General features: G+C 34.3%; 1 protein-coding gene and 1 long non-coding RNA gene across 2 annotated transcripts; both read left to right on the top strand.

Moving 5' to 3' along the window:
* The first annotated feature begins 7,569 nt into the window (after window positions 1-7,569).
* Window positions 7,570-21,454, top strand: LOC138337765 (uncharacterized). The gene is made up of 3 exons (XR_011211172.1): window positions 7,570-7,664; window positions 16,463-16,600; window positions 21,098-21,454. It is a non-coding gene; the product is annotated as an uncharacterized lncRNA (long non-coding RNA).
* Window positions 21,455-24,664: 3,210 nt separating this feature from the next.
* LOC101265152 (uncharacterized) lies at window positions 24,665-25,135 on the top strand. The gene has a single exon (XM_004244955.1). The coding sequence runs from the start codon at window positions 24,665-24,667 to the stop codon at window positions 25,133-25,135; it is 471 nt and encodes a 156-aa protein (XP_004245003.1).
* Window positions 25,136-72,089: the final 46,954 nt, after the last annotated feature.

The raw sequence follows: 72,089 nt of genomic DNA on the forward strand, positions 1-72,089 counted from the left end.
TTACCTTTTGAAAACTCTTCAAGAGTTCAATTCAAATTATCAACTTGCATAGCAAAATGAAAAAGTATTGCTTGATTTAATCCATATGAGGATTATAAACAAGTTTCAAAAATTTACATATGCTTAGACCTTGACATCAAGAATTTTAATATCAATTTTTTAAGTATCAACATCCAATATTAAATGTATGAGATATTCTAGATATCTTAGCTGCAAGTCAAATAAGCATTACGCTTATCAAGATGTATCATTCATTTTTCACTTAATACATTATTTCTACACTAACATGTTTTAATAGACCGTATAATATTGAGCTATATTGTATCAAAGACATCATTAATGAGATATCATTTTGTATTGGTTCACAATATGACATAGTATTTTCAAAAATATTTTTGGGGTGAGTCTCAGGACGAGTCTCAGGGCGGGGCATACCAAAAACACTCTAGGGCGTAATTTTAAAACGTAGATCTATTAGGCGTAAGTCCTGAAATTTGAGGGATAAGATCTGAACATAAAAACATAAGTCCTGGGCGTTAAAACATCCGCCTGAATTTTTTTAATTTATTTTTTATTTTATTTTTGCTTTAAATCATATATTCACAATAGGTGTAATGATATTTCTCAAATAATTATTATAATACTTTTTCTTCATTATTGATTATTAATATTTATCTCAAATAAAAATTATAAATCATTGAAAGGTTTACTTTTACTTGTTTTATTTGTAATAAAAGTATAATATTGAATATACAAAAGATTAAGCTCTGTAGATCCATGAGATTTATGTCCCATGTCTCAAGGCTTACGCCTCACCCCACACGGTATAAAACGCCTCGCCTCACCCCACCTTTTAAAACACTGATATGACATAACTTATTAAGATTTCATTACTTCATTAATTTTAGGTATGCACCAATTTCATCAGATTTCATGAAGTGTTATGTCATAAGCTCTTTAAGAGAACAATACATCCTTATTATGATCGTTTCGATTCTTTTATTCTCTCCCTTCTCAATAATTATCTTATTTAGAATTGATTTATCTATCATGCTTCAAGCATCTCGTACTCTCTATCCTTTAGGAACATTCAATAGGAACATTTACAACTCTTATGTTGCTTTTTATATCTCCCCTCGTGTTTGACAAACTAACATATATCTCAATCTATTTTGAAAAATTCATCTTTGTGCATCATGATATATTCATTAATCTTATTACTATATATTAAAATTAACAGATGAAAAATATTTGATCTTTGACCATAAATTAATTAAGAGAAAATTGATAATTTATTGGCCTAATTCATATAACTACTTTAGAATGTAATATATCATATTTAAGATCATGAAACTTTATCTCATAAGAAATGGTTGACTATTTATCTGAGGTATCGAATGTCACATCAATTTGAATATTTATCATTATTATCAAGATATTCAATTGTCTTGATTTCACATTCTGAAAGTTGTGCTCTTAACTAAACTATTTTGCTCAACATTAATTTTGGGAGTGTCAAACTACATATTGATAATAACCTTACATGTGATCATATTATTGATGCATCTAATTTAACAAATCACATGACATGTAAACAAGCTTATATTCAACTACTACACTTTTCAGAATTTAGTGATTTAGTCCCAACATCAGTTGGTCTAGTTAACGTATTACGAGAACAAGTAACATAAATAATTCTTGAAGAATTTTCTAGTTATTTAATGTATGTCTACTAATCGGTATGCATATCTTTAAGATGCTCAACTCATTCATATCAACTAATAAATTATTATTACTAGTAAACTCCATGTTTACAATGATATGTACCTTTTGATTTAGTAAATGTTTAATTTATCATTATATGAGCGAATTTCAGATTTATTTCTTTTCAATTACTCTCTCTCTCTTTTGGAGATGAATTATGATACCATCACAATTAAGTGCACATTTGAATTGATAAAGTTTTATTTTAAACTATCACATTCACTTCAATATTGAATTTATTCATTTCCAATCAGTAGACAATAATCATTAAATGCCCAGGGAGAAAAATCTGCAATGTTATTAAGAAATATGAACTTTATCGAATTACCACAAACTTATGTCTGTAATCATATTTTTGGTGCCAAAATTTTTATAAATGTCAGTGCAAGATGACGATTGACGTACATGAGACTATCTAGAAGAACGACCATAAAGTATCTAAATAACCCACTAGGCGAGTGTAAAGATTCATAAGTATCTCCATGTATATGTGTCTAGAACACACGAGAATATCCCCATATGTATGTTTCTTGAACGAAAAGGACTCAAATTTTAACTTTCATTAGTATCACAACTAAATTTCCTTGATAATAGGTCATACAAGAAAATTCACCATTCAAAAGAATCTTTAGATTCTTTAATGGATGTCCATTTGACTTTTCTATAATTCGTCTCATCATTATAAGTTCATGATGTCCCAGACGACCATGTTAAAGTACAAAAATATTGAAGTTAGTACGCTTTTGATTTACTATAAAATGTGCATCAATTGTATGATTTCTTGTCTAATACAAACAAAAATATAATACATTCTTCCTAGAGAAATTCTTGGAACTACTTGCTTTTGGAAAGTATAAGGAAATCTAGAAATTTTAAGCAAGTTTAAAGGTGAGTTTTTGTCAACTTCATAACGACCATAAATCCTAGTTCAGGATGAATTAAATTATGTTCCAGATCTGGTTGAAACTCTCTTGGAACCATCTTTTCAACGCCACCAAGTTTGCGCAATTCTGAATTTGTATGAGAGAGTCATGCCTTTTGAAAGTTGAGTTGTTCGGTTAGAGAATTGGTCAATCTGAATTTCAGAAGGGTAGTTCGGTCTTTTCCTTACCCAACTCATTAAATTTATTTTTGATAATTAATTAGGGGTCTAATCTGAATTATATCAATATACAATTTTACCAAAAAAGTTAGAGTTTTGAGAGAAGAGAAAAAAAGAGGAGAAAGGAAAAGGGCGTTCAAGATTCGTTAAGATCGTCGAAGTGTAACTTGTGAATTTCATTGGGGTTGATCCCTAAAAAGGTATGTGAGTATATCATAGTGTTGCGTGCATTCACCCACCCTCCAAACATGTTTGATTTGACGCAATTCGTTGTAAAAGAGTTTGAAAATTGATGTTCTTGATATGAATTGTTGAATTTGAATGTTGTTCATGAATTGGGTTGAATTGTGGAGTTTCTGAGATTTTTACATTTTGTTTTAGAGTTATCTTGAGTACATATGTTGGGTATCAGAATCTAAAATAAATTTGATAACAATAATCGAGTTTAGACGAATAGGGGGTGGAAAACGAAGAGGAAAAAGTCGGACAAAGGAACAAGTACCAGATGCTTGTTGCAGACCTGTTCTCTCAGTGAACAAAAGTTGCTCTGCGTCGAGGAAAGAATGCGGAATCCACTGTCTCAAAATTTAATTTTCTAAATAATTATTTAGGAACATCTTCGCTTCGTGGAGTTGTTCCAAAATGGTGATTTTGTAACCTTTTATCAAGTTTAGCTATTCGAAATTATTCCTAAACATCATGAGGTCTTTCCGAACACAAATCTTAATCATTGAATTCATAGTTCGATTCAAGGAACAATTAAGAGTCAATCAAGTAAGAGTTAAGATCAATGTCAAGAATCAAGTCAAGTGAAGTTCATCAAAGTTTTCAAGGTCTTTTACAAATGTTTTACTTTCTTTTAAAACTAAAATTTTCAAGATAAGCTAAGAGTAAAGAGTTGAGTTCACTTCTCAAAAGTTTTAAGGAACTAAGTATTTCCAAGAAATTAATAAATGTTTTCACATTTAAGATAAGAAGAATTGAGATTTTCAAAAGAGTTTTGAGAAAGTAAGAGAACATAGATTCCAAGAAAGTTTTAAAGCTAAGTTTTGAGTAACTATCTCAAACCAAAGAAATAAGTTATTTAATAACATATGAGTTAAGTATATTTTTGGAAGTAATATTGAGCATCGATATGGGGATGCGAGTTCATATTAACTCAAATTTCCATCAACATGTAGCTATCATGGGTATTAATGGGTCCTACTTTTTAGATGATCATATATGTTAAGCTACTGGATTCAGTAAGTTAAGTAGTTATATATGATGGCAAAGTATAGGAAAATCTAGCCGCATGATGGTAAAAACGTTGTATCGCCACTTAGGCTCATAGTGACGTTTGTCGGTTAGAGAAACTTCCACAACAATAATTGCATGGTTCCTCAAGGGTGTCTGCTTAGTATGAGTGGGGTTATGAGACTTCATTCATGCATTGCACAAGTAGACTTTGAGAGGAATCATGGTATGTCTTTATGATATTATGATTATGAGTTTACATTATGTTTTCAACAGTTTTCCTTTTCTTAATATTGCACTTGTTTAAAACTATTTCATGAGTTGAGAAGAGTCAAGGTAAGTGTTTCTTTCATAATCTCTTTCAAGTCTAAGTTATTTTAGCATCCAACTCGCATACTCGTACATTCAATATACTGATTCTAGTTGGTCTGCATCATATTATGATGCAAATGCAAGTAATTAGGATGGACACCCAGCGCACCGTTGATCCAGTGAGCAGCTCAAAGTCAGTCGGTGAGCCTCCTTGCATTACAGAGGACTCCTTTTTCATTGTTTTAAATTTTATTTTCGGTTGTTAGGAAGATCAGGGTCTTTTTCCGACATCCATCTCAGTTATTAGAGTTTGATAGATAGACAGTTAGCAGTCAGTTGTCTTTACATTGTCATTTATTATGTGCTAAGACTTGAGTTACCATTTGGATAAGTTGAATGTTTTATTTTTAAAAACGTTCTAAGTTATCTTTTAAAGAGTTGAGTAAGTGCATTTTAATCCTTGTATTAATGCTTTGAGTTTTTCGCTGATTTAAGAAAGTCGGGCCAAGGGTTCGCCTGGGGTCAGTAATGGTCTTCGAGTGTCAATCCCGCCCAGGGTGTAGGTTTAGGGCGTGATATTTCATCAAAAACATATTGTTTTAGTCGTAGTCATCAATATAACATCGATATTATGCATTGAGACTCAAACTAAATGTCTTATCCACATAAAGACATCTTAGGCCATAAATCAATGAAAGAACCCAACATTTTTCTTCATGGTGCACTAGGATTCGAACCTGATTATTTCTCTTCTTAGTGCGATTGGACCTGAATTCATCGACTTATCCTCTTGGTTTTATTGGACATAAAATCGCCCTTTTAACCTCTAAATGCGATTAAATATGAATTCATCATCTTATACTCTTGGCGATTGGACATGATGAATATATCCACTGTCTTACCCTTGTAATGCAATTGGACTTGAATTAACCGTGTTATCCTCAAGCAATGACATAATAAACCAAAATATAATAGAAATATTCTTTGAGCCATTTAAAAATATTATCCCATTTTATTGACCATAAAATTTTTATAAATGGACAAACAATAAATAGCTAATGATAACATCACTTAATAATGTTATTTGAACTTTAAAAATTTATCTCTATGTCCAAATATGCCTAAGATTATATCATCATAGTAATATATATAAATACAAATTGTCAGATCTGCAAATTATGTATTCAAAGGCATGTTCTCTCCTGTGTGTTCATAAGTGCATTATTGCATGCAATATACTTGGTCTAATGATAATTTAATATCATATACGATACTGATTTAATAATTAACACACACTACTTTAATTAAATAGATGTTAACAATCAGCACACAACAATAAATATTCATTTCATAATAAGTAGTATTATTATTTATCTATTCATTTATTTTTGGCAACATTTCTTTCATTTCGCCATAAATTATTCATTACAAATCAGTGAATGCTGATCATTCGCGTGCTAAAAAGTAGGCAGATAGCAAAGCCTTCAACCACCTTTGAATCACGAATACTCTCTTTTTTTGAATTGATAAACTAATTAAGTAAATAATAATTCACATAGTGATTTATCATTTTATCCTTATTAGTTATTATGAAGTAGGTGAATTAAAAATTTAAGATTTTTAAAAAATTCAACCTTTTTAAAAAATAATTAATTGGAGGCATAATAGGTAAAAAGAAAATTTCCCTTTCTTGATTTGTCAAAATGGACAAGTAAAAAATAAAAATTGGACAAGTAATTAGGGTAAGAAGGAACAATTATTACTTTACTGTCCAACAATAGTTGTCTATTATTGACTTGACACACCTATTAAGAAACAATAAATAATAGGAATTATATTACTATTTTATCCTTTGACTTTACTATATTTAATTTTTTGTGTGTCAGAAAATAACAGATACAACAAAATTATTGTAGAATCATACTTCATATATAAATATAGACATTAATAACAAATAAGTATCACATACAAAGTATGCTGAAAATTAACTCAGTATTACCTCTTGAAGCATTTATATCTTGAAGCAAATCAAACTCCAACTTTACGGTCTTCTACAGTGATCCCAACTTAACAATTGAACTCTCTCAATACTTGGGTGGACAAGTATCATATAATGGGTGGACAAGTATCGTATAAAATACTGAATAGTCTTTCTAGGTTAAAAAAATTCCTACTTATAAAGATTTCTTCAAAGTCTAAAAAGGAGTCCTTTATTATTAAGAAAAAGAAAGACATATTTTTTCTCCTAAAAAAAAAGCTATTTTTTTCTTTTTCCCTAGAAGATAGGATTTCAAGTTCTAGTTAAATATGCGCACTGGAGGGACCACATAATTAACTGCTGAGGCTTCCTATTATGGAAATAATTCTAAAATAATTAATCTTAATTGTTAATACCATAATATATTACAAATCATTCCACTAGAAATTCGTAATTGCACTCTGCTATTTATTTTGAAATTTACAATTATACACTTATGTAATTCCCCATGTTAAGATTACAGATACTAATCAATAAATTAAATTACTAAAGAAGTTAGTTCAATGATTAATTTTTGTTAGAGCAATCCTTAACTTATTTCTTGTGCCGAATTCATAAATCTACCGACCGGATTTACACATGAACACTTATAAGTTTCTCATAAAAAGGTGTATCATCAATCTCTACATTGAGACATGGATACCATCAACTAACTAATTATTTCACAAATATATATTATTATCATCCAATCTACCAAGTTATTGACCCATATCAAATATCACCTTTTAACTGTACACCTTGATTTTGAAAGAACTAGAATTAGAAAGAACAAAAAGAATTGGAAAAAATAGCAAATTTTAAAAATTTGCAAGTTATGTTAAGTATGAGTTTTGATTCAATTTTAAGTGATCATAACTTTCAATACAAAATGAATCAAGTGGCTCATAAGATATCAAATGAAAGGTATTGTAATCTTCTTTCCAACACCGTTGATTTTGCTAATTTTGGTGCTCGTATGAGGAAGATATGCCCGTTTAAAGTCCGATTGTTTAGTTAAAGAAAGTTACTCGAATTTAAGAGGGGTATTTTGGTCTTTTTCTTAGAGAGTTAACTTAAAACGGAATTTGGTAAGATTTAGGGGTCTGGTTCAGTTTTAAAAATCCTAAAATACCTAGGGCTTTGAGAGAAGTTCAAGAAAAGGAGAAAATTTAAGCGTTCGTCAAGTTCTTGAGAATTTTGTTACGGATTTCGCCAAGGATTGATCCATAAGAGGTATGTGATTTCACATAGATTTGAGTTCGATACATAAGAGGTATGTGGGTTCACATAGGCTTGAATTTGTTCACCCACACACCAATTATGATTATTGCATCGAAATTTCGTCTTGAAGGTAAAGGATTTGAATTCATGATAAGTTTCATTAAAGTTTAATTCATAATCTTGATTGTCGAGGTTTTAATGAGTTCTTGAGATAATCGCGTGGAGTTTTAAAGTTGTTTTCTAGTAGATTCTTGCATACTATTATTGAATATCCTAATCTAAGTGATTGAAAAATAAACCATTTGATTTTAGGCGAATTGGAGTTAAACAACGAGTAAGAAAATTCGTCAAAATTTCTGAATAAAAGGGTGGGGTGACGCGCCACTCAGTGCGCCCCAAGTCAGAGTGTAGGTTGGGCTCTTGGGCGCCGCGCTACTCTGTGCGCCCCTACATTTCTACTGTAGTACAGGGTTTGGTGACCTGCGCCACTTGGTACGCCATGGTCGCTAGGTCATCTATCCTTTCCCAATTCTTTTCATTTGAGTTCTCTTGAATTGTACCTATCTTTTATAGTTGATTTATATACTCTTAAGGTATTTCTAAACATATAGATATCATCCATAAATGAGATCATAGCCCGTGAATCCATAATTCAAATTCAAGATAGGGCTAAGAGTCTAGTCTAGATAATTCTTTGTCTCTTTTCAGAAAGTCTTTTGCAATTGTTTTAAACTAGTTTTAAGATTTAAGCATTGAGTTGAGGGAGAGTCGAGCTACTTTTAATTTTCTTAAAATGATATATGGGGACTAAAGATTTCGAAGAGTAAATATTTTCACATTTAAGATGAGGCAAACATAGACTTCCAAAAAGAGTTTTCATGAGAAGTTTTAGTTCTATCTCTTTTAAGAGAAAGTCTTTTTGAGTAATAATCTCAGAACACATAAAAAGTTATGTTTTTAAACATATGAGCTAGTTATGTTTTGGGAGTAGTATTGAGCACCAATATGGATCGAGTCCAAAAAATTCAAAGTCTCCATAAACTATGTAGTCAACGTGGGTATAATGGGTCATACTTTTTAGCGTAGACTATTGGATCCACTTAGAGGTATGTTTTATACCCAACAAAGTATAAGACATTTTTTAGCAATGTGATCGAGACGTATCATCACATAACTTAGAGTGATGATTTCGGTTAAAGAATATCCTATAGAGTTATTTGTATTTCATATACAAAACTAAGTTATATTGTGTCTTTCAATGAACTGAGTTATTATGTACATGTTTTAAAGCTTTTCTTTATACTGCATCTTTACTACTGCTTTATATTGAAATGAGTTGAGACGTGATAAGTGTTTCTTTCAGTTCGAGTTCAATCTTATGTATTATTTTAGATTTCTTCTCACATGCTCGTACATTCCATGTAGTGACGCCATTTAGCCTGCATCTTTTTATGATGCAGATATATGTAATTAGGATCAGCATCCAATGCTTCATTGATGTAGCTGAGTTAGAGTCATTTGGTGAACCTCTTTGCTTTCTGAAGGATCCCTTTTATCATGCTTTGTCATTTCAGTTTGTTAGAATGATCGAGGTCTTGTCGCGACATTCTCATAGTATTAAAGGCTTCATAGATAGATATTTATAATTCATTAGTCTTGATCATTCAGGTTATTGATGTCTGAGACTTGAGTTGTCACTTTGGCTAGTGAATCTTTTCTTAAATATTCTGAGTAGTTATCCGAGTTAAAGTTTTCATTGAGATATTCAATGTTGAGTAAGTCTTTCGCTAAGAGTTGAGTCATGCCAAGGGTTCGCTTGGGACAAACAATGATTCTATTGTTTTCTCGAGTGTTTTTTTAGGTTCAGGGTATAGGCTCGGGGCATTACATTAATAAATTAAAATGATAATTAATAAATACATATCATAATCGTTATATCAAGATTAAGAATATAAGTAAATTTAATAGTTCAGTGAGTATGTATTTAACAGTCAGTCTAAAAAAATTATCTCTGCTCTATCATGTTCAATACATAAAAAATACACTAGCACGAGAAGTTAGAACTATACCATTCTCATAATCAAGATAAATATATTTAATCTCGTGCTACAATATTTCTGATGGTTTATCTAAATTTCTACCTACATTGTGAACTAGAAATTTTAACTTATAAAAACCGATGATTTAATTTTCAGTCCATAAGCTTTAAACTCTCTATACACCAAATCATCTTCTATATAAATTAAGGACACATATATGACAAATTGATATACTAAACGTAACACCCTATTGAATTGAATAAATAATTGTTTAATAAATAATATTATATCAATACACATGGTTAATAGTATATCCTAACAATGAGAAATGTGTTAGACGATATATAATATTTAATAATAATAGTAAAATAGACATAAAAGGTAACCATGTCTTGGTAATAGACAAGTATTATTGAAAGAAACGAGTACTATTTTAAGAAGAATTTGGAAAGAAAAAAAAACTTAATATTAACAAATTAGTTTTACATTAATATCTTTAAATTTTTTTTGAAGGGGGGTGTCGTATCCTAACAATTTATTTATATTAGATTAAAGTGAGTATCTTGAAAATGATGTAGCTTTTTATTAATTTCTTTATTTTATTAAAAATAAAATTAAAAGAAAGTGATTTTTTCCCTAATATGTGAAATAATTGTATTTGGAAAAAAATAAAAAGATAAAAGATTACTTATTTTAAAATGGAGAAATAAATTAGTTGCTCTGGGATCTATATGCCCTAGGCAATAATTGGATGCTACTTTTGAAGCTTTGGGGACTCCAATAATGCCCATGTGATCACATAAATCAATGTTCATTAATATCACAAAAAGGGAATAATCAAATAGTAGATCACACCAAACCCTAGAAAATAACCCTATAAATCCCTAGCTAGTGTCCTAATCCTGAAGTAAATTTTATACAATATTATCCACCCACACAATACACTTTCCGTCCATAAAAAGAGATTTTAAGGATTTGATATGTTCATTTAAAATATTAATTAAGAAAACAATTTGACTAAATTATATTTTATGTTTTCACAACATTAATTAAAAAGAAATTAACTTTACTTTTTCAAATTTGCCCTTATTTACATATTCCTAAAAAGTCTTTGTAAATTACTTCAAAATTTTATGTGATAATGTTAATTAGGTTTCAACACTATGGATAGTTTAGTTGATATACGTTTTTTCGAAGTTAGGCCTCATTTATTTGTACTTGAGGAATGTCTGAATTTTAATTATTCAGATACAACCTATTATTTTTGTTTGATTTTTAGATTTGAATTTAAATCATTCAGATTCAACACCATTAAATATATTTGTTTCTTTTTATAAAAAAGAAAAATCTGAACGAATAATATATATAGGAGTGTCTTAACAACATTCAGACTTATTTATACATTGTAAAATAATTACTCTCGCCTCTCTCGCTCTTTGTACAACTTTGATTTCATTAATACAACCTTTCTTTTCTTTTTAATCAAACACCAATTTTTTCATAAATAATCTTATAATATATTTTAATATTAATAATTTTTTTAAAGTGTATTGATATTTATCAAAAACCCTCGTTGCAATAGTATTTTTTTTTAGTTTATTGACCTTTATCTAGATCAAGATAGGAAAAATACTAGTCATGATTAAAAAATATTATTATGTATACATATTTAAGGTCTCTTATAAGAATTTGGACATCTACATACGTGAGATATTTTATTAAAGTTTTGTTTCAAACCACTAATACTTGATGATGAAGAAGGAGAACATAAAAAGAGTGAGATGAAACAAATGGACCTAATTGGACAACTGCAAATTCATAGATAATGAGTAATATGTGTGAAGAATTTGCACTTTAACTAATGCAATGAAGACTCAATTAATCTTGAGAGATTTATATTTTTATTATTTGACACGTTTTATAATATTTGAACGTTAACATTTTATCCTTTAAAATGTTAAAATAATTATTATTTGCATGTCATGTAAATTTAATATTTTTAATCAAAATTAAATATTTAAAATGTAATTTTTTATTGAAAAATAATAAATGTAAATTTTATAATAATAATTTATGAATATAAAATTTAATTTCATATGAACATTCAAATATTAAAAATAAACATTCTTAATCATTTATCGCTCAAATCTAAAGACAACCTCTTAATATTTTGATGAAATCTAGACATGTAAATCTTAATGCACATCTTAATATTTAAATGTGTATTTGAATCTAGGCACGTAGATCTTAATGCACATCTTAATATTCAAATGCTTATTCAGATTCAGACGTCTGAATCTTAATGGAAGCAAATATGGTCTAACTCTCTCTATTCCATATTAAGTGAATTTAGGCATTTTTGATTGTTCAAAATAATTGATTTTTTTAAAGTTCAAGATAAATGTTTAATTTTTTTCCATAGTTTTCTTTTCCTTTAATGAATTTTTACAATTTTTAGGAGGAATATACTGAAAATAAATAAAAGACAATAGTAAAAAATATGATCTAAATTATGTCATTAAATATTTTTCTTTATAGATGTGCATTGTCTCATAAATTCAGTTTAGTAGGGCGTACATGCAAATAGTATTTTCTAAAAGGGTATGCTAAAGAACAAGCGGATACTTATTATCTACCTAATGGAATTTTAGAAGACGATAAATTTAGTGAATTTTTTTTTATGATTTTTCAAAATTACTCATCCTGGATCAAAGATGAATAAATGTGGACCACATAAAGTATTCATTCCATTTATTTTTATTTGTCAATTATATTAAAAATAAAAATTCATATTTACTTGTATATTAGTTAATCAAGAAATAATTTATTAAATAGTTCCTAATTTATACTTATTATCAAATATAGTAACTTTCAGTACATCTCTCAAAATATTAAATTTATTATATTCGGATAATGATACTCCTCCTATTCCTTGTTAAGCAAATTGTTGAGACTTTTTTTTATAGTTCAAATGTAAAGTAAAAATTTTAAAGTTCAAGAGAATTATTGAGATTTTTTTTCCCATTTTTACCCTTTCTTTTAATGAGGTTCATAACTACTTTATATTTTCTAGGAGAAAAGTTGAAAAAAGTAAAAAAGGTAATAGTGAAAACTAACCTTAACTTTGCCTTCTCATTTTTTTAGGGTATGTGTAGCAACCCATTAGATCGTTTTGACTATTAGAGTTATTTATTTTTTAAAGGCTCCTTTCTTAAAAGACTCTTCTGATAGATTATAAATGAGTATTTTGGATAATTCGTAACCATAATTATATAATTAATGAGATATTTTTCATAATTAATTTAGTTGATAGTAAAAGAAAATAACATTAAAATTAGTAGTGGTCACTCGACCACATTCATAATTAGTCATGTATAATTATTAGGATACTAAATAATATGTATTCTATTCTCAACTTGCAAAAAGAAACGAATAAAGAAAGTAGGCGCAATGCAAGATTGTAAAACAAATCAAAAGGATGGTTTCAGATTTGGAATGTTCTGAGGCATTGAAGAAAAAAAAGAACATTGGCAAATAAGATTGCTTGACTTCCAAAGACTGCGAAATCAATAAACTTAAACTTTATCTATAAGAGTGATTCCTTGAGTAAAGAAGGCTTGATGAATTATTGTTAATGAAGGGGAAACTGATGATAAAGAATGAGGACTTAATTAGATTGTTGAATGGGGTGCCACGATCTGACATGATATATTTGGATTGGGTGTCACAAGCTCACACAATATTTCTGTATTGGGTGTCACGTTTTGACATGATAACATCAAAGGAAAACATATTAAAACAACCTAATATACTCAAGCTTAAAGAACCTATTTCCCAAAAGAACATGGTATGGAGGCCTGAGTCCTCATGTGTGTCCTTGATATCGTTGACTAATTTCATACTTGCTTCTTTGTTGTTACCACTTGTTCATATTGATTGCTTGCCGCCTGCTAAGTTTCATAGTTGATTTCATGTTATAACGTTATGCATATTAGTTTTTATTTTGAGTCAATCAACGATATCTACTCAGTACATGTTACTCTATACTGACCCCTACTTGTACTTTTTTCGTTTTCCTTTTGTGGTGCAACGAGTTTACCAGGAATTTTGACTCACCCTCATCTCTAGCCAATTTCCAGCACATCTAGTTCCTGGGTGATTTGTTCATTCTAGCTCGAATTGGATTGTCTCTGTCATGACATAATGTCCATAGTTTTTAAACACAAACTACTTTATTTATTTATTAATGTGTTTAGACTAGATATTTGAATATTAAATTTCATTGATATGATGAGTTTTAGATTTTGGGAAGTAATACAAAGTACAATCTAGTTGATTTGATTTCTATTTTAATAAGATTTCGGTTTCCGCATTATTAACATATTTCATAAGTTAAATACAATCCCATCATCTTTCAATAGTTCTATACTTCTCACTATCAGTCTCTAAAGCTCTGTCATCTTTCAATAGTTCTAGACTTCTCACTATCAGTCAGTTTTCCCACGTCCGGTAGACTTTCTTTCAAAAACCTTGACTAATAGAATAGTGAAATTAGAATAGGCTGAGAAAAGGGGTAAGAGATTCCCATTGGTCGGTCCGCTAATATTAGTTGGGGTTGAATTTGTTGTTTCGTCTACCTAGAAAATCAATTATGGGTTCCACTCATGACCCATTTTTGGTTGTGACAGGTATCACTATTTTAGGTACAATGATCTCATCAAATACAAGGACATGTTTAGTAGAATCCTACAAAATGGTATGGGGACGCCTTTACTTCTATGCGAGGCTATGAGACTTTACAAAAACTCATTTCTTTCTTTCTTTCTTGCTATTACTTGAATTTGATTAGTATCTACGTGTTCCAAATAGGTATTCTTTATTCTATTTTGCAAATGGTTAGAACTAGAGAACAACATTGACAACACAAAAACTAGCACAAGATGAAGCATTTATGATACCATTGTGGATGTAGCCCAATGGGGATTAGTGAAAAAATACCATGGTAAAGCTTGCGGGAAAAAGTCCACCAGGGGAATAGGTTAGGCAATTGGGCCAACCAGAAATAGAGCAGCAACCTTTTCACAGGCTATGAAGTGGTAAGAGAGAATGATGAGGTAGAGAATGAACAAATTCATGATAAGGAAGAACCAACCCAACTTACTCCTAAGATGATCCACCGAGTTCTCTCTCCTATCTCAACGAGTTATTTGATCAGGGCCATGTGCTCCTAGCGCTTTCTACGCCAGCACAATCACCGCAAGTTTAGAAAGAACAACATACAACCGCTATGTCTCTGCGCAAAGATGTGTCCTTGGTAATAAACATATTTCCCCAATCTATTATAGGGCCTACAAAAATTAGTTAAAAACATGATCTCTTTATTAGATTCTTAAAGTTGAAACCTCCAGTCTTCAAGGATATTGAATTTGAAGATGCTTATTATTTTCTTGTTGATTTTCATGAGCTGCTTCATAAAATGGATATAGTGGAGCAAATTGATGTTAATTTTGTGACATACCAGTTCTAAGGAGATACAAAAATATGGTGTCGGTCTCATGTTGAGTGCTGACCAGAAAAGGCATTACTTATGACTTGAGCAAGATTTTTAACTTCTTCATGGGTAATCATATATCCAAGACTTTGGGGGATACAAGGAGAGATGAGTTCCTGAATACAGAGAAATGAAAGGTGTTTGATTTGCATAGAAGGCCAAATTTTGTGCTTTATCCATGTTTAGATCTTAGCTTTACAGGTGGTTGCTTCTGCAAAATCTTTTTATAAAGTAGTTGATTTTGTGATAGAACTATTGCGGGTGAATCTAGTTGACTTTGCCAAGGCGTCAACATTCAAAAAGATCTAAAAGAAAGGTGGACTTAGTGGTTCTTACTCTAGAGGTTATCCATCTCATCCTATTCACTATTCATTGTAGGTTACAACTAAGAATCCGTCACAGACTAGTCAAACCTTTTATGAGTTTCAACATTATCTGCAGTCTTGTGATGAGGTTGGACATATCAGGAAAATTGTTCAAGGCAGAGTCAGGCTTAGTATGCTCAGTATTATATAGCCCCAACAATTAGAGGTTGGGGTGGTTATGGTATAGGTTATCAGTTTGGAGGACGTAGTGGCCAAGGTCGTGGTATTCACCAGTTCAATCGAGGTGACTGTCAGTCTAAAACTACTGGAGATTACCTCGGCAAGGGCAATGATCAAACAAGAGAAAGAGTCCATTGTTATGCTTTCACCAGGAGGCTAGAGGCAGAGGCATTTAATGTTGTTATCACAACTACTCTTTTGCTGTGTGATCACATGACTTCTAAATTGTTTGATCTTGGATCCACTTTTTTTTATGTATATTCATCATTAACTAATGTACTTGATTTACTTTTTTGACTTACTTGACATGCCTATTTGTGTTTCTACTCCTGTTGTTGAGTCTGTGTTAGTTTAAAAGGTGTATTGGTCTTGCCTTGTGACTTTTGTGGGGAGAAAAAACTTATGTAGATTTGATTATTCTAGATATTGTTGACTTTGGTGTAGTTTTGGGAATTACTTGGCTTTCTCCAAATTTCTCTATCATAGATTGCAGTGCTATGATCGTGACCTTTGGAATGCTTGGGATATATTCGTTGGTGTAGGTTGTGACTATATTCCCTCCCCTATTCAAATTATCTCTTTTCTTCGTGCTAAGAGGTTGGTGAGTAGGATTTTTTCAAAACTTTCTTGACAAATCTGAGTTTGTTTTGATGTTTATGGATCTTTTCCCTGCAGACTTTTCTGGAATCACACCAGACATGGATATTGATTTTGTATTGACTTGCAGTCGGGTGCTCTTCCCATTCCATCCACCTTATAGAATGGCCCCGACTGAGTTGAGGGAGTTGAATTCCTAACTTCAGGAGTTGTAAGGTAAAATTTTTATTAGACCGGTGCCTCTACTTGGGGTGCTCCACTTTTATTTTAAAAAAATAAGGATGGTAGTTTTTGGATCTGCATAGAATTTAGACATCTGAATAAGGTGACTATTAAGAACAAGTACCCCATTCCTCGCACTAATAACTTGTTTGATCATCTATAGGGTGCGTATATCTTCTATAAAATTAATTTGAGGTCTAATTATAATCAATTGAAAATGCGGGCAACAATATGCCAAAGAATGATTTTTGAACAAGTTACAGGTATTATGAGTTCTTAATAATGTCTTCTGAGATTACGAATGCTCAAGGTGCTTTCATGAGCCCGATGAACAAAATTCTAAATATATGGATCTCTTTGCTATTGTATTTATTGATAATTTACTAATATACTCAAAGAGTCAAACAGAACATAAAGAACATATGAGAATTGTATCGAAATTGTTAACGGAGAAAAGGCTTTATTGGTAAATTTTACAAGTGTGAGTTTCAGCATGATTCAATGTCCTTCTTGGGTACGTAGTCTCTAAGGATGGAGTGATGGTGCATCCTCAAACCAAGAAGAATGTTCCATTTGTATAGTAAGATGAGTGAGCAGAGAGTTTTCTAAAACTCAAGACCTTGTTGCCTGCTAGACTAATTATTTCCTTGCATGTAGAAGGTAAGAATCTCATAGTCTATTGTGATGCATCTTATTCTAGTTTAGGTGCAGTGCTAATGCATGAGAGGGAGATAATTACCTATGATTTAACATAATTAAAAGTTCATGATGTAACTACCCCAATCATGATTTGTTGTTGGTTGTGGTTTTATTTGCACTGAATCAGTGGAGGCATTATTTATATGGGGTCAAGTGTGAGGCGTATGTAAATCATCGTAGTTTACAATATGTTTTCACTCAAAAGAGATGTGGATAGAGTTGTTGAAAGACTAAGTATTATTCTTTATCACACAAAAAAACTAATGTTATGGTTGATGCCTTAAGTAAAACAACAAGGAGCATGGAGAGTTTACAACATTGCAAGCTTCTAGATGCCCATTGGCTAGAAAGGTCCAAAATAGGAGGATTTTTTGCCTTTATGGAGGCAATGTCTTCTTTTATTGACATGATTAAAGGAAATAAGTTTAATGATGAGAAGTTGAGCCAAATTTGTGATATGGCCATGTAGGGAGAGGCCAAAGAGGTTGTGATTGATGAACGAACCATCCTAAAGATTAGGGGTCCAGTATATATGCTCTTTGTTGATTATATAGCTTAGATTATTCTTTCAAAACCCCATAGTTTGAGGTATTCTATACATCTTTGTGCAACCAAGATGTATCGTGATCCGAGACAATATTTTGGTGGAGTAGAATAAATGGTGATATTGTTGAATTTTTTTTCCAAGGTCTTGTCACAATCCAAACCGTCGTGATTGACACTCATACCAACTCTTCGGTAAGAGAACCATTAATACAGCCCAACTAACAATTTGAAGCTATGACTAAATTATTTATTAAGGATTTCTCATAATGTAAGGACCCCAAAATGAATCAGGTCCAAATAGAGCCTAACGTGAGTGTCATGATCTTAGAAGGTCTTAAAATGACTAATTGTTTAGATGTAACATGTGATTTTTGGAATATTTTAGAGGTTAAACGTGCAAGGATGTCCAAGATTTTTGAAAAATTGCCTTGAGAACATGCTTGCGTGCCTTAGTATGTTTCATGAGGTTTTATGTAGTTTTTGGGGCTCAAATTGGTAGGGAAGGTTCCTAACATCTAGACGGACGTATTTAGGGTTGAAACATCCGGGAAAGACTCCCCAAGGACCACCAAAAAGGTCCTTGAGGAGGACCCAAAAGTGGAAAGTGCACTGCCATGACAGTGTCACTTCACGACCTTTAAGCGACGCCCCGTCACTCGAGCTACACCCTGTCAATTGTGGGAGTCACTCCACAGTTAGACGTGGGAGTTGAGCTCTCAAAATGGGACTCTCTGTTAAGAATGACGGACCTGTAGTACGGCACCATCATTCCATCGACGGTCCGTCGACTGTAGGCATTGATGGGGCCTATAGTTTCTGTAAAGGTTCGGCCAAGGGTGGGATATTTTGGTAAATTCGTGTAGAGTCCAAATAAATGCATGGGCAGTTAAATTAGGTGGTTTAGGTATTCATGAGTATATGAACTATAAGAGACCCCTTTAGACATTATACCCAAGATCTAAACCTCTCCCTCTCCAAAACTCTATCAAGAACACCATAGAAGAAGAAGAAAAATTGGAAGCTGCTCTTATGAAGAATTTCACCAAGGATTCAAGCTAGGATTAAGTTTGTAACCTAAGGTATGTGAATCTTATTCATCCATGGATTCTTTCATTCATGGAGCCCCCAAGTTATTCCTCAATTGTGAATCCAAAGAACCCCAATCTAGAGAGGGTGTGATTTTATCGTGGTTAAGGCTTGATTGTGATCCCAATCTAGTGGGTAACATTCAATTATGTTCATATGTTTATGACGTGAAGTTTTCATGAGGTTTTCATGGTGAATAGTCGTAACTGATGTTGAAGGTGATCTTCGTGATTTTAGGGAAGATGAAGGTTCTAAGTTGATCTTCTTAATTCAATTGTATTATATGCTAATTGATCATGATTGAATCACCTAGATATGAATTGAACTAGTCTAAATTAATCTAGGATGGTTTTGACTTGTAAAGTTGGAATTGAAATTATGTGATCTTGTATGCTTAGACTTGTCTTCTAATGATCTAACTAAATGAAGTAAGCTTGAACTGAACATAGATCATAATGAATTAAAGGTAATAATCGATTATGGGTTGTTATGACATTGATGCTAGGGATTTGAGGGTAAAGTCATGATGAAGGGATAGCTAGTTTCTTTCTCTTCTACACCTAGACATGAACATGATAGGAGAAGCAAGTTCTCTCACATAGATGAATCGTAGGTTGACCTAAATACCTAAAATGAATCAAGACATGATGAGCTACATTAGCTTGAAGATGGATTATATGATCACTTATTGTGTAATAAACTTGGTGAGAGAAGACCAAGACATGATAGCTTGAGATGTAAATCTCATGATAGCTTGAGATGTGAATTCTCCTGGTAGATTGAGATATAAATTCTCATGATAGCTTGAGATGGTGGATCGCATGATAGCTTGAGATGGTAGGTCTCAAAGGTAGCTTAATATAGTTAATCTCAAGGAGGCTTGAGTTGAAATGCTTATGGTAGCTTGAGATGTTGAATCTCATGGAAGCTTTGGTTAAATTACTCATAATAGCTTGAGTTGATGAACCTCATAATAGCTTGGGATGGAGAAAGTGAGCTCTCTCATGTTTAGCTTGGTCTTGTGTTGCAAGGATGCTTGATAATGGTAGCTTGGGGATGGTGGTTCGCATGTTAGCTTGGGATGGAGGAAGCAAGCTATCCCATCATTAGCTTGGTCTTGTATTGAAAGGATACTTAATCATGTTATCTTGACTTGTTCAGGCCCAAATCATTTCTTGGTAACTTTAGGGGAAACGCCTATACTCTCATAATGTTAGCTTGACTTGCATGCAAGGTACATTTCATGGTAGCTTGATTTGCATGCAAGGTGCATTTAATGTAATAACTTGAGATTAGTTTCTCATTATAGATTAGGGTTAAGGATTCATGATCCCCTATGATTATCTACATGGTGGTTAGGATGGTTGTATCCTTCCTTTAGTTAGCTTGGTTAGTATGTTAAGAAGCTTTCCATGGTAGTAGGTCTATTATGATAGTATGTTGAGCTTAATAGACAATGATGAAAGATAAGTTAGCTTGGAGTAGGGTAGTGTAGAGGAGTACTTAGTGTGGATGGTAGTATGGGATAACATTCATACATTGCACAAGTATGACTTGAAGCTACCTATGACATGACCACTATATGATGTATGCTTAGCTTGGATAGTTGCTTTCCATGACATGATTGATTTAAGATGATAGTTCCTTATCAATATGAAATATTTATACTAGAGACTTATAAACTAAAGTGAAAGATAATAGGGTGACTCCAAGACCTGCTTATTTTGTGAGGTAGAATGAAATGCTTCACATGCATTGCACAAGTGTGCTTTGAGGTGGACTAGGGGCATAGTGCTCATATGTTATGATGAACTTAAGGTCTTAATTATGAAAGTAGAGTATGATAAATAATGACCAAAGAGAGGTACTTAGCTTTGGTATTAGTATGAGATGCTACCTTAGCGTTGCACAAGTATACTTGAAGGTGGCTAGTGAACTATTTCATTTCAGTAAGAAAGACAATGAGTTAAGTATGAACTCTTATATCTTTTTGATGTTTTATATGCTTATCATATTCATGTTATGATTATGTGTTTATCTGTTATGATTATGTGTAGTATTGACTAACCATATGGGATATCTTATGTTTATTATGATTGTTTCCGTACTTGGAACATTTCATGCTAATGCATATTTTGCCTACATTCTAATCTAATGTAGGGTCTTGAGGAGATTGAGTTGCTTTGAAAGGGTAAATTTTCCAAGGCTTTCAAGAAGTGAAGATGGTGAGTCCTCACAGCATCCGAGGACACCACCACTATGATGTCTTTTATGTTCTTTTCTATTACATCCGGGTTTACCCCCCAGATGTAATTGGCGTCGTCGTCCTTTTCAAGGACTAAGACTAGCCTCTTAGTCTCGTTTCATTACATTCAAGGTTTCAAAATGCGGAAAAATTTAAAATTTTCATTATCACTACTTGGAGGTTTACATAGACCTCTACATACACATAATATATATTTCATATCGAGTATACATAGACCTTTCATATATAAAGGTTACATAGCCTTCTACTTTTATCGCAAATATACATATACAAGATAAAAACCATAACCAATGTCAAACTTTACATAGCATAGCATTTAGGTTTACATTTCATCATATATTAATGTTATGACCCACGACATACTCATAAATGAACTAATCAACATATAGTATCAACAATCTGCCATGGTCACCATATATATATATATCATATATTATCATAACATAAACATACATAAGAACCTCCTCCTAAGACTCCCTTCAACGCTAATTAGTGCAATGTTTAGATAGAGTCCCATATCCCTACCTAGACTAAGCTAGACCTCTTAGGTTATCCAAGTTAGAGTTCAAGTCCTTTAATTCATTTTACTTTTTGGGAACATCTTGCCCTAACTGACATAGACCACATCAGCTAGTGTGGAATCCGGTGTCATACAACCCTACACCAAAAGAAGATGGACTACTTGCCAAGGTAGTACCAAAACATGAATAATAGCAACTACGTGGATCCACTAGCTAATATTCCTATGGGAGGGGGGCAACATAGTTCAAGAACTAGGAGATATAGTTGGGACCCTCTTTATGCGACATGCATTATAGTCTCCAATCATAAGAGTAATGTAGTATTCCTACATTCCCTATATGGGAACGGACACTCCTCAATCTAGTTCAGTCGGTGCTAAGCTAGAGTCCCTTTTTGAAATGTCTTTAAGCCTTTAATTATCAATCATAGTTTAGTTTAGGTCATAGGGTCTACCCCTTGTATAATCATCATCATCAATAGCTCAATAAGAATTTTATAAGTCCTTTTATTACAATTCACATAAGTGAGGTTAACACATTAGCATTTCATAGCATATCAAGGCACATTGATAGTTTTCACTATCCTTATATCACATACACCTTAATCAACCTCACAACATAGTCAAGAAATTTCAATTCAACATCATACCACCCTATAATCCTAATATAAGGCATACTCCAATGTAATATCATGACTTAACAACAATTAATCACAATTGGAATTAAAGATAGAGACTCTAAGACGTACTAAGTCTTCCTCATAGTCTATCATCAAGGTCTTACCATCAACCCATAAATCAACCCAATTTGGGGAGTAACATCATCACACGATGATAATCAATAGGATAATAACGCCAATTGCATTTCTATAGCACAATTCAACACTAGATCATAACTTAAGACCAGATACATAGGCTAATTTTACAATACAATTCATAACCTTAATCACATATCAAGAACTAGAATGATAGGCCTATAATTCATATTAATATAATAATAATAACACAATAGGATAGAAATCTAATCAACAACCAAATAAATTGAATGATCACAATACAATATAGATCAATATCATTAGCTAGGATTAGGGATGGAGGATCATATTCTTCAATTTAGACCAAACCACTAAAAATTACAATAATCAAGTTGAAATTAATGTTAGTATATTCAATATAACCTAAATAAATCATTAAAAACTCAATCCATAACTTCCATTTCGTAATTGAAGAAACCCATAAGAAAACTCAACTTTTGAAATCCATGTTGAAGGAACCCTTTGAGGAAAGATTCTCAAAGGTGAATTATATCCCATACCTTAACTTTTGAAAACAATTTGATGGTGAATTCTTCCATTTCCATCCCCAAACCCTTCTCCTTGCTAGCCTTCAATGGTGAGTTCAAGTAGAGAGAGGAAGAAGCGAAGGAAGAGAGTTTGCATTTGAGATTTGTCTTAGATTAATGAGGGTTGGGATTATTTATATTTGGTCTTAAATAAAATTAATTAGACTCAATTAACCCCTAATTAAACCACCTAACCCCCTAACTAATTATATGAGACCAACTTAAATTAGTCAAAAAACTCGACCCTCATAGACGACACCCCAAATTACGAGCCGTCTGTGAGTCTACGGACCCTTCCCCTTTTGTCCTGCACTCCGTCGATGAGTTCAGAGACTGTGAAGGAGAGAGGCTTCCATGCATTGTCTAAGTGTGAGACGACGGTGGTATCGATGCCCTGTCGATCCACACACGGACCATAGTTGCACCTCTCACTCCGTCGATGAGTTTAGAGGCTGTGCGAGTGAAGGGACCTTCTCGACCAGACTAAGTGTGGGACGAAGGTGGCATCAACACCCTGTCAGTCCACACACGGCGCGTCTTCTGTCCCGTCAATGCACACTGCCAGGCAATGTTGCTTCAAACGCTAGGGTCCTCCTCAAGGGCCCTTGGTTGGTCCTTGGGGAGTCATACCCGGATGTTTCGACCATGAAACAACCTAAACACATATTAGAAACCCTTCCACTAATTTTTGTACATTTTTGACTACTAAAAGTTAGTAAAATAGGCTGAGGCACATTAACACCCCTTTGAACCAACTTCCCGGATGTCATGGACGTTCTTGGACGTTTTGGTTCTTAAACTTCCTAAACGACCTATATTAATTAAAATGGACTTAAAAACAGTACTTAATCCTTATTAAAACCTATATTATTCTTTACAACACGTTTTAGATTTTCAAGGTGTTACATTTTCTATTTTTAGACTTTTATGGGTTGTGACCCAAGACTATTGTAGTCATGATGTCATAGATGGTTTTGAGACATATGTTAGGAGTGTAATGAAAAGATTCCGCATTATGTTTTTGAAGAAAAAATTTTAATTTTTTGCTAATTTTCATGTGTTTATGCAATGAATGAGTACTAAGGGATTGTACAAGACCTCCGAAAGGTCAAGTATGCTATGTTCTGACTTGAATGATTCCCTAACTTGCAGGGTGTACTTTGGGTCGTGCAAAACTTGGTATTAGAGTATAAGGTTATGAAATGGTCTTAGAATGTCTTAAAACTACGTCTAGTAGAGTCCTATTCATCAATGTGAGTCGCGACACATCTTTGTAGACTACGGAATTCTTAGGAAAGTTTCACTTCTTCATTCTATAAGTTGTGCCATACAGTTTTTCTTGGTTAAGCCCTTCTTCTAATTTTTGCCTATGATTTTGTTCAGGTTATGTATAACACTAGGGCTAATACTAGAAGGGAAGGAGATGACATTGAGAATCAAGAGGTTCCTCCCCAAGGAATCAAGTCACTTCCAAAATTCCTAATGCTAGTCAAGTGGGAAATATGACTATAGAGGAATTTAGGACTTCTATGAATTTGTTGGCTCAAGTTTTGATGGCCCAAGCCAATAGCGAGGTTGTGTCAAACCCTATAGGGGGGAATGTGTGCTTATATAATTAAAGATTTCTTGAGGATTAATCCTTCGAAATTGAGTGGCTCCAAGGCGGAAGAAGATCCAAATGGGTTAACAGATGAGGTTTCTAAGACTCTTGCTATTATGGGGTTGACTTCTAGCGAGAAAGCGGAGCTAGCCACTTACCAATTGAAAGATGTGTTTCAAGTTTTGTATGAGAAATGGAAAGATTCTAGGCAGGTAGAGGCGGTTCCCATAGAGTGGGAGATCTTTAATTCGACTTTCCTTGAAAGGTTTTTTCCTACGGAATTGACGGAGGCTAAGTTTGGGGAATTCATAAACCTGAAACAAAATAAGATGAGTGTTAAGGAGTATGCTTTGGAGTTCACTCAATTGTCTAATTATTCTCCAATCTTGGTAGCAAACCCCAATAAGTTTGTGACGGGGGTGTCCGAATTTAGTGGAAGAAGAGTTTCGTATGACAATGCTTGTAGATGATATGGATATCTCCCGACAAATGGTGTTTGCTCAACAAATAGAGGAATACAAGCTTAAGAAGGAGAGAAAGAGAAGTAGGATGGAAGGTGAAGGGTCCGATGGACATGGTGATTCAAAGAATCGACAAAGGTCTTTCCGACATGGCTACTCTAGTACTCTTAGATATGAGAAGAGCAATGACTACTCCCGACCTACTTGCCCTAAGTGTGGTAAGAAACATGAGGGTAGGTGTTTGTCAGGTAGATATGGTTTCTATGGATGTGGTGAGAGCAGTCATATGATGAAATATTGCCCTAAGACAAAAGCTAATGTATGGGAAGGCAAGCAAGTTTCTACTAATCAAGTGGAAGATAGTCCTCCAAAGAGGAATAGGTTCTATCTCCAATCCAAGGGGGATCAAGAATGATCTCCTTAAGTCCCTCTCCAGTATTTGTTTCTTTACTAATTTATGAAAATTCTCAAAATTTCTTATGATTAACATATGCCTTGTGATTTTGCCGCTTTCCTTATGATAAGAAATTGATGTTAGAAAGACATGTATAGCTTATTCCAAGAGGGGGATAAGGAGCCTTTTATGAAATATTTATATGGTTATGTGTAGTTATGTTTAGCTTGCAATTGAATTGTTTTCTTGATTTGTGTATACGAATTTATGTTTAATGCATGTACAATGGGCTGCTAGTCTAGAGTTGGTCCTTTAAGAACTGTTTAGTGAGGTGTCATTCAAGGAAGAATGTTTCCCAAGTAGGGGATATTGTAAGGACCCCAAAATGAATTAGGTCCAAATAGAGCCTAACATGAATTTCATGATCTTAGAAGGTCTTAAAATGACTAATTTTAGTGTTTAGAGGCAGCATATGAAGTTTGAATGATTTTGGAGGTTCAACGTCCAAGGACGTCTACGACGTTCGAAAAATTATCTTGAAAATATGATTGCATGCATTAGTATGTTTCATGATGTTTTATGTAGTTTTTGGAATTAAAATTGGTAAGGAAGGTTCCTAACATATGGACAGATGTATTTGAGTGGAAACATCCGGGCATGACTCCCCAAGGAACACCCAAAGGGTCCTTGAGGAGGACCCAAAACTGGACAGCACACTGCCTTGGCAGTGTCACTTCGCGACCTTCAAGTGATGCCCCATCACTCAAGCTACGCCCCGTCGATTGGGACTCTCTATCAAGAACAAAAAACCTGCAGTATGGCGCCGTCGTTCCATCGACGATCTGTCGACTATAGGCGTCCATGGGGGCCTCCAATTTCTTCAAAGGTTTGGCCAAGGGTGGGACATTTTGGTAAATTCATATAGCGTCCAAATGAATGCATGTGCAGTTAAATTAGGCGTTTTTAGGTATTTTATGAGTATTTAAAGTATAGGAGACCCCTTTAGACAATAGACCCCAAGATCAAAACCTCTCCTTCTCCAAAACTCTCTCAAGAATACCACAGAAGAAGAAAAAAATAAGAAGTTGCTCTTAGGATGCATTTCAACAAGGATTCAATCTTGGATTAAGTCTCTAACCTAAGTTATGTGAAGCTTATTCATCCATGGATTCTTCCATTCATGGATTACCCTATTTATTCCTCAATTGTGAATCCAAATAAACTCAACCTAGAGAGCATTGTGATGGCATTGTGGTTAAGGCTTGATTGCAATCCCAATCTAGTGGGTACCATTCAATTATGTTCATATGTTGACTATGTGATGTTTTTATGGTGAATTGTAGTAATTGATGTTGAAGGTGATCATAGTGATTTTAGGGAAGATGAAGGTTCTAAGTTGATCTTCTTAATTCAATTGTATTATATGTTAATTGAATCACATAGATATGAATTGAACCTATGTGATCTTTTATGGCTAAACTTACCTTCTAATGATCTAATTGAATGAAGTACACATGTAACTGAACATATATCATAATGAATTGAAGGTTATAATTGATTATGGGTTGTAATGCCATTGAGGCGAGGGCTTTGGGAATAAAGTCATTATGAATGGATTGACGGTTTGTATATTTTGTACACATAGACATGAATATGATAGGAGAAACAAGTTCTCTCACATAGATGAATCCTAGATTGACCTAAGAACTTAAAATGAATCAATACATGATGAACTAGATTAGCTTGAAGATAGATTGTATGATCACTTCTTGTGTAATAGACTTGGCGAGATAAGACCAAGGCATGATAGCTTGAGATGTGAATTCTCATGATATCTTGAGATAGTGGATATCATGCTAGATTGAGATGGTAGGTCTCAAGGGCAACTTGGGATAGTAAATCTTAAGGAGGCTTGAGTTGAAATACTCATGGTAGCTTGAGATGTTGAATCTCATGAAAGCTTGGGTTGAATTACTCATGATAGCTTGAGGTGATGAACCTCATGATAGCTTGGTATGGAGGAAGTAAGCTCTCTCATGTTTATATTGGTCATGTGTTGCAAGTAATCTCTCTCATGTTTAGCTTGGTCATGTGTTGCAAGGATTCTTGATCATGGTAGCTAGGGGATGGTGGTTCTCATGTTAGCTTTGGATGGAGGAAGCAAGATCTCCCATAATTAGCTTGGTCTTGTGTTACAAGGATACTTGATCATGTTAGCTTGACTTAGTTAGGCAAAAACCATTTCATGGTAGATTTAGGGGAAAGTCCTATACTCTCCTAATGTTAGCTTGACTTTCATGCAAGGTGCATTTCGTGGTATCTTGATTTGCATGCAAGGTGTGTTTCATGTAATAGCTTGAGATAAATTTCTCATTATGGCTTAGGGTTGAGGTTTCATACTCCCCTATGATTAGCTTTAATTTACATTTGCCCGATTCCCCGACCCATTACTCATTCCTTCCCGACTCGATAGGGATTGCAATCGCGAGAGAGGGAGCAACTATTGACCTCTGACAATAGGTAGATGGGGTGGGCGTGAAAGGTTTCCCGTTGAGGTTTCCGACCCTCCAGGTCTCCACCTACTTGTGGAATAGGGGGGTTCCTTGATATTAAGGTGTCAAGGCGGTCGAAGAAGGCCACAGGTGGAAGCAACCGATGCCTTGATCATTCAATTGACTCCTTGTTGCCAGTCCGTGCTTGCTGTCATGCTGGCAAAAGCAGGGGTTTTTGGTTGCATGGTGGTTAGGATTGCTGTATCCTTCCTTTAGTTAGCTTGATCAGTATGTTGAGATGATTTCCATGGTAGTAGGTCTATTATGATAGTATATTAAGCTTAATAGACAAAAATGCAAAATAAGTTAGCTTGGAGTAGGATAGTCTGGAAGAGTACTTAGTGTGGATGGTAGTATGGGATGTCATGCATACATTGTACAAGTATGACTTGAAGCTACCTATGACATGACCACTACATGATGTATGCTTATCTTGGATAGTTGCTATAATTGGTTTCCATGACATGATTGACTTAAGATGATAGTTCCTTGTTAATATGAAATAGGTCTACTAGAGACTCCTAAACTATAATGAAAGAGAATAGGGTGACTCCAAGACATGCTTAGTTTGTGAGGTAGAATGAGATGTTTTACATGCATTGCACAAGTGTGCTTTGAGGTGGCCTAGGGGCATAGTGCTAATATGTTATGATGAACTTAATGTCTTAATTATGAAAGCAGATTATGATCAAGAATGACCAAAGAGAGGTACTTAGCTTTAGTAGTAGTATGTGATGTTACCTTAGTCTTGCACAATTGTACTTGGAGGTGGCTTGTGAAGTAGTTAGTTTGAGTAAGAAACACAACGAGTTAAGTACGAACTGTTATATGCTTTATGATGGTTTATTAAGCTTATGATATTCATGTTATGCTTATGTGTTTATTTCTTATGATTATGTTTGTTATTGACTAACCCTTTGGGATATCTTATATTTAGTATGATAGTTTCCATACCTTGTATATTTTGTACTAATGAATATTTTCCCTATATTCTAGTCCAATGTAGGGTCTTTAGGAGATTCAGTTGCTTTGAAGGGTAGAGTTTCCAAGGCTTTCAAGAAGTGAAGATTGGTGAATCCTCATAGCATCAGAGGACACCACCACTAATGTTTAGGCTTTTATGCGTTATGACCCAAGACTATTGTATTCATGGTTTTTGAGACTTATGTTAGAATTTTTATGAAAAGATCCTGCATTATGTTTTTGAAGAAAGAATTATTATTCTTTGCCAATTTTCATGTGTTAATGCAATGAATGATGTCTAAGGGCTTGTACAAGACCTTAGAGAGGTCAAGTACGACGTGTTTCGACTTGAAGGATTCCCTAATTTCTAGGGTGTACTTCGGATCGTGAACATAAACTCCAAAAGTTTAATAAAACAAATGAACAATTACAAATGCGAAAAATACAACCCCTAAAACCTGAAAGTCAGTGCATTAAAATTCTAACAACGACAAGACTAAGAATAGGGGGGTTCAATCTCGAAACTAACAAGCACCTTAAACAATAGTATGAGTCCGAAAAGAGTGGAATCAAATAAGAGAGATCCATGGTATCCTGAAAGAACTGACTCATCCTTGAACTTGGTCATGCTCAATAGTCACCTAGTTGAGGTCTATCAATAGCTGTAGGAAAATGCCCTGTACTCAACAGAAATAAAAGCAAGTGCAGTATCAGTACACAACTGATAGGATCATACTGATAGGATCACACGGCTATCCCACTAGGTGAAATATATATATATAAGTAATTACAACACTGTAACTATGTAACATACCCAATATCAGCAATATTGAGTAACACAACCTTCATAGCATAAAAGAACCAAACCACAACCCCTCTTAAGGTCCACTTGTGCAATGCATGAATGAGTTCACATTCCCCCACTCACACTAAGTAGAACTCTTTGAGAAGTCATTATTCATACTTCATGTTCATGTTTTTAACAATAATCTAACATATTACAAGCCAATTATGGAACCCAATTCAATGGTCCTCTCATGGAACCAAACTCAAATGAGATCCAATATTCATGTTGAAACATGGCAGTCGATCACATAGTTATGTTGGAATTTGGCAATTCGATCTAGTTCGTTATGCCGGAACGTGGCAATCCAATCCATTCAACACACCACAATCATAATCACAATCATAATGTATATTTCACAATCATACAACAACAGGTGATTCATGACATATAGTTATTCGACCATACTCATTTACAATTAGTGTGATCAATAATATAACATCCACATAAATGCATGCATCATAATGAATCAAAACAAACATATATCACACATATGAAATTACAACAATCACCTACCTCGAATTCACGCTTGAATCCCCTAAGGCCCTTGAATCTCCCCTTCCATATTCTTTCTTCTTGTTCTAGGTCTACAAACAATTAATGTACGCAAGGATCAACAATCGATGGTCTAATTATCCAGATTATAACAAACCTAATAACCCTAGACTAAACTCTTGATCCCCCATACCTAGAATAGGGATTTATCCACCATTAGTTTTAGATCTAAACACTTCCCCATCGATAATAACCTAAAAAGTAGGTTTTATGGATTAAAAAATAAATTGGAAAGTTAAAATCTTGTATTTAGCCTCAAGAATGGTGGAAAACCGTCAAAAAATCCCTAGGGTCGTCCCTTAGCTCTCAAAGTAGAACATTACATAAAAATAATACTTTTTGGGGTTTATTTTCAACATTAAGTCGTGTCTTTCCCGCTACGGTGGACCCCATCCCACTCTGGCGCCCTAATATCTCTCTGGTGGCTTACACGGAAATAGAATGTTACCCATTCATGGTAAGATCATTTTCGGGGATTCCATTCGCCTGAATTCAATTCCGTAAAGTCATACAAGTTTCTTATCGTCATAGGTATCCATTTATATAATCAAATTCATAATTAGGTATCTCATTCCTTACTAGATATCCCTAGACCTCATTGAGTCAGATTTTGTCCAAATCTGGACTAGGATAGAAATTTTATGTTACTACTAAAAAGTTTTTTGGCCCCAATTCTTTTCTCGTTGGCTTATCTATAAAGACGGACTTTGATCGTTACAGGTCTACACGATCAAAATGTAAAGTATGAGCACCAATTTCTTGAAGGGACATTTCAGAGAATACCTAAACCCGAGTGGAAGTGGGTAATGATTGCAATGGACTTTATGGTTGGTCTTCCAATGAAATTAGGTATGTTTGATTAAATATAGGTGATTATTGAAAAATTAACAAAATTTGTGCACTTTTTTTTGCTTAACGTGACTTATTATGTAGATAAGTTAGTCAAACTCTACATATGCAAGATTGTTCGATTGTATGGAATTTTGATTTTCCTCATATCAGATAGAGGTATATAGTTTAATTCTAACTTCTGAAGGACCTTGCAAGATGAGTTAGGTTCTAGATTGGATATAAGTACCACAATTCACCCTTAGACTGATGGATAGTCTAAGCAGACTATTCAAGTGTTGAAGGATATGCTTTGTATGTGCGTGATAGATTTGGGTGGTTATTGGATCAGTTTTGACACAGTTTTTGTATAACAATAACTACTACTCAAATATTGATATTACCTATCAAAGGCATTTTATGAGAAGAGACGTAGGTCTCACATTCATTGGTTTGATGTATTTGATTTGACAACTTAGGGTTTTTTATATTTTGAGACAATCATTAGAGAAAGTGAAATTCACTTAGGAGAAACTTGTAGTAGCTTAGAGCAACTAGAAGGAGTATGTAGACAGGAAGGTCAAGGACTTTGAATTTATGAAGGCGGAGTAAGTATTGCTGCAGGTTTCACCCATAAAAGGTGTGGCGAGGTCTGGTAAGAGTGATAAGCTTAGTCCAAGGTATATTGGATAGAGTGAAGTTCTTAAGTGTGTGAAAGAGATGACCTATGAATATTCTTTGCCTCCATGTTTGTCAGGACTGCACCAGTATTTCATGTGTCTATGTTGAAGAAATATCATTGTGTTGGGAACTACATTATTCTTTGAGATCCAATCCTGCTTAACGCGAATTAATCTTATGAAGTGGAGCCGATAGCTATTCTAGATAGGGAGGTTCACAGGTTGAGGTCAAAAGAGATTACATCTATGAAAGTCTAGTGGAAGAACCGTCCATTTGATGAGTCCACTTGGGAGACCTAGGATGAAATGAATATAAGATATCCTTATCTTTTTGTCAATTTAGATACCTTTTCATACCTTCTCTTTTCTTTAAGCGTTCAGGGATAAATGATGGGTAAATTAGACTATTCATACCTACAATGATATACTTAATGGGGTATATTTAACAATTAATTTAATTGATTATTAAAGAAAATAAAATTTAAATTAGTAGTAGACCATTCCACCACTTCCATAATTAGCCATCTATAATTATTAGGGTAGTAATAATTTGTATTATGTTCTCAACTTGTGAGAAGAAACAATTAAAGTAGGCACATGATTGTAAAAACAAATAAAAAAGAATGACATAGAAGGAAGGAAAAATATTGGTGACTTAACTTTTGGTTGAGGTATGTTATTATTTATTCTATATGATATAGACTCTTAGTAGTAATTTATTGTCATTGAGTAATGTTATGAAATTTTTCATGTACTTGATTATCGTAGTTTGAATGATTTACAAGTCTTTGTGATTCTTCTGTAATAAGTAGACTGTGAAATCCATAATTTTGAATTTTCCTTATCAATGTGTTGCCTTGAACGAATATGTCTTGATGAAATAATTTTAATAAAGTGGAAAGTTGTGATAAATAATGGAAAATTAATTATATTGTTGGATGGGTACGATCAGGTGCCACGAGCCAATACAATAGGATTGGATTATATGTCACGTTCTGGCATGATAACATTAAAGAAAAACATAATAAAATAACTTAATATACTCAAGCTAAAAGAACTCAATTCCCAAAATAGTGTGGTATGGAGACTTGAGTCCTCAAGTATATTAATGATATTGTTGATTACTTTCGTACTTTCATCGTTGTTGTCATGACCCATACAGACGTGAGTGGCACCCACACCAACCCTCTGGAGGGAGAACCATTAACAAAAAGTCTAAAGGAAAATGGGTACAACCCAAGCTAAACATAAGTAATCTAAAGAACTAGTCTAAGTCCGAAGTGTGGACATAAACAACAAGAGAACTCAAGACAACCTGAAAGAACTGGTTCACCCTTGAATCTGATCGACGCTCACTAATCTTCTAAGAGAGGTACATTAATAGCCACTGAAAGTTGCCTTGTACTAAAAAAAAAGATTGCAATATTAGTACACAACCACATTGTACTGGTAGAATCACGTGGCTATCCCACTAAGTGCAATATATGTAACACCCTGTATCTAACACAGACCAAAAAATAGTTTTTCAGAAAAATCTAGAGGTGCAATCGACGGTGGCCATTGACGGACTGTATCCTGACCCACGGTTCATCTTGCACATCCGTTGATGGAGTTGGAAACCCCCAAAAATCTCAGCCAAGGAAAATTGACTAAGAGTCGAATGACGGACGGACCTATGGTCCGTAGGTAGACTACGGTCCGTAGTCTGTTTACATCGATGGACATCCCATTCACCCACTCTCTGACAAGAACCACGATTGACTAGCATGATCCATAGATGGACCTATGGTCCGTAGGTCTGATCGTAAGTGGATATTAATAGACAGTTAGGGGGGAAATGCCATTGGGTCAACTTCAATTGATCATAACTCTTATCACAAAATGAATTAGGTGTCCCATGAAATAACCACATATAGATAATTGAATTAGCTCTCCATAACCACCAACCTTGCTAAAATTAGACCTCCTAGTAAAAGGTTATGTCAGTTTTAGTAAGGGTGTGTCGAACAGACCCAAACGACGGACAGTCTATTAAAAGACGGCCCGTCAGTCCAGGTCGTCGTTTGGCCCGATAGAATTTAGCTCAGGGGTCTTTTAGTCTTTTTCCACTTTGTTTAAATTTTAAACTACGTCATTTTGACCCTAAATCATCAGATTTTAGTCAGTTTAAGCCTAGAAACATAACTAAAACTTACCTAAGTCAAATTATTAATCAAAACATACAAAATTAGAAGCAAGAAAAAAGAAAGAGGTCAAGAACCCTAGTTCAAGAAAATAACAAGTTTCTATCAGTTCCAACCCCGAAATCTGAATATTTCTCCGTGAATTTTTATTACCAGGTATGTGAGATTTCACTAGTAAGTTCCTTTCACCAATTGGATCCCTAGTTTTCAGTCAGATTCTTGATTCCCATATCATGTTAGACCTTAGGTTTCTAGAACTTAAACAAAACTTCATGAATTATCTAGTTATATGTTAAAAATCAGATTTCCATGTTACTAATCAGTTTATCGCATGAATTTCAGAACCCTAGCTATGTATTTATTTAGTTCTTCAATTACACATGCTAGGTTAGATATTTCAGTTACTAAAATATACATGCCACAGTTAATAATGCATAATTATCAGATTAAATGTTCCATTCTCAGTTTGCATGTTCAGTTTTGAGCTATTCAGTACTTAAAGAAATTTAGACATAATCAGTTAACTACATAAATCAATTGGAGTAGCATAATACCGAGTTGGACTAGGGTTCACCGTACCCATTTAGTCCAATAACTACTAGCCAAGTAGGTTGTAAGTCCCTTCTGTGGACAATCAGTTTAGTGATCACGCCAGCATGCCTTTATACCTTTGGCAGGGTATATTGGGTCCTCTCGATGGGGCGTATACATCGGACTCTACATTAATCTCATGTGATTTTATTATCGGTTATTAATAGCTCCCACAGTCCAGTCAGACTCTCTTTCCTTGACCAATTATTAGTATATTCAGCATTCAGTTTTAGCATGTTATAAATTGGTCATTGCATTAAGTTAGCTCAAAATTTTCTATATCATGTTCAGTTTATTATACTTGCTTTTGTACTTGTTCAGTTATGCTTTATTTCATCTTTATTCTATCCTGCATGCTCAGTACCTTTAAGTACTAATGCATAGGTGCGCTACATCTTATCGTGATGTTGTTTCAGGTTCTCAACATCCAGATCACGCATAGATCGATTCTCGATCTCCAGTTTAGCAGATTCAGTGGCGAGTCCTTATTCTCAGAGGACAATAGTCATGAGTTTATTTCACTCTTTTAGTCATTTAGTTTCAGTTTTGCTAGACTTAGCTGGGTCTTGTCCCAATATTTCTAGTCTAATTTAGAGGCTATTAAACTTATCAGACTTTCATATATCTCAGTTTTTTCATATGGGTATTCCCCATCTTTTCATATTAAGTATGATTTAGCTTCCGTATAAAGTTCATATTCTTTAGTATGCTCATGATAATGCCAGCAGGTTAGCTTGAGATCATTTGTGGTCCTAGGTTTCGTGTCTGTGTCTCGGGGGTAGCTCGGGGCGTGACAACATATATAAGTAAATACAACATTATAAGCATATATCGAACATGTAGAATATCGATTATAACATTCTCAACAATATGCATTTACAACAAGTCATTGGTCCTCTTACGGAACCCAAACTCAAACAAGTTAGCATACTAGAACGTCGTGCCTGGTCATATCCTTATGCCAGAACGTTGCAACCGATCCCATAATTATGTCAAAATGTGGCCACCGATCCAAGTATATCTCATCCACTCGACAAGTAACAATCACAATCATAAGTATATTCTCAATAGTCATACAATCAAGAAGTGATTAAAGGCATGTAGTTATTAGTTCATACTCATTTAAAATTAGTGTGATCACTAACTCAACATTCACATATATACATGCATCATAATGAAGCAACAACAAACATATATCACACAACATAAAATAACAATCATCACCTACCTCGAAACAAGCTTGAATCCTCTAAAAACTTGATTCTTCCCTTTTTAGATTCGTTCCTCTTACTCTTGGTTCACAAATTATTAATTTACACAGGAATCAATAATAATAACTAATTACCCTAAATACAAACAATAATATCAATCCTAGATAATACTCATAATCCCCATACCCTTATTAGAGCTTTCTTCATCATAATTTCAAGATCAACACCCTTCCTCATAGATAATTATCTATTAGAGTATGTTCTACAAATCAAAAAATAAATTTGGAGAGTTAAAATATTATCTTTAGCCTCAAGAATGGTGGAAAACTGTCAAAGAAACCCCTGGCTTCGTTCCTTAAGTCTCAAGTTTGAAAGTTGCAGAATAAAGTTGTTTTAGGATTTATTTTCAAGTTAAATCGCGACTGACCCGCTATGGCAGCCCTCAGCCCACCACACAGACTCTGCCCAAATAGGAATAATTCCACCACAACAACTTGCATGAAACCAGTGAGTCGGTTTATGAATTAAAAACACCCATTTCACAACACATCTTCAACTAACGACACTTAGAAACTACCTGTTGACGCTAACATCAATATCGTGAGTTCTATCTTACATTCGATTCCGTAAAGTTGTACGAGTTCCTTAGCGTCTTAGCTATCTATTCATGTGATAAATTTATAATTAGATCACCCAATGATTACCAGATTTCCCTAGACTTTAATGACTCCAATTTTTTCCAAATATGGACTAGGTTGGAAATTCCAAGTTACTACGAAATGTTTTTTCGACCAAAATTTTTTTTCCTTTGACTTTGCTTTGACGAGGTTTCCTGATCGTTATAGTTTTTGTTGCCACTTGGACATGTTGCTTGTTGTTTTCCACCTACTAAGTGTTATAGTTGATTTAATGTTATTAATGCATATTAATTTTTATTTTGAGTCGATCGATGATATCTACTCAGTACTTGTTGTCCAACACTGGCTCCTACTTGAACTTTTCTTTTTTTTCATTTTATGGAGTGCATCAAGTGTACTAGGGACTTTGACTCACCCTTAGCTCTAACCAGTCTCCAGCATATCAGGTTCCATAGTGATCTATTCTTTGTATCTCATATTGGATTCTCTTGGTCATTGCATTAAGTCCTTAGTTTTTAGACGCAAGCTATTTTATTTATTTATTTTGATTTCTTTGATACTCCTGGACTTGGTGATTCAGGATTAGATGTCTTTGATATGATGAATTTAATATTTTGAAAAACGATACATAATAGACTCTAGTTGATTTGATTTCTTACTTTAATAAGATTTGACATTCCGCATTATTTTCGTATTTCATAAGTTAATAACTAATATAAGTAAGGGTGGCATTCGTTGGTTCATCCACCTAAGAGGTTAAGTGTGTGTGTCACTCATGACCCATCTTGAGTTATGAAAGTATGATTTCTCTCTCAGTTTTCAATAGCATAACACGTTCCCATCATGGGTAAGTGAGATCATATACCCTCAAAAGGAGATAATGGCAAACAAAGAACTATTCATGAAAGGAAACTCTCAACGAGGTCGAAAACAAGATATAGTAGAAGACAAGTTTTAAAATCAAGTTTGGAAGTAGTTGAATTAAGTACGAAGTCAGTGAAATCCAAATGTATAGATAGACCAAAGACAAGTAGTGTTGATTCAACTTCAACACAACTGAATAACAAAGTTACACTAGTAATTGAGGTGTTGATCGAGGCTGTGCAAAATTCACAGGGCACCTAGACTGCATAGATTCATGATGTGGTTGATTGCAGGGGCGGAGCCACGTAGGCTTCAGGGTGCCCAATTGGACTCCCTTCATCGAAAAAAATATTCTATATATATACACGTACAATTTTGATTTAATATTGGTATATATAAAAGTTGCACCCGCTAAAATGACTAAGTGAGATGAAGTGGAGTTGAAAATAGTTGTCGTATCCCTACACTTTGCTCGGGTTCGATTCCTCGTAGGTTGTTTCATTTTTTTTAAAATTATTTTTGACTTCTTAGACTTAATTAATTAAAAAAACATGCATAGTTTTATCATAAACATTTAGTAGGGTGTTGGTTCATTGTGTCATGAACCCCAGATAGACCCAAGATCCAAGGTTGAATCCCCTTTAACACTAATATTTTTTTCCAATTAAAATTGAATTATTTCCTTAAATCGTAATATCTTTTCACTATTGAATAAGATTTCTTAAAATATAATTTTATATTCCTTGTGGATTTTTTAAAAATTAAAATTGAATTATTTCCTTATATTTCAATACCTTTTCCTTTTAGAATAAGATTTTCTTTAAAAAAAATTAAAAATTCTTATGAAATGAGGTTTTCTTTAGGGATGTTCATGGTTATGGAATACAACCAAACTAAACCACAATCTGAACCAAACCGATTAAAAAACCTGATAACTAGTTTAGTTTGGTTAGGTTTTGTTTTCAAATTTTGAAAATCGACACTATTTGATTTGATTTTGGTTATACTAAAAAATAACTGCAAAAATAATCAAACAGAACCGATAAATTAGATATATAAAGTTTATAATTATTTATATATTATTCATAAATAAATTAATGTTATAAATCCATTGAATTGTGTGGATTGTCCTTTAGATATACTTAAGACTTAATTGTATTCATTTATACATGTTTCCAATGTGATAAGAATCATTTGGATAACTATGTATCTACTAATTGGGAATTTATCATGGTGACCTTTGGGATGATATCTCAACTCTATAAAAAGAGATATCATTCACCTTTTGTATAATGCTTTTAAATAAGAAGAAAATTCCTCTTCTTCTATTTACTTCTTTTGTCTTCTTCTCTTTATGATTCTATTCTTATAGCTTGATTTTATAACAAATAAAAATATTTTGTTAAATTTTAATTAACTTAAGTCTTTAACTTTACCATCTTTTTCAAGCCTAACACTTTAGCCAGGATATAACAATCTCAAATCCAAGTCCATCAAAATTCATTTTAGTCTTTACTTACTGTACGTCACATAAAATAGTCACACTTTCTCTTAAATGAATAGCTTTGTTCGTGTAATGATAACTCTAATATTGCTTAATTGCTTGACTGAACCGACATTAGTTTTTCTGTTGATTGTTTGTACTTGGTGTTTGTGTCTATCGAGACACATACGTCCTCAAGAAAATTATTACTTTCAAACCGAATAAACCAGAAAAACTGAACCAAACCGGACCAAACCGGCAATAACCAAACCGATGGTTATTTTTTGTCGTTTGGTTTGGTTTGATTTTAGAAATTTAAAAAACTGTCTAAATTGGTTTGGTTTTGGTTTTAATCAATACCGAACCACGAACACCTCTAGTTTTCTTTCTCTATAAATAGGAGAGGCAATTACCCAAATTATATCACCATATTATCAAGAAGAATCTCAATAATTCTCTCCCTTTTTTTTCTTCTCGCTCTTTTATTTTATAACAAAATACCAACATAATATTTTAGTTTCAAGTTTCAATGGACATGAGAAATTATTATTATAGAGTAACAGAAAATGTTCGACTTCTCTAAATATAGCTAAATTTAATTATTTGTTTTGGTAGTTTAAATTATTATTTTATTTTTAAAAAAATATTATTAATTTGGACACTTTTAATAAAATTTCTGACTACGCCACTTATTAATTGCACAAAAAATATTACTCACACATGAGAGGAAACTTAGACTGCATATTTAGGTTGACGACACTGAAAGCTGCTTATGTGATGAAAAGGTAATAAAGACTATTATGCATATAATTGAGGAATTTAAATAGATAAAAAAATTGTGTGGCAAGAGATGTATCAGTAAATAAGAATAACACTGCAAAATAATGGGATCAAATAGGTTTTGAGCAGAATAAAAATGAGACATCGAAAAAAATTCAAAAGGAGATCATTATGACTATTTGTTGAGTGATCCTATACGATATAACAAAAACGATCTAAAGCCTTTACTGGCATTAGTTAAGTGTCATTTGAACCAATATCTCTAAATACTTTAGGAATATATACAAAAAGTGGCAATTATCACTAAAATACATATTTAACGGTAATTGAGAATTAATTATCGCTAATAATTACTTTTGTTGTAGTAATACCACACTTGGCGTATAAGCAACTGGAAAAAGTTTAAAAGAAAGCATAAAAAAGAGATAACAACACAAATAGAAAAGAATATCATAGAGAGATTACAATTACTTAGCAATTAAAAATAAAGCACAAAACTATATGCATTTCATTCAGCATGTACTATGTGTTAGGATCGAATTCACACACACACTTGATGAATTAAGAATACAAGAACTTTCAAGAGAAAGAGATGAGAGATCTAGAGAGAGAAAGAGAGAAATCAATATTTCGTGGTAACATCGCATGAGTAAACTTCCACGGTGGTGGGGGTATATATATTAATAAATCAGAGTATTTTTTGTTACAGAAAATAAATGGAGAATAAATAGTAAAGCCTAAAATCTCTTCATCATCAACATCTTTACCGCGTAAACAGTTATATATATTAATCAGGCTCCACAACCTAACAATTCTCCCACTTGGAGACTGATTCAGACATCCAAAAAATATATTCTCAAAAAAAATCTCTTCATCATCAACATCTTTACCGCAACAACATCTGTAGCAACAACTACATAAGACCAACTGAGGTTTTGCATAACCCAGTTTCCCAACATCAACACATTGCATCAACATGTTTGTCGAGTTCTTTGCACCCTCTATCTTCTCCAAGCACATATCACCATCCTCCACTGCCCTGCGAGTGAATGATATCGCCTTCTGATGTGCTTTGTCTTCGAATGATAGAATGAATTTTTAACAAACTGTATGGCACACTGGCTATCTGAGTAAAAATCTTCTCGCTCTTCTTCTTGCCAATTTCTCCAGATAATCTGCCAGCCATATCATCTCTTTCCCAGCTTCAGCTATTGCCACATACTCAGCTTCATGAGATTAATGAGAAACACACTTCTGAAGCCTGGACATCCAACTCAATACTGTTCCACCTATGGTGTAGATGTACCCGGATGTACTCTTGATCGAGTCAACATCCCCACCAAGATCAGCATTCACAAAACACTGTAGAGTCACCTTGCCTTTACCAAAACAAAGTGAAGTACTGGATGTACCTCTCAGATATCTCAGAAGCCACTTCACAACTTCCCAATGCTCTTTCGCCGGGTTCTCCATGTACCTGCTAACAACTCCCATTGCATGTGCTATATCAGGTCTAGTGCAGACAATAGCATACATCAAACTCCCAACTGCTGAAGCATATGGAACAAGCGCCATATGATCACGCTCCTCGGCAAATTTAAAGTGATTTTCTAATGGAGTAGTCCTGGGTTTACCATCAATAACCCTGAATCTGCTCAACACCTTCTTAACTTCCAAATCCTGAGATAGATTTAAAGTGCCAACAGATCTATCCCGAGTAATCTTCATCCACAAAATCTGCTTCGCTAGACCCAAATCTTTCATCTCAAACGTTGCAGACAACCTTGTCTTCAGATTGTTAATCTCCCTCATACTAGATTCTGCAATCAACATATCATCCACATACAAGAATACAAACACATATGAATCAGTGTATTTCTTGAAGTAACAACAAGGATCCTTTTCAGCTTTGCAGAATCCACTCTTGGTCATGAAGGAGTCAAACTTCTTGTACCACTGCCTTGGTGCTTGCTTTAATCCATACAAGCTCCTGGTGATCTTGCACACCATGTGTTCCTTGCCTTGAACAATATATCCTTCTGGTTGTTGCATATAGATCTCTTTGACCAGATTTCCATGTAAAAATGTTGCTTTTACATCCATTTGCTCTAGATGCAAATTCTCCGATGCAACAATACTCAAAAGAATTTGATTAGAGGTTAACTTCTGAACAGGAGAAAATATTTCAGCATAATCAATACCTTTCCTTTGTGAACATCCTTTAACCACTAAACGAGCCTTGAACCTTCTTTTGCCATCTGTTTCAGTCTTGACTCTGAACACCCACTTGTTCAGCAAACCTATCTTCCCTGCAAGAAAATCAGTCAACACCCATGTGTCGTTCTTCTCAAGTGACCACATCTCATCATCCATGGCTTGCTCCCACTTGATCGAATCCTCCACTTGTAGGGTCTCATCAAAAGACTCTGGTTCCCCCTCATCAGTCAGCAACAGATAGTGTAATGAAGGTAAATACTTATCAGGTGCCCTGATGGTTCTGGATGATCTCCTTAACACTTGCTCAGGTGTAACTTGCTCCACTTCAGATTCTTCAGTAAGACTTGGTTGAGTATCTGCTTCGACATCTCTGGGGTACTCTTCTCCAACTCAACCTCAACTTCCACTTGCTTTGTAATCTCTAGAACCTTCTGTTCTTTGTCCTTGTACAGGACATACTCATCAAATATCATGTCACAATATCTCAGGATCTTTTTGTTCTTGCCATACCAAAACCTGTAACCAAACAAATCAAAACCATAGGCTATGAAGTAACACTTCACAGCCTTGGCATCAAGCTTGTCTCTTTTTTCTAGATAAACATGAACATAAGCAGTGCAACCAAAAGTCCTCAAGTGTGAGTACTTGAGTTCTTTTCCTGTCCACACCTCCTCTGGAATCTTGAACCCTAAAGGAACTGATGGTCTCCTGTTAATCAAGTATGCAGTTGTGCTCACAACATCCACCCAAAGTGTTTTGGGTACCCCACAGTGTATCCTCATACTCCTTGCACGCTCATTCAATTTTCTGTTCATCCTTTCAGCAATTCCATTCTGCCTTCCCTTATCAGGAACTGTTCTCATCAATCTGATTCCCTCAGCTGCACAGAATGCCTTGAACTCTAATTTGCCATACTCTCCTTCATTTTCAGACCTTAGGCATTTGGCTTTCAAACCGGTCTGATTCTCAATTTCAGCTTTCCACTTCTTGAAAGTTTCAAACACATCTGACTTATGCTTTAAGAAGTAAAGCCATACCTTCCTGCTGAAATCATCAATGAAGGTAACATAGAATCTGGATCCTCCAAGTGATGATACCGGAGATGGCCCCCAAACATCTGTATGGACCATTTCCAACCGCACTTTCTTTGGCTCTCTAGGAGTCTTTGTAAAGCTTACTCTTTTATGTTTTTCCATAATACAGCTCTCATAAAGACCCATATCAACAAACTTCAGACCCTCTAATGCTCTTTTTGCAACCTGCATCTTCATTCCTTTAGCACTCATGTGTCCAAGTTTGTTGTGCCACAGACATGAACTGGAAGCACCTTCAGCAACAGCGGCTATGTTAATACACCCTGCAGTGGTGTAAAAGGTTCCAGATTTGGTGCCACGAGCTACTACCATAGCACCTTTCACAATCTTCCACGAATCTTTTCCAAACTCTGCTGCATATCCCGTGCTATCCAACTGACCAACAGAGATCAGATTTTTCTTGAGCCTAGGAATATATCGGACATCCTCCAATATCCACTGGTTTCTCGAGGTGGTATTTATGCAAACATCCCCCTTTCCTTCAATCTCTAAGGCTTTATTGTCAGCAAGATAAACCTTTCCAAAATTTCTAGATTTGAAATTTTGAAACAACTCTTTACTTGGAGACGAATGGAAAGATTCACAAGCATCCAAAATCCATGATTCAACCGAGCTGTTTACACTAAGGATTAGATCATCCCCAATGTCCTCTGTTGAATTTACAGAATCATTGTCATCTCCAAATTTCTGATTTCGTTTCTTCTTTGGCTTTGTACAGCTCGTCCGAAAGTGCCCTTTTTTCCACAGTTTCAGCAAGTCACGTTTGATCTGTTCGGGGATTTTCCTCGATTCTTTGGTTTTGATCTACCATGTTGATTTTGGCCTTTTGTCTTACTTCTTTCCCTTCGGTCAACGCTGAGAGCATTGCCTGATGAATTTCTCACTTCTCGTTTGCGAATACTTTCACTAAGAACAACATCACAGATTTCATCAAACTTTTGTTTCTCAGATCCACGAGAACTGCTAATCAGAGCAACAATCCCAAGACTCGAGCAGAGATGACATCAAAATCAATGCCTTAATTTCATCTTCGAAATTCATATCCACAGAATTGAGTTGACTCACAATCATATTGAACTCGTTTATATGATCAGAAACAGATCCATTCTCAAACATCTATAAATTGAACAATCTACGCATCAAATATACCTTGTTCATCGCCGATGTTTTTTCATACATGTTTAACTGTGCCTTCAACAGATCGGACGTAGTCTTCTCATTCACGATGTTGAACGCCACGTTTTTTGACAAAGTCAACCGGAACATCCTAGAGCCTATCGATCCTTGATCTTCCACTTCTCCTCCGTCATGAATTTCGGCTTCACTACGGTCAATGGTTCGTGAAGATCTTTCTAGTACAGATAATCTTCGATCTGCATCTTCCAGAAACTGAAATAAGATCCATCAAACTTCACGGTTCCATGCTTTAAACTATCCATCTTCAATGATCGTGTTGAATCTCCTTAGCTCTGATACCAGTTGTTAGGATCGAATTCACACACACACTTGATGAATTAAGAACACAAGAACTTTCAAGAGAAAGAGATGGGAGATCTAGAGAGAGAAAGAGAGAAACCAATATTTCGTGGTAACACCCCGTGAGTAAACTTCCACGGCGGTGGGGTATATATATTAATAAATCAGAATATTTTTTGTTACAGAGAATAAATGGAGAATAAATATTAAAGACTAAAATCTCTTCATCATCAACATCTTTACCGCGTAAACAGTTATATATATTAATCAGAACCCAAGTTTTCTGATCAGTCAAAGCCTTAAACTCGTCATCCATAGCATGACGCCAATAAGCATTTTTTGAGGCAACAGAGTAGGTTATTGGTTCACTATCGGGAAGGGGTGTATTTGGTAGTATGGTAGCCTGAAAGGTTTTGGGTTTAAAGATAACGGCTTTGCCACGGGTTAACATGAGATGAGTATTGGGGGGTGGCACGGGCGGTGGTGATTCGGGGGTGGCCGGGAAGGACCCAAAATGGATCGGGCTGGAGATGTTGTGGGTATGGGGTGGTTCGGGTTGGTTGTGAGTGTGGGTGGTGGTTGCGGGTGTATTGTGGGTGACGGTCGAAGGGGTGATGAGGGGTGGTTGGGTAGTGGGTGCAGGTGTGGGGGAAGGTGGTGAGGGACCCTGTGAGTATGTTGGAAAAAGGGGAAGGATGCCAATGAATAATGTATTTGTGGAGGAGGAAATAGACTCGTAGGGAAACTCATTTTCGAAAAATTTGACATGACGAGATATGTAGACTTTATGAGTTTGTGGGTCAAGACAGCGATAACCCTTGGAGGTAGGATGATAGCCCAAAAAAATACAAGGACGGGATCGGGGTTGTAATTTGTGAGTAATATGAGGGCGTAGCCAAGGGTAGGCAAGACACCCAAAGACGCGGAGGTTGGTATAATTGGGAAGTTCTTGGTAAAGGAGTTGATAGGGTGATTTGTTGGAGAGGGTGTGACTGGGCATTCTGTTAATGAGGTAGTTTGTGGTGGCTAGAGCTTCTACCCAAAAGGAGACAGGGAGATGAGATTGATGTTGAAGAGTAACCACCGTTTTAATGAGATGGCGATGCTTACACTCAGCCACCCATTCTGTTCGGGAGTGTATGGACAGGAGGTTTGATGTATAATTCCCATGGATTGCAGAAACTGGCCAAAGATGTTATTTACATATTCCTTTCCATTGTCACTTCGAAAAAGTTTAACATGAGAATTGAATTGTGTTTTGACCATTTTTTCAAAAGTCACAAAGGTGGTGTATGCCTGTGATTTGTGTTTTAGTGGGTACAATCAAGTGTATTTTGTAAAATTATCCACAAAACAAATATAATAGTGAAAACCAGCAAATGAAGGAACAACAGTAGGACCCCATAGGTCAGAATGAATAAGTTGAAAAGGTGCAGTTGTACGCTTCGCAGATAAAGTAAAAGGTAATTTATGAGATTTAGCAATTGAACAGGTGTCACAATTGTTTACATGCATGGAAGAAAAACCTAATTGAGACATTAAAGAATTTATTATTTGAGTATACGGGTGATCCAGACGACTGTGCCACAACAGACTGTGGCCATCAGCCGAAAGAGCCACCGGAGCCACAGGAACGCTTTTTGAAACTGGGTGGGCAGACGAACTTGTGCCAGGAAGAACGTACAGACCATGCTCACAGGGGCTCTGAAAAACCACCCTCTTGGTAGTATTGTCTAGGATTTGAAAATCATTAGAGGTGAACAAGAGTGAGCAATTATTGTCTTTTGTGAATTGGTGAACTGAAAGGAGATTGGTTTAATAGAAGGGACATGGGTAAGGTTACCTAGGTGAAAGATAGAGGTGGGGGTTTTAATGGTACCCGTGCCAGTGTGATAAATATTAAGGGACTCACCGTTGCCAACATTAATACCATTGGAGCCATGATATGGATTTGGAGTGTTGAGCTTGGATAGATCAGAAGTAACGTGCATGTTGGCCCCAGTATCCAATAGTCATTCAGAGGAAGGGCCGGCTTGAGATGCATAATTGGCACGGTTATCACTATTTCAGCTCTCCTCATACCGAAACCAGCAACGAACAGCGGTGTGTCCTGTTTTCTGACAGATTTGACAAGTTGGACGATCCCGCTCGTAAGTGCCCTGCCCGCTGCTAGAAGATGACTGCCCACCGCTGCCGAAGGAGTGCAGGCTGTTGTTGCTGCCGTGCTGCTGACCGTCGTAAGGTGAACGACTGCCCTGCCGACCGCCGCGCCCGCGGCCTCCGTTGTTTCTGCCGTAGCCGCCGCGGCTCCCCTGCCGGCCGACACCACGCCCCCCGCGATAGTTCTGGCCTGCGGTGAGGGCGGTGGCCGGCTCCATAACAGCGGCTTCTCGGAGAAGAAGTTTGCTCTCCAGATCCACATTGATTTCTTCACTTTTTATCCACGAGGAGAGAGTAGTCAGGTCAACGGGCGTTGGACTGATGCGAACCGCCTGTTTAATGGAGGAGTAAGCTGATGGGAGCCCCCGAACGATGCACATGACGAGATCTTTTTTGGGAATGATTTCGTTCACGGTGTCGAGGGCTGTGATGATGGTGGAGACCTCGTCGAAATACTCCACCATAGTTTTCGTGCCTTTGGTAATTGTGTGGAGACGATCACGCAATTGAAAAATATGAGAGTGGGAAATTGATGCGTAGCGTTTTGCGAGGGTCATCCATAAGGCTGAAGCACTTGTGTAGGATCGGACGTGTTTCTGAACCGTGGGAGAGATGACCGCAATCAAACATGATCGGATCTGTCCATCCACGGCTTTCCAGGCGGCATGGCCGGATTGGTTTTTTCTGATTTGTCCGTGGCGGTGATGACTGCCGGCGGCGGTTCTGTGCTTCCATCGACGTATTTGAGAAGGTAATTGGCCTCAAGGGCTGTAAGAACGGTGATTTTCCATGTAGGGTAATTTATGTCTGATAAATTTTCGGGAATCAGGGCATGAAGATGCCTGAGAAGGAGTTTAACGCCAGAAGGAAGTGAATCGAGAGGATCCACCTCGGTTGTCATGGCTGCCGCCGCCCAAGAGAAGAGAGGGAACGATCGGTGCCCTAAAGAGAGAAAAAAAAAACTAGAGAAAAGAAGATCTAGGTTTTCTGGCTGTTGATACCATGAAGGAATATTGATTGTATTAAAGTGTTAAGGGAATACATGGGAGATATATATAGGAGATATAGGAAGGAGTACTAATCCTAATAGGACTAGGATTAAGGAGTACTAATCCTAATTGGACTAGGATTAGTACACAGTAAATACTAATATTATTTTTATACTATTTATTTAATACTATCTGTTATTAATTATATCAATTTGAGAAATTTTTGTAATTATAAACATATAAGAAACAAATGATAATTTTATCTTAAAAGTATGTGATTTCTATACATTACCTTTAATTTTAATCGATCGGCGATATATATTTTGCCCTTGATTATTCCTCCACATCAAATCTTAGAGCTAGTCTATATTTATATAGATGTGTACTTAATATAAAATCTTCATGGTTAAATGGTTAAGGCTTACCCATAAAATCTGTCTCTACATATCAGGAATTAGGTGACACAGATATACATCTAACACTAATGCTTATGATTCATTTAAATCATAAATTCAGAAGTATATCCTTTATTTTTAAACTTCAAACACTATCATAAAATTGGATATAAATTTCAGAAGTATATCCTTTATATACAACTCATACATTTTCTAGATAACGTTTTTCAATTTTGTTATATTTGGTTTAGATAAAAATTTTGAAAAATATTTTTCAAATCAATTCATTTTCCTCAAAATTAAGGAAAATAACTTTCCTTCAAAAGTTAAGGAAAATATTTTTCCAAACTCTTATCGAACTTCAAATTACATCATGTTTTTTTTTAAAAAAACATCAATTTCTAAAATATATTTTTAATTTCAAAATTTTATATTTTCACTCCCCCCTCCAACCTCCCCCTCCCCCGATCATCCCTCCACCCCCTCCTTTTAAATTTGTTTTTTTTTTTAAATATTTTTAATTTTAAAATGTTATTTTTTTCACCCCTACCCTCGCCCCTCCTCCCTCATCAAAAAAAATTACGTTCGTTTTTTTAAAAAATATTTTCGACTTCAAATTTTGATTTTATCACCCCTATCATTGACCCCCCCCCCCCACCCAACCCACCGCCACTTCACCCCACCTCGCCTCCCAAAAAAAAATTTCAGTTTATTTTTAAAAAATATGTTCAACTTCAAATTTTTATTTTTTCACCCCTAGCCTTCATCCCCCTAGTCCCGTACAACCCCCAGCAGCCCCCCCCCCCCCCCATTCACCCAAAAAAAATAATTTTATTTTTAAAAAATATTTTTCATCTTCAAATTTTTATTTTTTTCAACCCATACTCCTCCTCCCCCCACCCCCACCCCACCCCCTCCCCCCTAAAAAAATAATAAATTTCAGTTTATTATTAAAAAATCTTTTCAACTTTAAATTTTTATTTTTCACCTCTACCTCGACCCCCGCCCCGCAACACACACCCCACCTCCCAAAATAATTTTTTATTTTATTTTTAAATAATATTTTTGCCAAAATAAATTTTGTTTTGCTTTAGAAAAATATTTTCAACTTCAAATCTTTGTTATTTCACCTCTCCCCCTTCCGTCCCCTCCAGCCCCCACCCCCACCCAAAAAGATAATTTTATTTTAAAAAATATTTTCAAATTTAAAATTTTATTTTTTCACGCCCTACCCCCTCTCCCTCCACCCCCCCAGCCCTCCCCCCCCCCCCCCCCAAAAAAAATACTTTTTTTTAAAAAAATATTTTCAATTTCAAAAATTATTTTCTACTATAATAAAAATAAACGATATTTCTCAAAAAATACTTTTCATTAATACATCGAACACCTAAATCATTTCCTAAAAAATATTTTTTGCTCACCAACCAAACACAACCTTAAAAGAAATATTTTTAAAGTCATTTTAAATTTAAGTTATTTTTAAATTTATCAAACATTTTCAAAAACTAAAAATAAGTTTAACCAACTTTTAAGTCAATTCAAACGGATCAACCAACCATACATAAACAAATTTTAAGTCAAAAATGTTATACATAATACATAAACATAACCCTTAACTACGTCAACTTATAACAATGACCTTCAACTTTGGGTGTCCACAAGTAGACACTTAAACTTGTTTAAAGTTGAACAAATAAACACATTCGTCCTACATGACACCCTACATGACAATTTTGTATCCTATGTGGCATCTTACATGTTCTATGCTAAGTCTGTGTCTACTTATGCAATTTTATACAAATTTAATTATCTACATGTGCATACCAAAAATTAAAAGTCACAATTATCTCTTAAAGCAATATTAAGAGTTAAATTTATGTATTATGCGGAAGTGTTATACTGTACTTCCGCTTTTGTTCACAAATTTATTAAATTAAGAGTATATATATATATATATATATATATATATATATATAGTCAGAAAGAATGATGGAAATTGATTGGGGGGGGGGGTAGTTGAAAATTTAAATGCACAAAGTCTCTCATTTTTCTTTTTTGATATGATGAAGATGTGGTTTGACCAGAATAGAGTATAATTCATATGTCACATTTGCTTTTCTGTTTTCTCCTTTGATGGGTTCTCAATTTTCACATTTCAACCACCTAACCTTTGAAAGTTAGGCATAAATTTATTTCTTCTTTTCCACAAACAAGAAGATTAACCTACAAAATGGGTCACAAAAATATGATTGTACTTTACGCAAAAAATAAATAATCACTAAATTCAACCATATAGTTGAAATTCCAAGGGAAAAAAAAGTACTAGTAGAACAACATCAGATACCATATACTCTGATTTTTCTATGTGAGTACAATTACAAAAAATTATATTTATTATCTAACTTAAATTGTGATCCCAAAATAAATTATTCGTTATCTTCCTTTCTTAAAAGTATCCATTTTGAATCTTGAGGAAGAAATTTATTTTAGGAATATTGCACAAATTGGACTCATTAGGTAAAATAGTTATTCAAATTAGATTCAATATATATATATATATATATATATATATATATATATATATATATATACTTTAATGATATCAAAGAAAAATTGAGTTGTATTTCATTGAAGCATGATCCTTTCTTTTTAATACCATCAAAGTGTATACATACTTCCATGGTATTAAGCCGAAAACGAGAAATATAAAAATCAGGAATAATTGTTTGCAAATATTAATTTTGAATACAAATATTCTTTAAAGTTTATTTTTTTTTAATAAAAAGAGCTTTACCTCTTTTTCGTGGCCTACTAGTCAGCAATATTCGTAACAACATTCAAATATTTTATATTATACGTAATTAAATTGACAAAAAAGACAACATACGGAAAAAGGTATTTATTAGCTAAAAAAAGGTAAAGGGAGAATCTCTAAAGTATAGTATGTTTCCCGTTTAGCTATAGATTTCTAAATTTTTTGCTAAATATTAATTAGGTGAAAATTTGGATGAAATTATACCATATATTTGATTATGGTATATGAGAATCATATTTTTAAGAAATATAATTTATATTCACAAGTTGACACAATAAATTTATTGGATTTTCGTTGCAACAAATAATCTATGACACTAGAGTAATGTGGTAGTTCAAAGTGAGTACAATAAACATTTTCAGTTACCAACAAAAAAATTCATTGGTAAATTGATCAAATCGGTTGGTAAATTGAGTTACCAACCAAATGCCAACTTATATTAATCCGTTTCTAAAAAGCTCGTCGTTAAATATTATCAACTGATTTTAATTTGTTAGTAAACTTACCAACCAAAAATCAGTTGGTAAACACCCAAAGATGTTACAAAATTTTGAAATATGGCCCTAAAATTTCTGTTGGTAAATTTATGAACTAAGTTTTGATTGGTATATCGTTGGTACCTTTAATAACGAATTGAAAAGGAGTTAGTAAATTTTGTTTTTGATTTTTTGATTCATACAGTAGTAATTGGTTGGTAATTTTAGTAATAAAAAAATTGTGTTGGTAATTTTCTAATAAATTTTAAATATATTTTTTAATTTTCCATCCAGTGTTCGGTACCCATATTGGAGCCTGACTAAATATGGATTCACACCGAAAAGTCTCACATTGGGTGGTGGTAAAGCACTCCCTAACAAAGACGATGATGTACTCAAGGAGAATCAAACGTAAGACCTTTTGGATAAAGATGCAGGAGTATTTACTACTACACAACAACTCTTGTTTGTAATAAATTTTAAATATTTTAGTATGATTATTTATTTTTCTAACAAATTTACTAATTGATGGTTAGTTTACTGGTAATATATCATTCAAGTTCAATTTGTTAACTTAGTAATTGATTGACAATATGTTCAAAATATTATTATCTAAATGACTATTCAATATTAAATATTTATTAATTTATTTCATTTACAAATCTAAGAACACGAATATAAATCCAAAAAATATTAAGCAATTTTATAAATCATATTTGAATGAAACAATACAAAATCTGTTAGAATCCAAAATTAGACGTGATGACACTCGTCTTAGCCCCACAAAGACAAGTCAACCTAAAATTCAATTGTTACAATAAAGTGCAGAAAATTTATAATCAACTCAAAAATATCCCCAAAATCTGGTTGTCACGTGTACACGCCTCTAATGTGAATTGATTCAAAAAAAAAATCCAATCTTAAATGACATTGTTTCTAGAATAGAACAAGATCATAGTTAAGGAGAAAGAAAGCCTGCTGAGACGACAAACAACTATCTCACAAATCTCCAAGAAGCCTAAAAAGAAGAGAATGACACGTACCATACAATTCCAGGCTCATAACCTACAAAATATTTAGAAGCAAGGAGTGAGTACAAATCACACTGTACTCAACAAGTACATCCCTAAACATAGGCTAAAGGGATGAAATACATGTACTCCTACCACCCCAACTGAACCTCCACAAACAACCTGCATAAAAATCAATCCAACCTAACAACTCACAATTTACATAGCACGTAACTCAACAACAACACTTAGACAAATTACATATCATCCACAACAACACTTTAACAAATTACATATCCTCAAAAACAACACTTTAACAAATTACATATCCTAAGAAACAACACTTTAACAAATTACATATCATCAACAACAACACTTCCACAATTACATCTCCTCAATAACACCACTTCATCAAATTACATATCCTCAACAACAACACTTCAACCAACTACATATCCTCAATAACAAGCTCAATATTCAACAATCACAAGTTCCGCAAAAAAGCAATCACAAGATCAACAAAACACAATATCAAGTTCACTAATGATAAGTATGTGCAATGCAATGAAATGCAATGTTAAGTATAATGATGCATGTCTGACCTAGTGACACAAACCCGCTGTATCTTAGTCGGGATCCGTGGGGAACATATCTGTCCATGCATCAGTCGCGGCGCACGACATGACTCTCTATAACAATAACCATCGCGGCGCGCGATACCTACCTCGAAATGATACATCCTCTTGAGTTCTCATTTTTTTCTTAATGCACACAGCACTTGTCACAATCATGTCTTAAAATAATGCAAATGACATGTTCACACAAATAAAGAGGATACGACCATTTTCATAACACTACACAATTCACAACAACATCAACAATGACTCAACAAGCCTTTCAAATCGTTCTTCATTATCAACACATCACACTCAAGTAATTATTCACATTGCCTTTTATTACCCTTTGTTTTCATCATTAGTATTAACCAATATGGACAAGTTAACCCATCACCAAGTCCAATTACTTCCAAACATATACTACAAGGAAATACACGCATTTCATACACTGAGCAAGAGTTAAGAAATTCACTTGCCTCAATTTATTACAATTTACTTTAAGACTTGAGCCTTCCCTTTTCGTTGAGCTCCCAAATCAATGCGATTTATTCAAGTACATATTCATATAAGATTTCAAATTTAACAACATTATTACTAGAAATCAATTTCTAATTCTTGATGTCAACCAATACGTTACATATCACCCTCCTATTAAAACTAAATTATTCATAAATTGTAGACCCAAATTTATATACCATGAGCAATTATAGAACCCAACATGTCTTGACCATTATTTTTGAAAACATATTGATGAACAAACAAATGTACACCAAATTTATCATATTTAATCTCAATCTTATAAAATTTCCAGATTCTAGTATTTAATCATTTAATAAAGAGAGTATAATTTACGAGGATTAGAATACAATTTAAAGAAATGGGTCAACCGTTACTTTCTGATCTACTCCATTAGTATAATATACATTCTAATATAAAATTCAATAGTTGAAAGAACCATCATATTGTCCTAGCATTAAATAAAATTAATGCCACTGTATAACATCTAGAATTAATTTTCTATATATGTATTATCTACCAACCAATCAAAATGATCCCAAGTGCTGGGAAGGTGATGATTGCTAGATTCAAGAAAAATGAAAACTTAACTTTTTCAAAATTCACAATCTCTTAGTTCTTAAATAGGAGTTCTTACCAGAAACACCTATCATTCTTCTTAGTGGTTGGTCCCGCCTCATCGCTTCTTTTTTTTTTCTCACTCAAGTTGTGTACTAAAATATTAAATCCTACTAACTTATTTTTAATATGAGTCAAATCGTATAGGATATTAAATAAATTATATTACCAACCCATTAGCCATCAACGAAATAAATAAATAATTTAATATATACCCATCAATTAAATAACCATAATTATCGAATAATTTAAAATTTTCAAATTAATTCCATCAAATAATCAAAAATTATTTGGGACAACTACCAAGAAGCGTAAAACTTTAATTTTATGAATGTTCCAAAAATGACCTTTCGGGTCATTACATGATTCATCGCTAAAAATCATATTCGTCCTCGAACATATACAACAAGAAAGAAGATTAACAAACGTTACTAAAAGCTTAAGGTATAATATCTATAGTCAATGTTTACCTCTCCAAGTTGTCTCATCTTCAAGACCATCCCATTAAGATCAACTACTAACAACTGTACTTTCGAATAAAAATTTGAAAGATCTATAAATCAATAGAGATTAGCAAGCCACAGACTAGCCTATGAACCCAATCTGAACTGAAATCCCTTAGAACATAACATAACCATCATGATGATTCTTTTCTCACATAACCAAGATAACATTCTGAATTGATATCGGCTACAACCAAAAATGAACTTTAACCAACCAGCACACACTCATAAATCACAAACCATCTTATCAAGATTTTCTTTTCACAACCCGATACTTTCACGAGCTTAAGTTATAAAAATCTTATCTTTAGACATTGGTACTCATCAAGGGAGAATCAAACCTATCTAACCCAGAGAAGAACAAGACCAAATGCTATACTCTAGGATACATAACTTTTAACAACACTGTTGGATAACTGTAACTACTCACAAAAGCTCTTCTATAAGTTCTCATAAGCAAAATCGTGCATATACAAATAGTTCTATACTTCTACTTTTTCGAAACAACACCCAATATGCCATAATTGAAGGGAATAAGTCTAACCATGGATGAAACCCACCAAGAGGACAATTACAGGATCGTTACATCCAATCCACCACTAGGAATTCACCGTAGATATGAAAACATGTGTGGATATAGGTAGCAAATCACAGTCCAAACCATATCCAAACGAAGTAGATGGTCATATAAGAATATACGGACCAAGGTTGAATAACACTAAATACTTCTTTCGAAAAGTCCATAAAAAACATTTTCATTCATATGATTCCATCTCTTTGATTTTTAACCGCCCACGATTAACTAGTTTGATCCTCATTATAATCTTACATACTTGATTTATAAAATCTCACATACTTCACAGTGCTCCATTGAAGTTCACACTCTTAATACCAACAAATCTCACAACCGCACCATTTATGTTCCTTACTCTCAAATTGTCACTAGTATCAAAGTACTCTTGGCAAACACATTGTATCCTCTATTTTTTAAAAAAATAAATATGACTCCCTCTATTTTTCATTTAAGTATAACATGATAGATATAAGTAAGACCTAATACTAATAACACTAATTCAAATTAAAAAAAATATTTTTTACCATTGAGGTAGTTAATTGAATCACATCTAAAGTTAACTTCATGCGAACTTTCACATACCATTTTTGAATTATCATTCACACCATCATGTACATCATGCCAAAACTCAAAGAAATTTTTTTGATCACTCTAATAAATTTGTATATTTTAAGCTTATAACATGATCTACTTACCATCAAATATGTATGTAACACCTCATAACAGCCTATATAGTCCCATCAACAAAGTAGTTTCAATTCCCTCAAAATTCTCATTAACCATGGAGAACTGTAGGTCCACACCGTTGAATATTCACAACTTACCTATCATATTTTGAATAATCTAGCTTGAAATATTTGCATAGGATCTTTCACACATCATTATTTGTCCCCCAAACTAAAACTTCATCTTTATAAAAGTCGTTGATAGAACTTCAATAAATCTATATCAGGCCAATTCCAATTCATAGTCATATTAGAACTTATATATTAAAATTCATACAACCTTCACTTCGAAGAAACAATCTATATAAGAGGTCCTATTCCCACACATCTCTTAAATTCTTTACATGATGAAAATTTTTAAATAACTAGAACTCTTTAATACACAAAAATCTTATTTCTTTCGCTGACTCACTTACCAATCTTAATTATTGACCATTCATGAAATTTAACTTTATACTCTAAATCAAAACCTTATGTGAAACTTTCGCTTAGATTCATTACAAATAAAAGTAATCGAACTTTACAATTTAAATCATATACAAGTCCTTTCAAATTCTCAATATCTAATGCAATCAATCATTTCTTACTCTTTCAATACATACGCCACTTACTGCGTTTTCATTTTTCCTATTCAATTTTTTTACTTTCTTTCACAATCAACATTGCAGTAATAATAATAAAAGTACTTCATAAGCCAATAATAGTGTTCATCAATTGGTATCAATATATGATAACTTGCCAGTCACAATTTGTGTATTTGAGACCCAATTCTAATAACTTACACAATTAAATGTTCACTCTTTTTCTTTCCACCATTAAGAAGACTGCCCCACTGATGCCTCATTCATGTGATTATTAATGGAAAATATTAGTTCACTAATGGGACAATTTAGTGTGAACTCTTTCACTAGAAATTATGTGTAAAACAATAGTCATAAAAGCTCAACCAAAATACTTACGTAAAGGATGGGCACTCGCTGCTCATTGATGCCTCTTAGGGTTTCTCCCTATTCTCTTTTCTTTTAAAAAAATATTTAAAAATTAATCTCACTAATTTTATTTATCTACACGGGTCAAGTGATAAAGTGTACCATGTAAATTATGGACTTGACTCATTGACCCCCAACTAAATAAATTAATTATTTAACAAATATCCATCAACTAAATAACTGTATTTAAATAAATAGTCAACTTCACAAACTGATCAAAAGTAACTCAAGACAACTACCGAGATAGGTAAAACGATAATTTTGTAAGAATTTTTTTTAAATGACTTTCAATTAAATCAAGATACTCACCAAATAGTATCAAACCACAAACTTAAATACCTTCAAGTCGCCATTACATTACGAAATTCGTTTAACCATTAATTTTTATCATATGGTTGCATCCAAATCACAATACATCACGAACTCTTATTACCTTTATACTCAATAAGCTCTTACACAAAGTCAACCTTTTAATCAATATAATACCTTAAAACCAGATATACCAATTCAAAACCCAAAGGGCTAACCCAATGTATACGTCTTTCCTTACTAAAATTCTCAGTTACCTTCACACAAATATACTCATTCAGACTTCCTTTACCTTTAAGCTTCTCATCCGTTTATCGATACACTTCCATGTAGCTTATGATGGACTACCACTCATTTAAAATCTTTGAGATACACTTCACGACCTAAACACATCAATACCGTACCAACGATCCACCACTAAAAGCTTCCTTGACTCATTCATCCGTAGTAAAAATCTAGTTGGTTTCTCAAATATGTTTGCAACAAAAAATCTTATTATATGAGCACGTGATACAATTGATAAATCCTTAAATAGTTAGTATTCACACTTGACAATAGACATATCCATTTTTGTATACCACTATTATCACATCTAGAAAGTTTGTTAAATCCACCACTAGAACACATCATACCTATCTGGAAAATTGTATCCAAATAGGTCACACATTTCTACCCATCAAATAGCGGTAATAAAATACCAAATTAGTTTCGTATCTAGCCCTAACTATATGCGTTCTTTCATAGGGCAGGTCAATATCAAAAGTAGCCCACTGCATAACTCTTAATATGTAAGCATTGAGACTATTATAGTAGAAATTCTAACCTTAATTGATGCATCATTGTTCTCATCATTTTCTAAGCAACCCATTCATGTTATGGTAACTTTACTAATTGTAGTTTCCAAAGTTACATGTACACTATCCAACCATCCCTTTAATCATTTCACTTTCAATTGTTAACCACTCTAATTATCGTATATACCACACAAGTACTATTCATTATACTAGAATAACCAAGCATGCATGACCCTTTCAAACTGTTTACATTCTAAATCTAACCACACACTTTTTTCATTAGTATATTACTTCCATCTTAATATCAGATTCAACATTCGAATCATACATGACATCAACTACTCATATGAGAAATCACGCACGAGTCATCAAATAATAGCGAGAGAGAGTAATGAAGCAATAAGAATCAAAATCGGACCAAGTACGCACGATATAGATCCAAAAAGTGAAGATTTTTCCAAAAAGTCATTATAGCCTCTCGAAGATAAGTAGAGACTTTTCCATACCCATCTTTAAGACTCTACGTAGACTTGACTTGTACACACGTGAGACCTATGAACCTGGGACTCTGATATCATTTTGACACGACCCAAAATTAGACGTGATGACACTCGTCTTACCCCACTAAGACAAGTAAGCCTAAAATTCAATTGTTACAATAAAGTGCGAAAATTTTATAATCAACTCAAAAATACCCCTTAAATCTGGTTGCCACGTGTACAAGCCTCTAAAGTAAGTTTATTAAAAAAAATCAAGTCTCAAATGAACTTGTTTCTAGAGTAGAATAAGATCACAATTAAGGAGAAAGAAAGCCCGCTGAGACGACAAACAGTTACCTCAAAAATCTCCAAGAAGCCTCGAAAAAGAAGAGAAGCTAAGGGGTGAGTACCAAACCACATGGTACTCAGCAAGTAAATCCCTAAACACAAGCTAAGGGGATGAAATACAGGCACTCTTACCACCCCAACCAAACCTCCACAATACAACCTGCATAAAAATCAGTCCAACCTAACAGCTCAGAGTTTACATAGAACGTAACTCAACAACAACACTTAAACAAATTGAATATCACCCACAACAATACTTTAACAAATTACATATCCTCAACAACAAAACTTTAACAAATTACATATCATCAACAACAACACTTCAACAATTACATATCCTCAATAACAACACTTCAACAAATTATATATCTTCAACAACAATACTTCAACAAACTACATATTCTCAATAACAAGCTCAGTATTCAACAATAACAAGTTTCGCAAAATGGCAATCACAAGATCAGCAAAACACAATATCAAGTTCACTAATGATAAGTATATGCAATGCAATGAAATGCAATGTCAAGAATAATGATGCATGTCTGACCTGGTGATACACACCCGCTGTATCTAGTCCGGGACCCATGAGGGACATATCTGTCCATGCAACTGTCGTGGCGCACAACACGATCCTCGATAACAGTAACCATCGCGACGCGTGATATTTCCCTCAAAATGGTACAATCCTCTTTAAGTTTTCCATTTTTTCTCAATGCACATAACACTTATCACAATCATGTGTTAAAATAATGCAAATGACATGGTCACACAAATAAAGATGATATGACCATTTCATAACACTGCACAATTCACAACAACATCAACAATGACTCAATAAGCCTTTCAAACCATTCTTCATTATCAACACATCACCCTCAAGTAATTATTCACATTACCTTTTATTACCCTTTGTTTTCATCATTAGTATTAATCAAAATGGACAATTCATCCCATCACCAAGTTCCATTACTCCCAAACATATACCACAAGTAAATACAATATTTCATACACTTAGCAAGATTTTAGAAATCCACTTGTCTCAATTACTTACAATTCACTCTGAGACTTGAGCCTTCCCTTTTCGTTGAGCTCCCAAATCAATGCAATCTATTCAAGTACATATTCATATAAGATTTCAAAATTAACAACACCCTATTACTATAAATCAATTTCTAATTCTTGATGTCAACCAATACGTTACAGATCACCCTTCTATTAAAACTAAATTATTCATAAATCATAGACCCCAAATTTATATACCATGAGCAATTATAGATCCCAACATGTCTTCACCATTATTTCTGAAAACATATTGATGTACGAACAAATGTACATCAAATTTATCATATTTAATCTCAATCTTATAAAATTTTGAGATTCTAGTATTTATGCATTTAAGAGAGTATAATTTACCAGGATTAGAATACAATTTAAAGAAATGGGTCAACCATTACTTTCTGATCTACTCCATTAGTATAAAGTACATTCCAATATAAAATTCAATAATTGAACCATCATATTGTCCTAGTGTTAAATAAAATTAACACCATTGTATAACATTTAGAATTAATTCTTTATATATGTATTATCTACCAACCAATCAAAATGATCCCAAGTGGTGGGAAGGTGATGATTGCTAGATTCAAGAAAAATGAAAACTAAACTTGTTCAAAATTCACAATCTCTTAGTTCTTAATAGGAGTTCTTACCTGAAACACCTATCTTTCTTCTTAGTGGTTGTGCCCACCGCATCGCTCCTTTTTTTTTTCTCACTCAAGTTGTGGACTAAAATATTAAACCCTATTAACTTATTTTTAATATGGGTCAAATAGTAAAGGTGTAATGACCCGCTAGGTCGTTTTGATAACTAGGACCATTTTGACTCGTTCCATTAAATTTATTTGGAAGCTTTGAAATAATTCGGTGACTATACTTAGTTAGTTATCTGATTTTTTTTATATAATGAATTTAATAAGAAAGGAAATATCGTGAGGATTGGTGGCACGTGTTTGACATTCAACATATGTTAAGACTTTTTAGACTTGTTGAAGGACGTTTTCCTAATTAAAGATTAAAAATAAAAATAGACAAAGGGATAAGGGCGAAAGATGGGGGTCTCGTATCAATGGTGTGACGGGCATTGGTACGAGTAACGGTGTTATAAAACGAAAAGTTACTACTATAGAATGTGGATTGTAATTTGAGAATTTGCCAAAACATATGGGCATTAGATGATATATTATTGACTTGAAATTTTTGTGTGATTGTGTTTTATTTTTTTTACACCTGTATAGTTGTGATAATTGAGGTGGTTGTGTATTATGTCGATATTGATTGAGTGAGATACATCATCATCCCCTTATTTTGAAATAATATTGTATACATGCATTGACATGAGATTGAGTATAGGATGGGCACATGGAGATCGTCCGTGCTGGGGATGGTAAGATGTTACGATTGTAATTTGGGCATGTGGAGACCGTCCGTGCTGAAATTGTTTGATATTATGATGGTGCGTTGAGATCATCCGCACAAACACGTGGAGATCGTCCGTGTCGGTATATGGACCCCGCGAGTCCCCCATGGGTCATGAACTCTCGATGTATTTTCGAGGAGTATCATGTATATACGGTTGAGTGTGTACTGGGTATTCTGAGACAATTCATTACATGGTGTTATATTGCATTGCATTTCATCACATCATTTATTTTGATGATTATGTGTTTTGTTTGGTGTTTGGAAAATACTTGATGTTTGATTACCTTTATTGATGAAACTTAAATAGTGAGTGTAATATTTATATATATATATATATATATATACACACACACACACACACACACACACACACACTTATATAATTTAAGAATTTAATTTGTTTTGTATAAACTCCCGTCACTACTTCTTCGTTTTTGGTCCATGAGACATACTGGGTACACGTGGTTTCGTACTCATACTACGCTTGTTGCACTCTTTATGGTGCAGATTCGATTCTGAGTAGGAGCACATCTCGTGGAGCAAATTGAGTCCGGCTTGAAGTTCTTGGAGTTGTGGTGAGCTGCTTGGCTGTTCCGTGGCCCATACCTCCCTTTATCTTTTACGTATTCTATTATTCAGTATTCAGACGGGATATCCCTTAAGTTAGATTTGTCATTTTAGTTTCAGACTTGCATCGTATTGTAGAAGCTCTTGTACTTATGACACCAATTCTTGGGTAATCTTTTTTTTCAGTTTTCCGCATTCTTACTTATAAGGAACTCAGTGTTGGAGAATTGACAATTTATTGTCTTTTCACTTATTAGTTAGTTAAGTTTGTTAAAATATGTTCGTTGGCTTACCTATTAGTGGGGAATGTAGGTGCCATCAGGACTCATGATTTTTGGTCGTGACAAATTTTTGTATCAGAGCCCTAGGTTCATCGGTCTCACGAGTAGAAGAGCAATGTCTAGTAGAGTCTTGAGGATCGGTATGAAGACGTCCATACCTATCTTTTATAGGCTATAGGACATATAGGAAATATTCTGTTCTTTCATTCACTATCGTGCACACTTGACTTTGTAGAAATTCTAATCTTGATATCTCATTCTCTCTCAGATGGCGAGGAATCGTACATCGGCTAGTAGTTGCCAGGATCCTATTCCTGCTTCTGGGAACACTATCCGAGGTAGATCTAGGGGACGAGCTCGAGGTCGGGGTAGGGGCCGCATTACAACACCTGTGGATGGTCAAGTACCAATAGCTACCCAGGGTCATGATAGGACCGTACCTCCTGATGCAGAGGTTATTCATGGGGATGTGCAAGATCGTGTCGAGGGGGATGGTCCAGTTCTGGCTCCACCCAGTACTATTGTCCCTTAAGTGCTTCAAGATAACTTGGTTCGTATATTAGGAATCCTAGAGGGGATGGCCCAGGCAGGAGCCTTGCCTGTCACTTATGATGGCTCACACACCCGTGTTAGAGGTCAAACTCCAGATCCGATAGTTGCTCCAGATTCTCTAACTCCCAGGACTCAGCCAGCTGCCGCTGTAGCTCCTCGTTTGGATAGTATGGAGTTTCCAGATATGACATCACATTTGGTGAACAAACCTTCTATGACTATTGATGAGCAAAAGATGTTTGGGAGGTTCCGACTAATGAATCCTCCTACTTATACTGGTGACTTAGCTGAGGATGCATATGAGTTTATAGTTATTTTTCATGAGAGGTTGCATAATCTTGGATTAGTGGAGTCTCATGGAGTTGACTACACAACGTTTCAGATGACTGGCTCTGCTAAGTAGTGGTGGAGGGATTATATTAGTAGTAGGCCAGCTGGATCCCATCCACTATCCTGGACTCCGTTTACTCAAGAGGTCCTGGTTTGAGGGTTTGCAGCAAAATTGTATGTCAGCTGCAAAGTATGAGGGTAAATTTCATGCATTGGCTAGGCATGCTTCGATGATACTTCCCACAGAGGCTGAGAGAGTGAGGAGGTTTGTTAAGGGGATGATTATTCCAATTTGTCTAGGACTTTCTCAGGTTGCTGCTTCTTGTGTTCCATTCCAGAAAGTGGTAGATGCTGCTAAGGAGTTGGAGATGATTTTGCGTGAGGGATTTGAGCAGCGAGAAGGCAAGAGGACTCGTTATTCAAGTGATTATGGTGGTGCTCCGCCTAGGAGTCGAGGTTACTTGGGCAGAGGTTATCACCCTCAATCCGGCAGACCCATTCATGCTGCTATACCAGCGTCTGAGGCTGGTTACGCTGGGCATAACTCTTCGAGCTTGGTACATACTTCGCAGGGTTCATCTTCTAGACCTGTAGTTCGTGGAGGGCATTCAGGTCATCCAGGTTCCTCTCATTAGCTTGCGTCTCGTAGGGGTTGTTTTGAGTGTGGTGGTATGGGACACTTTGTGATAGACTGCCCTAGGACCAGACGTGGTGGATTACATCAGGGTTCTCAGGCTTCAACTTCCAGGGCTACACAACCTCCAGCTAGTGGTGGTGCACAGAATGGTAGAGGTGGTTCTCATTCAGGTAGAGGTGGTTCTCCTTCTGGTCGAGGTGGTGGTCATGGAGGTTCACAATCTGATGGAGGTCATTCTCATTGTTATGCTTTTCCAGGTAGGCCAGAGGCTGAGGCTTCAGATGTTGTTATCATAGGTATTATTACGGTTTGTCGTCGATCAACTACTGTATTATTCGATCAAGGCTCTACTTATTCTTATGTGTCCACATATTTTTCTCCTAGTCTAGATATATTATGTGAGTCTCTTGATTTGTCGATACGTGTTTCTACTCTTGTCGGGGATTCTGTAGATGTAGATTGGGTGTATCGATTATGTACTGTTACCTTGATGGGGTATGACACTCATGCAGATTTAAAGGTCTTAGATATGATAGATTTTGATGTGATTCTCGGTATGGATTGGTTATCTTCTTACCACGCAATTTTAAATTGTCATGCCAAGACCATCACTTTAGCTATGCCTGGAATTCCTATTGTAGAATGGAGAGGTTCTCTTGGTCACCCTTCTAAGGGTGTGATATCATTCCTTAAGGCTCGTCAGTTGGTAGAAAGAAGATGTTTGGCTTACTTGGCCCATATTCGAGATACTAGTATTGAGACTCATATGCTTGAGTCTATTCCAGTGGTGAGTGAATTTTCAGAGGTATTCCCGATCGATTTTCCAGGTCTTCCACCAGATCGTGATATTGATTTTTGTATTGATGTGGAGCCAGGCACTCAACCTATTTCCATTCCTCCTTATCTTATGGCACCGGCTGAATTGAAAGAGTTGAAGGAGCAGTTGCAGGATTTGTTGAGCAAAGGTTTTATTAGACCAAGTGTATCTCCTTGGGGTGATCCAGTGTTATTTGTGAAGAAGAAAGATGGATCTATGCGTATGTGTATTGACTATCTGCAGTTGAACAAGGTAACCATCAGAAATAAGTATCCGATACCTCGTATTGATGATTTATTTGATCAGTTACAGGGTGCTTCAGTTTTCTCCAAAATTGACTTGAGATCTGGCTACCATCAGCTGAAGGTTAGGGCGGAGGATATCCCTAAGACGGCTTTTCGAACACGTTATGGTCATTACGAGTTTTTGGTGATGTCTTTCGGATTGACTAATGCCCCAGCAGCTTTTATGGACTTGATGAATGGAGTGTTTAGACCGTATTTAGATTTCTTTGTTATTGTCTTCATAGATGATATATTGATATACTCACGCACTAAGGAGGAACATGAGCATCATTTGAGGATTGTTCTTGGGATTCTAAAGGAGAAGAATCTTTATGCAAAGTTTTCAAAGTGTGAGTTTTGGCTTAGTTCGGTAGCATTCTTGGGACATGTAGTGTCCAAGGAGGGTATCATGGTGGATCCTAAGAAGATTGAGGCGGTTAGAGATTGGGTCAGACCTGCTTCAGTTATTGAGATTCAGAGCTTCTTGGGCTTTGCAGGTTATTATCAACGGTTTGTTGAGGGTTTCTCATCCATTGCATCTCCATTAACTAGATTGACACAGAAGGAGGCGACTTTTCAGTGGTCTGACGAATGTGAGGTTAGTTTCAAAAAGCTCAAGACTTTATTACTACTACTCTGATTTTGACCTTACCCGTGGAGGGAGAGGGTTTTGTTGTATATTGTGATGCTTCTCGGATTGGTCTTGGTTGTGTATTAATGCAGAAGGGAAAAGTGATAGCTTATGCTTCGAGAAAGTTGAAGGTTCATGAGAAGAATTATCCTATTATGATTTAGAGTTGGCGGCTGTTGTGTTTGAATTGAAGATTTGGAGGCATTATCTTTATGGCGTGCATTGTGAGGTATTCACGGATCATCGTAGTCTCCAATATACATTCAATTAGAGGGATCTAAATTTGAGGCAGCAGAGATGGTTGGAGTTGCTCAAAGACTACAATATGACTATTCTTTATCATCCAGGCAAGGCAAATGTTGTAGCAGATGCCTTGAGTCGGAAGGCGGTGAGTATGGATATTTTAGCCATGTTATAGGTTGGCGAGCGTCCTTTAGCTAGGGATGTACAATCCTTGGCCAATAGTTTTGTGAGACTTGATATTACAGAATCTGGTAAGGTGTTGGCTTATATAGAGGCTAGGTCATCCTTGTTGGAGCAGATTCGGGCTCAACAGTTTGATGATGGTGATTTATTTAAGATTAGGGACAGGGTGATAAAAGGAGAAGACAAGGCTGCAATTCTTGATAGTGAAGGAGTTTTGAGGATTAAAGGTCATATCTGTGTTCCTCGTACAGGTGATTTGACTAGATTAATCATGGAGGAGGCCCATAGTTCGAGGTACTCTATTCATCCCGGGGGCTACTAAGATGTATCGTGACTTGAAACAACATTATTGGTGGTGTCGTATAAAGAGGGACATAGTAGATTTTGTATCTCGTTGTTTGAATTGTCAGCAAGTGAAGTATGAACACCAAAGGCCTGGAAGTGTGACACAAAGGATGTCTATACCTGAGTGGAAGTGGGAGCGTATTGCTATGGACTTTGTGGTAGGATTGCCACGCGCCTTGGGTAAGTTCGATGCTATATGGGTCATTGTGGATCGACTGACTAAGTCTACACACTTTGTACCAGTTCAGACTACCTATAACTCAGAAAGGTTAGCCAAGATTTATATTCGGGAGGTAGTTCGGTTGCATGGGGTTCCTATATCTATTATTTCATATCGTGGCACCCAATTTACATCTCATATCTGGCGGTCTATGCAGAAAGAGTTGGGCACTCGGGTGGATCTTAGTACAACCTTTCACCCTCAGACTGATGGTCAGTCTGAGCGGACTATTCAGGTTCTTGAGGACATGTTGCGGGCGTGTGTGATTGACTTTGGTGGTCAGTAGGATCAGTTCTTTCCCTTAGCAGAGTTTGCTTACAATAATAGTTATCATTCGAGCATTGAGATGGCACCATTCGAGGCACTGTATGGTAGGAGATATCAATCTCCAATTGGTTGGTTTGATGCATTTGAGGTTAGATTATGGGGTACAGATTTGTTGAGGGAGTCCTTAGACAAGGTCAAGTTGATCCAAGATAGACTTCTCATAGCTAAGAGTAGGCAAAGGAGTTATGCAGATCGAAAGATTCGTGATTTAGAGTTTATGGTTGGAGAAACGGTTTTATTGAAGGTTTCACCCATGAAGGGTGTGATGAGATTTGGAAAGAAGGGCAAGTTGAGTCCAAGGTATATTGGCCCTTTCGAGATTGTGGAGCGTATTTGTGAGGTGGCATATCAATTGGCTTTGCCACCTGGGTTGTCAGGTGTCTATCTTGTATTTCATATTTCAATGCTTAAGAAGTATCATCAGGGTGGTGATCATGTGATTCAATGGGATTCAGTGTTACTTGATTAGATTTTAACTTTTGAGAAAGAGCCGATGACCATCTTGGATAGGCAAATTCGAAAGCTAAGGTCCAAGGAGATTGCTTTTGTAAAGGTTCAGTTGAAGCATCGTCCAGTGGAGGAGGATACATGGGAGACAGAGTCAGACATGAGGAGTAAATATCCTCATCTTTTTGAGCGTTCAAGTTAGCTCTTTTCTTTCCCCATTCGAGGACGAACGTTTGTTTAAGTGGTAGGTGATGTAATGACCCGCTAGGTCGTTTTGATAAGTAGGACCGTTTTGACTCGTTCCATTAAATTTAATTGGAAGCATTGAAATAATTCGGTGACTACACTTAGTTTGTTATCTGATTTTTTTATATAATTAATTTAATAAGAAAGGAAATATTGTGAGGATTGGTGGTACGTGTTCGACATTCAAGGTATGTTAATACTTTTTAGACTTGTTGAAGGACGTTTTCCTAATTAAAGATTAAAAATGAAAATATACAAAGGTGTAGGGGCGAAAGATGGGGGTCTCGTATCAATGGTGTGACGGGCATTGGTACAAGTACCGGTGTTATAAAATGGAAAGTTACTACTATAGAATGTGGATTGTAATTTGAGAATTTGCCAAAGTATATGGGCATTAGATGATATATTATTGACTTGAAATTTTTGGGTGATTGTGTTTTATTTTTTTACATTCATATAGTTGTGATAATTGAGGTGGTTGTGTATTATGTCGATATTGATTGAGTGAGATGCATCATCACCCCCTTATTTTCAAATAATTTTGTATGCATGCATTGACATGAGATTGAGTATAAGATGGGCACGTGGAGATCGTCCGTGCTGGGGATGGTAAGATGTTAAGATTGTAATTTGGGCACGTGAAGAACGTTCGTGCAGAAATTGTTTGATATTTTGATAGTGCATTGAGATCATCCGCACAGACACGTGGAGATCGTCCTTGTCGGTATATGGACCTCGCGAGTCCCCCATGAGTCATGAACTCTAGATGTATTTCCGAGGAGTATCATGTATATACGGTTGAGTGTGTACTGGGTATTCTGAGACAATTCATTATATGGTGTTATATTGCATTGCATTTCATCACATCATTTATTTTGATGATTATGTGTTTTGCTTGGTGTTTGGAAAATACTTGATGTTTGATTACCTTTATTGATGAAACTTAAATAGTGAGTGTAATATATATATATATATAAACTCCCGTCACTACTTCTTCGTTGTCGGTCAATGAGACATACTGGGTACACGTGGTTTCGTACTCATACTACGCTTATTGCACTCTTTGTGGTGCACATTCGATTCCGAGTAGGAGCACATCTCGTGGAGCAAATTGAGTCCGGCTTGAAGTTCTTGGAGTTGTGGTGAGCTGCTTCACTGTTCCGTGGCCCATACCTCCCTCTATCTTTTACGTATTCTGTTTTTCAGTATTCAGACAGGATATCCCTTAAGTTAGATTTGTCATTTTAGTTTCAGAATTGCATCGTATTCTAGAAGCTCTTGTACTTATGACACCAATTCTTGGGTAATTTTTTTCCCAGTTTTTCGCATTCGTACTTATAAGAAACTCAGTGTTGGAGAATTGACAATTTATTGTCTTTTCACTTATTAGTTAGTTAAGTTTGTTAAAATATGTTCGTTGGCTTACCTATTAGTGGGGAACGTAGGTGCCATCACGACTCGTGATTTTTGGTCGTGACAATAGGATATTAAATACATTATAATATCAACCCATTAGCCATCAACTAAATAAATAAATTATTTAATATATACCCATCAATTAAATAATGTAGTTATCGAATAATTTAAATATTTCAAATCAATTTCATCAAATAATCAAAAATTACTTGGGACAACTATCAAGAAAAGTGAAACTTTAATTTTATGAAAGTTCCAAAAATGACCTTTCAGGTCATTACAAAATCTATGATAACAAATTAAATTGATCTCAATATGACACGTATCATTATATCAAAAAAATTAATTTGAGCACGTTTATAAAAAATATTGATCAAGTATAAATTTTAGCCATAAGTTAAAATGCTTAACAATGCAAACTGAAAATGGAAGTCTCAAAAGCTGAAACCATTTTGTTAGTTATAAAAATGATCTTTCGAAGATTATCGAAGTGACATAATTTTCATCAGAGCACTTTTACAAAAAAATTAGTAAGCAAAATCAATTTTTGCCAAAAGTTAAAAGTTAAATCGTCTAACGGTATAAATGAAATATGAATATCATAAAATCCAAATTAGTCATCCTATTAAGTGAAAAATGACCTTACATACCTAATTCAAAATTTTGCCAAACTTGAAATAAGTCTTAAATCCCGAACCAACCATCTTATGAGATCAAAAGTGAACTTATATGGCTAACTGTGGTGACAAAATTTCAATTAGAGCATGATTACCAAAAATATTGATTGAAGTGAAATTTTGACCAAAATTTAAAAGCTAAAAGCCTAACGAAATAAACTAAAGTTAGAAGTCTCAAAATACAAAGCCTCTATCTTATTACATTAAAAATGATTTTTCGCATCTAACTGTTCTTATCTGTCTGTGTACGTTATCAAATATATTAACCAAAGTTAAATTTTTGCTAAACACCTAACGGCACACAATAAAAATGAAAGCCTCAAAACTCAAACCAACCATCCTACTAGATAAAAAATGACCTTATGAGTTAATTACGCTAACAAAATTCTCATATGAGCATTTTCACAAAAATATTGATCAAAGTCAAATTTTGGTCTAAACATAAAATTTAAAGCACGTAAAGGCACAAACAAAATGAGAGTCTCAAACCAGAACCAACCTTCCCGTTAGATAAAACATGACCTTTAGAAGGTAATGACACTAACAAAGTTTTAACCTGAGCATGTTTACCAAAAACATTGAACAAAGTCAAGTTTTGGTTAAAAGGTAAAAGTTAAAACTCCTAATGAAACAAATTAAATATGAAAGCCTGAACACTAGACGCTGATTTACCAAAAAGATTAACTTCAATTGGTAATTTACCAACTATTAAAATATAAGTTAGTAATTAATAATTTTCCAATAAATTTTATCAGAGTTGGTAATAGTTACTATTCAACTAAACATTCATATGTATTATTACCAACTAATAATTAATATGTTGGTTAATTTTATCAATGGATTAGTGATCGGTTGGTATATTACCAACTATTTTAATGATGTTAGTAATTTACTAACAACAATCTTTATTCGTCGGTAAAATTTTTAACTAATTTAATATTGGTTGGAAAGTTTACCAACATTTAAATTTTATTTCGTTACTAATTTACCAACACATTTTATATTTGATTGGTAAATTTCGCAGCATAATCTTGTCGTTAGTAAATATTTGGTTAGTAATTCATTGGTAATATGTTAATAAATTCTATAAACAATATTTGTCATATTTACCAACCTATATATACTTCGTTTGTAATATTACCAACAAAAGGTGTGCGTTAGTAATATTTCTGTTGGTAATCTATTGATAGAAGGTTGCTAAATTTGGCGCCATTTTTTCTCGCCGTATTTACCAACTAAAATACTTAGTTAGTAAGATTTATGTTGGTAATCTGTTAGAGTCTCGTTGTTAAGTTTTAAAATATTATTCCGTTAGAAATATGTTGGTAATTTTTTAGTAGAACACTAACTAACTTAAGTTATTGATAAAATCCGTTGGCAATTAGAGGTTCTTTTGTAGTGATATCATGAAGTAGAAGAAACACATGACTGTTAACCTGAACCATTTATTCATCATTTTTATCAACAATAATTTCATCACTTTCATGTTAAATATTTCATTACTACTTTGATGTTCACATAAAATATTATATAATACAACGCAAACAACTACTATAGATGATATTTTTGTAAAAGATAAAAGTTTAGTGTAGAATTTAAATTTTAAAAAACTCCCAAATAATGAGATTTAACTCAAATACAAGTTATTTTTCTATTATTTGAGAATTTGAGTTATTTATAAAAAATATACCATATAATGATAAATTATATGAACAAACAATATTATTTTCCCAATTTTTATTGAAAAATCTATGGACAAATGGGTTGACTGAGGATGCGTTTGTACATTTTGTTCGTTTTACCTGCACAAGGAAAAAGGGAGTAATTGTCTATATTGTCCTTTTGTTCTTTTTGTTGTTAGGTGCTTTACGCCTTGCCTATTATACATAAAACACTTCAAAAAAAATAATCTCAAACTCAACATATTTTACTAACAACTTGAGTTGGTTAGTATTTCACTAACAAATTACCAATATATTTCTAATTGACTTATATTTTAAAATTTAACAATGAAATTCTAACAAATTACCAACAAAAATCTTACTAACTAAGTATTTTAGTTGGTAAATAAGGCGATAAAAATGATGCCAAATTTAGCAAAATTCTATTAATGGATTACCAACTGAAATATTACTAACACACACCTTTTGTTGGTAGTATTACCAATGAAATATATATATCGATTGGTAAATATGATTAAAAAATTTTGTTTATATAATTTATTAACATATTACAAATCAATGAATTACTAACCAAATATTTACTTATGAAAATATTGTGTTACTAAATTTTCCAATCGAATATAAATATGTTGATACATTAGTAACGAAATGTAATGTGCTGGTAAACTTGCCAACCAATATCAAATTAGTTGGAAATTTTACCGACGTTTAAAGGCTGTAGTAACTAAATTACTAACATTTTTAAAATATAGTTGGTAACATACAAACCGATCATTAATCCATTGGTAAAATCTACCAACATATTAACTGTTAGTTGTTACTACTACATATGAATTTAGTTGAATAGTAACTATTGTCAACTTTCATAAAATTTATTGGTAAATTATTAATACTAATTTATATTTTAATACTTGATAAATTACCAATTGA

This window comes from Solanum lycopersicum, chromosome 8, assembly GCF_036512215.1.
Source record: "Solanum lycopersicum chromosome 8, SLM_r2.1".
Taxonomy (NCBI): domain Eukaryota; kingdom Viridiplantae; phylum Streptophyta; class Magnoliopsida; order Solanales; family Solanaceae; genus Solanum; species Solanum lycopersicum.

Excerpts from the sequence above, each read along its gene's own strand:
- LOC101265152 (XM_004244955.1), top strand. The coding sequence starts at position 24,665 with ATGTGTGCTTATATAATTAAAGATTTCTTGAGGATTAATCCTTCGAAA.